This window comes from Rhinopithecus roxellana, chromosome 9 (genome assembly GCF_007565055.1).
Source record: "Rhinopithecus roxellana isolate Shanxi Qingling chromosome 9, ASM756505v1, whole genome shotgun sequence".
In the NCBI taxonomy this organism is placed as follows: Eukaryota; Metazoa; Chordata; class Mammalia; order Primates; family Cercopithecidae; genus Rhinopithecus; species Rhinopithecus roxellana.
This window is the reverse complement of record NC_044557.1, coordinates 28,660,121-28,732,209: the sequence shown is the minus strand read 5'-3', so window position 1 is coordinate 28,732,209 and position 72,089 is coordinate 28,660,121. Positions and strand designations below refer to the sequence as shown.

Genomic DNA, 72,089 nt, shown 5'->3' with positions numbered 1-72,089 from the left:
CACCCCTATATATATATATTTGCCTCCATGTGATCCAAGTATGGGGGCTTTTATACATACACACACACACACACACACAGGAGGCAAATCAAAAAAAATGATGAGGAAAGTAAATCATGGACTATACACAAATTCTTCTCAAAATGAAGAAAAGATGCCTCTAGCAAGCACCCCAGGGTCAGAAGCAGGAGATGGGGTTTCTCGGGGGGCTCTGGTCACAGTCAGCTTCAAGGCATCCAGTGACAAAGGACATAAGAGTTGAGAGAACAGTTGTGCAAACCTGTAAGAGGAAGAGCAGGGCCATTGCAAAATTAAAATGTGGAGCCCTCTGTTCAAAAAGCAGGAAAAAAGTGCCATAAAAGGAACTAAAATACAAAGCTTTTTCCTTTAAAAAATATTATATTACTAATATAACATACTAGTGATAATTCTCATACATGGGTATCAACAGAAACTTAAAAATTACCCCAAAATTTTTTGCTTTAATAATTTTAGATAATGCAATAAATAATAATTTATCAATGTGATAACTTGATTAGGCATGAGATTTTTCTCACTCTTTTTTTTGCAACTTCATTTGTTAGATCATCAAAATCTATATATTTTGTCACTTCATTTTCAATCAATATAATTGAAAGAAACATTTGTCACTCTAGGCAAATAAAAGATTGCAGACAATTTTTAATAATATTTAATTTTGAGAAGGAACTTTCTGCCGACACGACTGTCAAGAATATGTTGTAGACTCCAATAACATTGAGATGTATTTCTGACAAATTATTTCAAAACATAAATTTTAGTACATCTACAGCTGATGAATCTCATGGAATAATTTTTCTAAGACATAACTCCTCATACACATCAGTTACATGTAAGTATGATTTTAAACACAAATTCAGACCAGGCACTGTGGCTCATGCCTGTAATCCCAGCACTTTGGGAGGCAGAGGTGGGCAGATCGTTTGAGGCAAAGAGGTCGAGACCAGCCTGGCTGACATGGTGAAACCCTATTTCTACTGGAAACACAAAAATTAGTTGGGCATGGTGGCAGGCGTCTGTAATCCCAGCTACTTGGGAGGCTGAGGCAGGAGAATCGCTTGAACCAAGGAGACAGAGGTTGCAATAAGCCGAGATCGTGCCACTGCACTCCAGTCTGGGCATGAGTGAGACTCATTTCTAAATAAATAAATAAATAAATAAATAAACAAACACACAAATTCATACAATGGCATTTTAATGTTTCCTTTAACTTCTGAATGCCATAAAAGGAACCCAAAGTGGCTTTATTATTTGTACGTAATTCAAAATACTTGTTTATGAATGCTGTCACTACCTTCAGTGACAAGGAAAAAACTAATTTTAAAATTGTCGTCCTTACTAATTACTGGTTCATGTGAAGCTTCAAATGAAAATAGTGCTTTTTCCATCCAACACAATGATCTTTAGACATAATTTCTATTTCTAAGCCTGTGAATGTTTGCTTTGTAATGTTCTCAAAAACATAAATTATAAATATTCTAATAAATCTTTGATATGCTTTATTGAAATGTCTGCACTTACAATCTTATTTTGTAATGACTTACCACAAAGCTTACTGCCTAAACACTGGCCGTTCCTATTCTGGTGCTCAGATGGGAGAGTTGACGCTTGTGTAGCTATCTCAGGGACAGACTCTGGAGATGACAGGCAAACCAGCCTTTCACTGCGGGTCTTGGTGCTGCCCCCATGTGGAACTGTTCTCTCTCCTGTGGGCACAGTCACTGCCACGGCTGATTCTGCTGCTGCCAACACCATAGCGGCACCAATCTGGGCCCACTTACAGGTTTAACCCTCTCCCTGGGCCTCTGCAGCACTCCAGCCTCCCCCAAGGCATGCATCTGCATATGGAGCCAACTACTATGTGTGCACTGTTTGCTCTGCCTGGAGCCTGAGCCTGCTCATGCATGGTCTGCTCCTGGACCAACCCCGTGTGCACACTGCCACCAGGTACACCCTCTGTGCTTATGACCAGGCTCCATTATCCCATCGAAATTCTCTTACAAAACACAAGTTCAAAGATAAATTAAGTGGAATGTTAATACAGTAAAGGCAAAACATTAAACCAAGCACAAGGTCCTTCTGATCACAAGACTGAGTGTGGCCCTGAAGGTCCTTGAAGCTGTCCCTATCCCTATGTGTCACATACTGTGCTGGAACTTCCAAAAGAAAGGCCATATGGTGGAGTCAAACTCTCTGATTCAAATTCAGACTCCCAATTTACCAACTAGGTGACTATTACTGAGGTTGCTAAGCCCCGACTTTCTTGTCTGTAAAACGCAAAAAATAACATGACACATCTCAATCGCTGTAGAAACAACTTTACAACAATCCATGTAAATCTCTTAGCACAGTGCCTCGAGCATAGTAAGTGCTCAATAAACTGTAGGGTTCAATATATTATTACCCATGAAAACAGGCAGGAGAGCCTCATGGTTGAAATTGTGGCCTTGTTAAGAATACAATCCTGGTGCTAATTGCTATTGGTAAGTCTGGGCAGGTTAACTTCTCTGGGCTTCAGGTGCCCTATCCACAATAAAACTAATTGATTAACATGTGTAAAGAACTTAGAAATTTTCCTGACGCCTTACAAGTACTCAGTAAGTGTTAGCTAAGAATTTTTTTTATCATAATTTATTCCTCACAATGCCAGGTTCCAAGATGGCCGAATAGGAACAGCTCCAGTCTACAGCTCCCAGCATGAGTGATGTAGAAGACAGCTGATTTCTCCATATCCAACTGAGGTACTGGGTTGATCTCACTGGGGCTTGTCAGACAGTGGGTGCTGCCCACGGAGCATGAGCCAAAGCAGGGTGGGGCACTGCCTTAGCTGGGAAGCACAAGGGGTCAGGGAATTCCCTTTCCTACCCAAGGGAAGCCATGACAGATGGTACCTGGAAAATCGGGAAACTCCCACCCTAATACTGTGCTTTTCCAACAGTCTTAGCAAATGGCACACCTGGAGATTATATCCTGCGCCTGACTCAGAGGGCCCCACACCCGGCTCAGAGGGCCTCACGCCCATGGAGCCCTGCTCACTACTAGCACAGCAGTCTGAGATCAAACTATAAGGCGGCAGTGAGCCTGGGGGAGGGGCGTTCACCATTGCTGAGGTTTGAGTAGGTAAACAAAGTGGCCAGGAAGTTTGAACTGGGTGGAGCCCACTGCAGCTCAAGGAAGCCTGCCTGCCTCTGTAGACTCCACCTCTGGGGGCAGGGCATAGCTGAACAAAAGGCAGCAGAAACTTCTGCAGACTTAAACATCCCTGTCTGACAGCTCTGAAGAGAGTAGTGGTTCTCTGAGCATGGAGTTTGAGATCTGAGAACACACAGACTGCCCTCACAAGTGGGTCCCTGACCCCCGAGTAGCCTAACTGGGAGGCACCTCCCAGTAGGTGCCAACTGACACCTCATACGGCCGGGTGTCCCTCTGAGACAAAGGTTCCAGAGGAAGGATCAGGCAGCAACATTTGCCATTCTGCAATATTTGCTGTTCTGCAGCCTCCGCTGGTGATACCCAGGCAAACAGGGTCTGGAATGGACCACCAGCAAACTCCAACAGACCTACAGCTGAGGGCCCTGTCTGTTAGAAGGAAAACTAACAAACAGAAAGGACATCCACACCAAAACCCCTTCTGTACATCACCATCATCAAAGACCAAAGGTTGATAAAACCACAAAGATGGGGAGAAACCAGAGCAGAAAAGCTGAAAATTCTAAAATTCAGAGCACATCTTCTCCTCCAAAGGAATGCAGTTCCTCACCAGCAATGGAACAAAGCTGGATGGAGAATGACTTTGACAAGTTGAGAGAAGAAGGTTTCAGATGATCAGTAATAACAAACTTCTCCGAGCTAAAGAAGGATGTTCAAACCCATTGCAAAGAAGCTAAAAACATTGAAAAAAGATTAAACAAATGTCTAACTAGAAAAAAAACAGCATAGAGAAGACTTTAAATCACCTGATGGAGCTGAAAACCATGGCACGAGAACTACATGACACATGCACAAGCTTCAGTAGCCAATTCGATCAACAGGAAGAAACGGGTATCAGTGATTGAAGATGAAATGTATGAAATGAAGAGAGAAGAGAAGTATAGAGAAAAAACAATAAAAAGAAATGAACAAAGCCTCCAAGAAATATGGGACTATGTGAAAAGACCAAATCTACGTCTGATTGGTGTACCTGAAAGTGACAGGGAGAATGGAACCAAGTTGGAAAACACTCTGCAGGATACTATCCAGGAGAACTTTCACAACCTAGCAAGACACACCAACATTCAAATTCAGGAAATACAGAGAATGCCACAAAGACACTCCTTGAGAAGAGCAACTCCAAGACATGTAATTGTCAGATTCACCAAAAATGAAGGAAAAAATGTTAAGGGCAGCCAGAGAGAAAGATCAGGTTACCCACAAAGGGCAGCCCAACAGACTAACAGTGGATCTCTTGGCAGAAACTCTACAAGCCAGAAGAGAGTGGGGGCCAATGTTCAACATTCTTAAAGAAAAGAATTTTCAACCCAGAATTTCATGTCCAGCCAAACTAAGCTTCATAAGTGAAGGAGAAATAAAATCCTTCACAGACAAGCAAATGCTGAGAGATTTTGTCACCACCAGGCCTGCCTTACAAGAGACCCTGAAGGAAGCACTAAACATGGAAAGGAACAACCTGGTACCACCCACTGCAAAAAAACATGCCAAATTGTAAAGACCATTGATGCTAGGAAGAAACTGCATCAACTAATGAGCAAAATAACCAGCTAATATCATAATAACAGGATCAAATTCACACGTATCAATATTAACCTTAAATGTAAATGGACTAAATGCTCCAATTAAAAGACACAGACTGGCAAATTGGATAATCAAGACCCATCAGTGTGGTTTATTCAGGAGACCCATCCCATAAGCAGAGACACAGATAGGCTCAAAATAAAGGGATGGAGGAAGATCTACCAAGCAAATGGAAAACAAAAAAAAGTAGGGGTCGCAATGCTAGTCTCTGATAAAACAGACTTTAAACCATCAAAGATCAAAAGAGACAAAGAAGGCCATTACATAATGGTAAAGGGATCAACTCAACAAGAAGAGTTAACTATCCTAAATGTATATGCACCCAATACAGAAGCACCCAGATTCATAAAGCAAGTCCTTAGAGACTTACAAAGAGACTTAGACTCCCACACAATAATAATGGGAGACTTTAACAATCCACTGTCAATATTAGACAGATCAATGAGACAGAAAGTTAACAAGGATATCCAGGAATTGAACTTAGCTCTGCACCAAGCGGACCTAATAGACATCTACAGAACTCTCCACCCCAAATCAACAGAATATACATTCTTCTCGGTACCACATCACACTTATTCCAAAACTGACCACATAGTTGGAAGTAAAGCACTCCTCAGCAAATGTAAAACAACAGAAATTACAGCAAACTGTCTCTCAGACCACAGTGCAATCAAACTAGAACTCAAGATTAAGAAACTCACTCAAAACCACTCAACTACATGGAAACTGAACAACCTGCTCCTGAATGACTACTGGGTACATAACGAAATGAAGGCAGAAATAAAGATGTTCTTTGAAACCTATGAGAACAAAGATACAACATACCAGAATCTCTGGGACACATTTAAAGCAGCGTGTAGAGGGAAATTTGTAGCACTAAATGCCCACAAGAGAAAGCAGGAAAGATCTAAAATTGACACCCTAACATCACAATTAAAAGAACTAGAGAAGCAAGAGCAAACACATTCAAAAGCTAGTAGAAGGCAAGAAATAACTAAGATCAGAGCAAAACTGAAGGAGATAGAGACACAAAAACCCCTTCAAAAAATCAATGAATCCAGGAGTTGGTTTTTTGAAAAGATCAACGAAATTGATAGACCGCTAGCAAGACTAATAAAGAAGAAAAGAGAGAAGAATCAAATAAGATGCAATAAGAAATGATAAAGGGGATATCACCACCGACCCCAAAGAAATACAAACTACCATCAGAGAATATCATAAACATCTCTACACAAATAAACTGGAAAATCTAGAAGAAACGGATAAATTCCTGGACACATACACCCTCCCAAGACTAAACCAGGAAGAAGTTGAGTCCCTGAATAGACCAATAACAGGCTCTGAAATTGAAGCAAAAATTAATAGCCTACCAACCAAAAAAAATCCAGGACCAGATGGATTCACAGCCAAATTCCGCCAGAGGTACAAAGAGGAGCTGGTACCATTCCTTCTGAAACTATTCCAATCAATAGAAAAAGAGGGAATCCTCCCTAACTCATCTTATGAGGCCAGCATCATTCTCATACCAAAGCCTGGCACAGACACAACAAAAAAAGAGAATTTTAAACCAATATCCCTGATGAACATCAATGCAAAAATCCTCAATAAGATACTGGCAAACTGAATCCAGCAGCATATCAAAAAGCTTGTCCACCATGATCAAGTGGGCTTCATCCCTGGGATGCAAGGCTGGTTCAACATATGCAAATCAATAAACGTAATCCATCATATAAGCAGAATCAAAGACAGAAACCACATAATTATCTCAATAGACGCAGAAAAGGCCTTTGACAAAATTCAACAGTGCTTCATGCTAAAAACTTTCAATAAACTAGGTATTGATGGGACGTATCTCAAAATAATAGGAGCTATTTATGACAAACCCACAGCCAACATCATACTGAATGGGCAAAAATTGGAAGCATTCCCTTTGAAAACTGGCACAAGACAGGGATGTCCTCTCTCACCACTCCTATTCAACGTAGTGTTGGAAGTTCTGGCCAGGGCAATCAGGCAGGAGAAAGAAATAAGGCATATTCAACTAGGAAAAGAGGAAGTCAAATTGTCCCTGTTTGCAGATGACATGATTGTATATTTAGAAAACCCCATCGTCTCAGCCCACAAACTCCTTAAGCTGATATACAACTTCAGCAAAGTCTCAGGATACAAAATCAATGTGCAAAAGACACAAGCATTCCTATACACCAACAACAGAAACACAGAGAGCCAAATCATGAGTGAACTCTCATTCACAATTGCTTCAAAGAGAATAAAATACCTAGGAATTCAACTTACAAAGGATGTGAAGGAACTCTTCAAAGAGAACTACAAACCACTGCTTAATTAAATAAAAGAGGACACAAACAAATGGAAGAACATTCCATACTCATGGATAGGAAGAATCAATATTGTGAAAATGACCACACTGCCCAAGGAAATTTATAGATTCAATGCCATCCCCATCAAGCTACCAATGAGTTTCTTCACAGAATTGGAAAAAACTGCTTTCAAGTTCATATGGAACTAAAAAACAGCCCACACTGCCAAGACCATCCTAAGCCAAAAGAACAAAGCTGGAGGCTTCACACTACCTGACTTCAAACTACACTACAAGTCTACAGTAACCAAAACAGCGTGGTACTGGTACCAAAACAGAAATATAGACCAATGGAACAGAACAGAGCCCTCAGAAGTAATACCACACATCTACAACCATCTGATCTTTGACAAAGCTGACAAAAACAAGAAATGAGGAAAAGATTTCCTATTTAATAAATGGTGCTGGGAAAACTGCTAGCCATATGTAGAAAGTTGAAACTGGATCCCTTCCTTACTCCTTATACAAAAATTAATTCAAGATGGATTAAAGACTTAAATGTTAGACCTAAAACCATAAAATCTCTAGAAGAAAACCTAGGCAATACCATTCAGGACATGGGCATGGGCAAGGACTTCATGACTAAAACACCAAAAGCAAGGGCATCAAAAGCCAAAATTGACAAATGGGATCTAATTAAACTAAAGAGTTTCTGCACAGCAAAAGAAACTACCATCAGACTGAACAGGCAACCTACAGAATGGGAGAAAATTTTTACAATCTGCCCATCTGACAAAGGGCTAATATCCAGAATCTACAAAGAACTTAAACAAATTTACAAGAAAAGATCAAACAACCCCATCAAAAAGTGGACGAAGGACATGAACAGACACTTCTCCAAAGAAGACATTCATGCAGCCAACAGGACACATGGAAAAATGCTCATCATCATTGGCCATCAGAGAAATGCAAATCAAAACCACAATGAGACACCATCTCACACCAGTTAGAATGGTGACCATTAAAATGTCCAGAAACAACAGGTGCTGGAGAGGATGTGGAGAAATAGGAACACTTTTACACTGTTGGTGGGACTGTAAACTAGTTCAACCATTGTGGAAGACAGTGTGGCAATTCCTCAAAGATCTAGAACTAGAAATACCATTTGACCCAGCCATCCCATTACTGGATATGTATCCAAAGGATTATAAACCATGCTGCTATAAAGACACATGCACACATATGTTTATTGTGGCACTATTCACAATAGCAAAGACCTGGAACCAACCCAAATGTCCATCAATGAAAGGCTGGATTAAGAAAATATGGCAAGTATACACCATGGAATACTATGCAGCCATAAAAAGAGGACGAGTTCACGTCCTTTGTATGGACATGGATGAAGCTGGAAGTCATCATTCTGAGCAAACTATCACAAGGACAGAAACAAACACCACATGTTCTCACTCATAGGTGGAAATTGAACAATGAAAACACTTGAACACAGGATGGGGAACATCACACACCGGGGCCTGTCATGGGGTGGGGAGAGTGGGAAGGGATAGCATTAGGAGATGTACCTAATGTAAATGATGAGTTAATGGGTGCAGCATACCAACATGGCACATGTATATATATGTAACAAGCCTGCACGTTGTGCACATGTACCCTAGAACTTAAAAGTATAATAAATAATAATAATAATAATAATAATTTATTCCTCACAACAACCAGAGAATTAAAATACTGCAGAAAATTTTTTGTAATTGTTAATTTTGAGAAGAAATTTTCAAAGTTTCTGGAACAACTGGAATAGATATGTGTTGTCATGCTTAACTCTACAAATGAGAAAACTGAAGCTCCAAGAGGTCAAGCAGCAGCAGGGTTGAACTAGGTCTCAAAAATAAGGTTGTGTGGTCTTTTCCACAGTCACTGGTTTGTGTGACCTAATCTAAGGTTACACTGCCAACAAGGGGAAGAACTAGGTCTCAAATACAAGGCTATACAACTGCCATCCAGCTCGGGCAGATTCCAAAGGCTAAGCTCATAACCCTTGCTACTCCCTGATACAGAGAATATTCCACCCAGGACTCTTCCAGTTAACTTGGTAGTGAGGGTCCCACATCTCCCAAGTTACTTCTGTAAAACCACATAGCTTGTGGATTTCCAAAATCCTTCCCAGCTCTAACACCTTATAAAAGGTCAAAATGTGTTACATTATTTCCCTGTGACTTTCACTCATGTGCACTTTCCCCAGCACACAGTTACATAACTGGACTACCTGGACAGATTCACTATATCTGCAGACAAAGGAGATCACGTGATGGTGTTGCCTGCCAGCCTTTGACCACAGCCAGCAGTTCAGCTTCTTCCTCGGTTCCCACTGAGCCAGGGTTCAGTGTAATTGCTCTCTCGTGGTCCTCTCGTCTTCTTTCTTCCCCATCTATCCTTGAAACCCCACTCCTATGGAATAGGCACGTTTTGGGAGAAGCCAATCTGGGCATTAAACTCACACAAGAGTAGCTCCTGGGCAGGGGCAGAGAGAGGGGGAAAGGAAGGCCCCCAGCAGAGAAAGAGAGGTCAGATACACCAGCTGCTGGTCCTGTTAGGGACCAGATGGCGTTAGCCCCACTCTGGGGAGGACAAACCTTCTTCCCACTGGCAAATCTAAAGGGGTAATTCCTCAGGAGTTATGACTACTGTCATTTTTCAAGTCGTAAAGTTGTGGCATGATATGTGGGAAAGCCATAATTATGCATGTGATAGCATGGAAGTTCTCTGTGAATGACTCTATCTTCAGAACATGAGCCTGCTGTTAAACTTTTGAGAAATCTACTCAGACTAAAAGCAAAATTACCTGTCTTGGTACCAGAGGCTCCCACTACATGTGAGGCACTCCCCTCTGGGAGCACAACAGGGGCGGGTGGTGTGAGGCAAAGTAGCATACATCTGCCTCTGGCCAGCCACATGGTCAGCCCTTGTCATAAAGAGACCATGTTCACTCATTCTTCTTGTCAGCATAGCCTCACAAAACCTGGCTCTCGTAGAGCACAGCCCATGAAAAATGCCTCAAAGACAATAAGCAGAAAGGAGCACAGGTTTCCATGTCTTGCCTAAATCACTGCATTTTTTAAAAAAGATAAGTCCAGTGGATTTCCAGGATCACAGCAGATGAGAGGCAGGACTAGTTGCAGCTCCGTACACAGCAGCATGTGGAGGCTTGCACTGTGAATTTTAGCTCCAGATCAACTGCAATAACAAACCAGCAATCCCAAGAGGACCCAAAGACCCTCTGAAGGAAGTGGACTGCTTCTGCAGGACCCAGGAGACACCCTAAATACTGCGAGTGCCCCAACTGGGAAGTGGAAAAGAGAGACCTTCCTCTCCCAAACCGACACATCTCCACTGGAGAAGTTGAAGGTCTGTTTGCGGGAAAAGTTTCCAACTTTACCTAGAGCTGAGTCAAGTTAGAGAGTCAAGTGAAATACGGAGGTAGGGAAAGCAGCAAAAAGGTACTCGTGTGTAAGGAATTGGCTCCTTCCAGTGGGTTCTTGGTCTTGCTGACTTCAAGAATGAAGCCGCGGATCCTCATGGTGAGTGTTAACATTCTTAAAGATGGTGTATCCAGCCTTTGTTCCTTCAGATGTTCAGATGTGTCCAGAGTTTCTTCCTTCTGGTGGGTTCGTGGTCTTGCTAGCTTCAGAAGTGAAGCCACAGACCTTCACAATGAGTGTTACAGCTCTTAAAGGTGGTGCGACCAGAGTTGTTTCTTCCTCTTGGTGGGTTCGTGATCTCACTGACTTCAGGAGTGAAGCCACAGACTTTGGCAGTGAGAATTACAGCTCATAAAGGTGGTGCAGACCCAAAGAGTGAGCAGCAGCAAGACTTACTGTGAAGAGCAAAAGAACAAAACTTCCACAGCATGGAAGTGGACCTGAGCTGGTTGCCACTGCTGGCTCCGGTGGCCAGTTTTTATTCCCTTATTTGGTCCCACCCACATCCTGCTGATTGGTCCATTTTACAGAGTGCTGATTGGTGCGTTTACAACCCGTTAACTAGATGCAGAGTGCTGATTGGTGCGTTTTTACAGAGTGCTGATTGGTGCATTTACAATCCTTTAGACACAGAGCACTGATCAGTGTGTTTTTACAGAGTGCCCATTGGTGCATTTACAAACCTTTTGCCAGACACAGAGCACTAATTGGTGTGCTTGCAATCCTTTAGCTAGACAGAAAAGTTCTCCAAGTCCCCATCCAACCCAGAAGCCCAGCTGGCTTCACCTCTCACTGGGAGCTCACTGGGTCCCCAAGCAGCCCATTCTTGCCTGGCACCACAGGATCCATCGGGAGGGTGGCCAGAGGAGCAGGGGGTAAAATTCCACAGGAAGTAGTTCTCTAGCTGAACTTCGTTAACAATTTGAATGGGGTGGGAAGCCTCCTAGCCAGAACTCCAGAGTGCAGACTTCACAGGAAGGGGGAAGAACTAAAGCTCTTTTTTCACAGCTGTGAGGCAGATAGCCCGGGGAAAGTTTTCAAACTGGTCTCCCCTTCTGCCTGGAAACAGACCTGGGGATGTTGGTGGGGGCACAGTGGGAGGGAGCCGGGTTCTTTGCTTTGCATGGGAACTGAGTGAGGCCTGTGACTGCCGGTTTTCCCCCACTTCCCTGACAACCTGCATGACTCTAGGGGCAGCCATAATCCTCCTAGGTACACAACTGGAGTGACCTGGGAATCTCACCCCCATCCCCACAGCAGCCACAGCAAGACCCGCCCAAGGAGAGTCTGAGTTCAGACATGCCTAGCCCTGCCCCCACCTGATGGTCCTTCCCTCTCCACCCTGGTGTTGGAAGACAAAGGGCATATAATCTCAGTCCCTCTCCATACTATTGCAGAGGATGCTTTCTGGAAAACACCACCTTCTAGAAGGAGGCCAACCAGCACAAAAATAGAGCATTAGGGCCAGGCGCGGTGGCTCACGCCTGTAATCCCAGCACTTTGGGAGATCAAAGCGGGTGGATCACAAGGTCAGGAGATCGAGACCATCCTGGCTAACATGGTGAAACCCTGTTTCTACTAAAAATACAAAAAATTAGCTGGGCATGGTGGCAGGCACCTCTAGCCCCAGCTACTCAGGAGGCTGAGGCAGGAGAATGGTGTGAACCTGGGAGGTGGAGGTTGCAGTGAGCCAAGATCACACCACTGCACTCCAGCCTGGGCAACAGAGTGAGGCTCTATCTCAAAAATAAATAAATAAATAAATAGCATTAAACATCAAAGCTAAGGACTCTCATGGAGTCCACTGCACCCTCCCCCACTGCCACCAGAACGGGTACTGGTATCCATGGCTGAAAGACCCATAGACGGTTCACACCACAGGACTCTGGCAGACAACCTTCAGTACCAGCCCAGAGCCGGGTAGACACGCTGAGTGGCTAGACTCAGAAGAGAGACAACAAGTACTGCAGTTCAGCTCACAGGAAGCCACTTTCATAGGAAAAGGGGGAGAGTACTACATCAAGCGAACACCCCGTGGGACAAAGGAATCTGAGCAACAGCCTTCAGCCCTAGACCTTCCCTCTGACATAGCCTACCCATATAAGAAGGAACTAGAAAACCAACCCTGGTAATGTGACAAAACAAGGCTCTTCAACACCCCCAAAAAATCACACTAGTTCACCAGCAATGGATCCAAACCAAGATGAAATCCCTGATTTACCTGAAAAAGAATTCAGGAGGTTAGTTATTAAGCTAACCAGGGAGGGATCAGAGAAAGGCAAAGCCCAATGCAAGGAAATCAAAAAAATGATACAAGAAGTGAAGGGGGGCCGGGCTTGGTGGCTCACGCCTGTAATCCCAGCTCTCAGGGAGGCAGAGGTGGGAGGATAGCTTGAGCCCAGGAGTTCGAGACCTGCCTGGGTAATACAGCGAGACCCCGTTCTCCACAAAAAGGAAAAAAAAAAAAAAAAAGACAAAAAAAAAAAAAAAAAAAAAGAAGTGAAGGGAAAAATATTCGAGGAAATAGATAGCTTAAAGAAAAAACAGCCAGCCAGACACTGTGGCTCACTCCTGTAATCCCAGTACTTTGGGAGGCTGAGGCAGGTGGATCGCCTGAGATTAGGAGTTTCAGACCAGCCTGGCCAATGTGGTGAAACCCTGTCTCTACTAAATATACAAAAAAATTAGCTAGGTGTGGTGGTGGGCACCTGTAGTCCCAGCTTTGGGAGGTTGAGGCAGGAGAATCCCTTGCATTCAGGAGGCAGAGGTTGCAGTGAGCCAAGATTGTGCCACTGCACTCCAGCCTGGGTGACAGAGTGAGACTCTGTCTCAAAAAAAAGAAAAAAGAAAAGAAAAGAAAAGAAAAAAAACAGTCAAAAATTCAGGAAACTTTGGGCACACTTTTAGAAATGTGAAATGCTCTGGAAAGTCTCAGTAACAGAATTGAACAAGTAGAAGAAAGAAATTCAGAGCTCAAAGACGAGGTCTTTGAATTAACCCAATCCAACATAGACAAAGAAAACAGAATAAGAAAATGTGAACAAAGCTTCCAAGAAGTCTGGGATTATGTTAAATGACCAAACCTAAGAATAACTGGTGTTCCCGAGGAGGAAGAGAATTCTAAAAACTTGGAAAACATATTTGGGGGAATAATAAAGGAAAACTTCCCCAGCCTTGCCAGAGAGATCTAGACATGCAAATACAAGAAGCACAAAGAACACATGGGAAATTCATTACAAAAAAAATCTTCACCTAGGCACATTATCATCAGGTTATCCAAAGTTAAGACAAAGGAAAGAATCTTAAAAGTTATGAGACAGAAACACCAGGTAACCTATAAAGGAAAGTCTATCAGATTAATAGCAGACTTCTCAGCAGAAACCCTATAAGCTAGAAGGGATGGGGACCTATCTTCAGCCTCCTCAAACAAAACAATTATCACCCAAGAATTTTGTATCCAGTGAAACTAAGCATAAAATATGAAGGAAAGACACCATTGTTTTCGGACAAGCCACCACTATAAGAACTGCTAAAAGGAGCTCTAAATCTTGAAACAAATCCTGGAAACACATCAAAACAGAACCTCTTTAAAGCATAAATCACACAGGACCTATAAAACAAAAATACAAGTTAAAAAGCAAAAGCAAAAAAAAAAATTTAAGTCTAAGTACACAGGCAACAAATAGCACGATGAATGCAACAGAACCTCACATTTCAATACTAACATTGAATATAAATGGTCTAAATGCTCCACTTAAAAGATACAGAACCACAGAATGGATAAGAAGTCACCAACAGGGGTAGCTATTCTTATATCAGACAAAACAAACTTTAATGCAACAGCAGTTAAAAGAGACAAGGAGGCACATTATATAATGGTAAAAGGTAAAATATCACAATCCTAAACATATATGCACTTAACACTGGAGCTCCCAAATGTATAAAACAATTGCTAACTAATAGACCTAAGAAATGAGATACACAGCAACACAGGAATAGTGGTGGACTTCAATACTCCATTGACAGCACTAGACAGGACATCAAGACAGAAAGTCAGCAAAGAAACAATGAATTTGAACTATACCTTGGAAAAAATTGACTTAACAGATACATACAGAACACTTCATCCAACAACCACAGAATGAATACACATTCTACTCAACAGTGCATGGAACTTTCTCTCCAAAATAGACCATATGATAGGCCATTAAATGAGCCTCAACAAATTTAGAAAAACTGAAATTATATCAAGCATTCTCTCAGACCGCAGTGGAATAAAACTGGAAATCAACTCTAAAAGGAACCTTCAAAACCGTGTAAAAACATGGAAATTAAATACCCTGCTCGTGTATGAACATTGGGTCAAAAACAAAATCAAGATAGAAACTGAAAAATTCTTTGAACTGAATGACAATAACGACACAACCTATCAAAACCTCTGGAATATAGCAAAGGCAGTTCTAAAAGAAAAGCTCATAGCCTTAAATGCCTACACCACAGTCTGAAAGAGCATGAACAGACAATCTAAGGTCACACCTCAAGGAACTAGAGAAACAAGAACAGGACAAACCCAAGCCCAGCAGAAGAAAGGAAATAACTGAGATCAGAGCAGAACTAAAGGAAACTGAAACAGAAAAAAAAAAAAATACAAAAGATAAATGAATCAAAAAGGTGGTTCTTTGAAAAGATAAATAAAGTTGATAGACCATTACCAAGATTAACCAAGAAAAGAAGAGAGAAAATCCAAATAACCACACTAACAAATGAAACAGGAGATATTAAAACTGACACCACTGAAATACAAAAGATCAGTCAAGGCTGCTATGAACATCTTTATGCACATAAACTAGAAAACTTAGAAGAAATGGATAAATTATTGGAAAAATGCAACCCTTCTCGCTTAAATCAGGAAGAATTAGATACCCTGAACAGACCAATAACAAGCAGCAAGATTGAAATGGTAATCAAGAAATTACCAACAAAAACAGTTCAGGACCAGACAGATTCACAGCACAATTCTACTAGACATTCAAAGAAGAATTGGTACTAATCCTTTTGACACTATTCCACAAGACAGAGAAGGAAGGATCCTCCCTGATTCATTCTATGAAGCCAACATCACCCTAATACCAAAACCAGGAAAGGACACAACCAAAAAAAGAAAACTACAGACCGATATCCTTCATCAGCACAGATACTAAAGTCTTAACAAAATACTAGCTAACTGAATTCAACAACATATCAAAAAGATATGCAGCAATGGTTTAACATAAGCAAGTCAATAAATGTGATACACCACATAAAAAGAATTGCTGACAACATGATCGTTTACCTTGAAAACCCTAAGGACTCCTCCAGAAAGCTCCTAGAACTGATAAAAGAATTCGGCAAAGTTTCTAGATACAAGATCAATGTACACAAACCAGTAGCTCTTCTATACACCAACAGCAACCAAGTGGAGAATCAAATCAAGAACTCAACCCCTTTTACAATAGCTGCAAAAAAATAAATAAATAAATACTTGGGAATATACCTAACCAAGGAGGCAAAAGAGCTCTACAAGGAAAACTACAAAACACTGCTGAAAGAAATCATAGATGACACAAAGAAATGGAAACACATCCCATACTCATGGATGAATAGAATCAATATTGTGAAAATGACCATAATGCCAAAAGCTATCTATCTACAAATTCAATGCAATCCCCATCAAAATACTATCATCATTTTTCACAGAATTAGAAGAAACAAATCTAAAATTCATATGGAACCAAAAAAGAGCCTGCATAAGCAAAGCAAGACTAAGTGAAAAGAACAAATCTGGAGGCATTACACTACCTGATTTCAAACTATAAGGCCGTAGTCACCAAACAGCATGGTACTGGTATAAAAATAGGCACATAGACCAACGGAACCGAATAGACAGCCCAGAAATAAACCCAAATACTTAACAGCCAACTGGTCTTCGACAACGCAAACAAAATCATGAAGTGGGGAAAGGACACCCTTTTCAACAAATGGTGCTGGGATAATTGGCTAGCCACATGTAGGAGAGTGAAACTGGATCCTCCTCTCTCAGCTTATATAAAAATCAACTCAAGATGGATTAAGAACTTAAACCTAAGACCTGAAACTATAAAAATGCTAGAAGATAACATTGGAAAGCCCCTTCTAGACATTGGCTTAGGCAAGGATTTCATGACCAAGAACCCAAAAACAAATGCAGTAAAAACAAAGATAAATAGCTGGCACCTAATTAAACTAAAGAGCTTTTGCACTGCAAAAAGAACAGTCAGCAGAGTAAATAGACAACCTATAGAATGGGAGAAAATCTTCACAATCTATACATTTGACAAAGGACTAATATCCAGAATCTACAATGAACTCAAACAAATCAATAAGAAAAAAAAATCCATCAAAAAGTGGGCTAAGGGCATGAATAAAACAATTTTCAAAACAAGATATACAAATGGCCAAAACACATGAAAAAATGCTCAACATTACAAATGATCCGGGAAATGCAAATCAAAACCACAATGTGATACCACCTTACTCTTGCAAGAATGGCCATAATCAAAAAATCAAAAAACAGTAGATGTTAGAGTGGATGCAGTGAACATGGAACACTTCTGCACTGCTGATGGGAATGTAAACTAGTACAGCCACTATGGAAAAAGAGTGTGGAGATCCCTTAAAGAACTAAAGTAGAACTACCATTTGATCCAGCAATCCCACTACTGGGTATCTGCCCAGAGAAAAAGAACTCATTATTCGAAAAGATACTTGCACATGCATGTTTATAGCAGCACAATTCACAATAGCAAAATTGTGGAACCAACCCAAATGGCCATCAATCAATGACTGGATAAAGAAACTGTGAGATATATACATACATACACACATACATACATATGTACATACATATGTATGTATGTATGATGGAATTCTACGCAGCCATAAAAAGGAATGAATTAACAGCATTTCCATTGACCTCGATGAGATTCGAGACTATTATTCTAAGTGAAGTAACTCAGGAATGGAAAACCAAATACTGTATATTCTCACTGATATGTGGGACTCAAGCTATGAGGACACAAAGGCATTAGAATGATACAATGGACTTTGGGGACTTGGGAGGAAGAGTGGGACGGGGGTGAGGGACAAAAGACTACAAATATGGTGCACTGTATACTGCTCAGGTAATGGGTGCACCAAAATCTCACAAATCACCACTAAAAAACCTACACATGCAACCAAATATCACCTGTACCCCAAAAACTTATGGGAAACAAAGAAAGAAAATGAATATAGTAGCTCAAGGAAAAAAAACAAAAAGATAAGTTCAATGATGCTAGCCTTTGACTCTTTCTGTACATAATATCTGACAGGATTGATGATTACACCTCTGTAATCTATAACCAGATGTACTCTTGCACCCAAACTTTGATGAAATTTTGCTGTAATGTAACTTCATAGCACACGTAGAATCTCCACCACCTGACATACAAGTTGTGGACTGAAACACTGGTTTGGAGCCTCATAGAAACCCTCTGTAAAACACTCCTGGGTTACAATCAGTAAGAGGGAACAAAATGAACTTTAATTGTTTGAAAGCCTGATGTTTTCTTTAGTTCACAGTCAGGAGGATAGAAGGACTTGGAATATGGGAACTTTTATTGAAATAGAACATACATTCAAAAAAAGTACATAGAAGTGTATACAGCTAGATATGCTTTTAGATAGTGAACGTAAATGTGTAACCACTGCCCAGGTCAAGATGTAGAACATGAATGCCACCTCAGAAACTTCCCATTTACGCTCTGTTGGTCATGACTCCTCAAAGGTAACCACTGTTCTGACTTTTTCACATGGATTAGTATTGCTGTTTTTGAACTTTATGTAAGTGCAATCACACAGTATGCACTTAGGTGTGTCATTTTTTTTTTGCTCAGTATGTTTGTGAAAGTCATCTACAAATTGTGTGTAGCAGTAGTCCATTCATTTTCAGTGCTATATAGTATTCCCTTGTGGAAATATACAACAAGTTATTTGGATATTCAGTCCAGTTTTGGGCCATTACAAATAATTCCAAAATTAGCACTTTGTACAAGTCATTCAAATGAGGTGGACCCAAAATTACTAAAGCCTCTTTCAACTCAGAACTAATTTCTAACCATAACTTTATTGTATTTGGTAACTGGATAGGCCCTTTGTTAATTTTTTTCATAGTTTCCAGCTAAGTGAAAAAGTTTTGCAGAATAAGAACTGTCTCTATAAAAATTAAAACAAAAACTCATAGAAAATGTTTACAAAGATGACTATGATGACAGCCATTTCTGGCTATAGGAATTACTAGATGTCCAGAGAAAGTGTTTCAGTATAGATCTAAAAATTACGCATAAAAATTTTTGTTTAATCCTCTAAAGTAATCAATGAACTGTTGGGGAAAGAAGTAAGATCTGTATCCTAGATAAGAAGAAATTAAAAATCCTGAGCGTTAATCCTGAAAGTTAAGGCATTATCAGCTAATGCCAGATTGCCATCCACAAAGGACACACCTCCTCGTTGTCAGAAGGTAGTGACAGGGGGTATATTCCTTATCCCAGATGCTCATGTGTTGGGGAGAACAGACAAAAACACGAAGCCAAGAGGATGGACTAGAAAATCACATGACGCCAGAATCCCAGAAAGGTTGCACTGTCAGAGGCTTGACCTGGGAAGTGGTGGTGAGTGGGGGCAGGAAGGAGGGTTCTAGAGAAAACAATGGAGAAGCTTACTTATCATCTTTAGATCTAAATAAAAAATAAAAATGGAGGGTGGGAATCCTTAGAGAATACCTAACCACAAGTTTGTTACCACATGGGTTGGGACCATGGGGGCCATGAGTGGGGCTACCTCCACTCTCCAATAAATCTAAGTCAAATATTTTGTTAAAAATATTCCCAGGTGTGATAGAAGCATTCTGAAACTGGAATGAAGTAACGCACAACTGTACAACTCTGTAAATTTACTACAACACAGACTGTACACTTAAAATGGGTACATTATAGCATATAAATTATACTTCAATAAAACAGAGTAAGGGAGAGAGCACGCCTGTCATACTCCTCATCCTAATCATATATCCACCAAAAGTTTTTTTTCTGTAACTGTATAAGCAAAAAATGCCCTTCACAAATAGTATTTCCACTGATCACAGAGAGAATCAAAAAGGAAGAGAAATTCCAGATGAGAAAAGCAGAGTGAAAAGAGGAGAAAATTTATCTGGGTCCATAAGTCTCTAGCTGTCAGTAACCTTGGCACAACAAGCCAGGTCAAATCTACATAAATTCATTACCATACCGCTCATGCTATGATTATTCAGGGAAAAAAAAATTGTTAAAGATGATAAAGACCTTGGGATAAATAGAAGAGCAAGAACAAACATAAAACAACACATCCTTCTGTCTTTTCAGTGAGAGATGGAATGAGGAGTGTCGGGCTTCATGCCCAGTTGTTCTGAAAAATGTAGCACACAGGGAATTTCAGTCATGTGCCCAGTCCTATCAGTGTTTTCCTTGAGTCTTGGCTTTCTGAAACTTCTGCATTTCTTTGGTATACAGTTACTTTCCCCAACAAAGTGACAGGGCACATGTCCCCTTTCTCCTTCAACTCTTGGATTTATTATCAGTATATATTATTCATCCTACTCTTTCACATGTTTGTTTACTACTTCTGTTCCAGCCTAACACTGATCTCTTCCTGTCATTGAACAAACAAGTCTACCTTTACGCTAATCATGTACTTCTCTGAGGATTTCACAATCTCCTTCTGCCAAATAATGCATTTTGGTTAAACATATATATTTGTGAAAGTACCATCTGCGGACTGTACTTATGCTACCATTTTACAAAGTAATCCCCAAAGACAACAAATTTTTAAACGAGTCTTTTAAAAGTGGGCATTTTTTCATCTTTTTTTGTTTTTAATATAACAAAATATTGCATGCCATTTATAAAAAGTCAAACAATACAGAAATATATATCATAACGGAAGCTACTCTTCTTGCCCCTTACTCAATTCTGTGCCCTTCCAGAGCTAAGCACTGCCAACAGTTTGGTGTGTGGCCTTCCAGATCCATTCTTCTGTGCATTTCCATCTGTATTATATACATGTGAACACACATGCGCATGCACAATGCACAGTAATCATCAATTTAATTTCAATGGATTAATTCTGTACTTTTTTTTCACTGACCACAGCCTGGAGATCTCCCCCTGCCAGTAAATACATTTCTAACTTCATTCTTTTTTTTCGGCTTCAGAGAATTCTATTATAAGAGTATATCATTATTAATGGAATAGCTGTGCATTAAAGTAGCTTCTCATTTTTTGCTATCACAAACAAGCTTCAATAAAAAATCCTTCTGTTACAAGTATCAATATTCTTTTTTTTTTTTTTTTTTTTTTTTTTGAGACAGAGTCTCACTCTGTCACCCAGGCTGGAGCGCAGTGGCGTGATCTCGGCTCACTGCAACCTCTGCCTCCTGGGTTCGATTCTTCTGCCTCAGCCTCCTGAGTAGGTGGGACTACAAGTGTGTGCCACCACACCCGGCTAATTTTTTGTCTTTTTAGTAGAGATGGAGTTTCACCGTGTTAGCCAGGATGGTCTCAATCTCCTGACCTCATTATCCACCTGCTTCGGCCCCCCAGAGTGCTGGAAGTGTCAATATTCTTATGTGATAGATTCCTAGATGTGAAATAGAGGTCAAAAGTTATGATAGCTGCTACCCAATTACTGTGCACAAAAGACTCAAGGATGAATACCCCCACATTGTGTGAAAATGCGTGTGTTCCCACACCCTTGCCAATCCTGAATTCTTTTTTTTTCCCCCGAGACAGAGTCTTGCTCTGTCACCCAGGCTAGAGTGCAATGGCGCGATCTCTGCTCACTGCAACCTCCCCCTTCCAGGTTAAAGCAATTATCCCTGCCTCAGCCTAGTGAGTAGCTGAGATTACAAGCGCCCGCCACCACCCCCAGCTAATTTTGGTATTTTTAGTAGAGACGGGTTTTCGCCAGGCTGGTCTTGAACTCCTGACCTCAGGTGATCCGCCTGCCTTGGCCTCCCAAAGTGTTGGGATTACAGGCATGAGCCACCATACCCAACCCCGATCCTGAATTCTTATCTGACTTTTTAATATGTGGATATTAATGAATGAAAAAAAGGTTATTCCTTTTCCAATTTCCTTTTCCAGAATGAGTGAAATTTAGCATTTTTTAGGCATTTTCAATAATTTATATTTATTTACCTATAAATTTCTTTATCAATTTTTCCCACTGTCTTATTTCAATCAGTTTATAGAAATGTATAGAAATGTTATATATTATGGCCAATTATCAATGGTCAACTCTTTATGCAAAACTTTTTTCTCCTAGTCTGTTGTTTATCATTTTACTTCACTTATGATATTTCCTTGCCTAGTCCCAAATTTCAGAACAATTTTTCAATATTGTATTTCAATACCTTCAGAGTTTTGTTTTTCATGTTAACACTCATCCATCTGAGTGTCCCGTGTCCTATTTACACTCTGTGTTTGTTTGCTGAATTGGGGTTACTCAGGCTTTCTGTTGGGAAGAATGACTCATTTTTGCAGTACCTTCCGTGTGTCATAGCTTAAGGTATATTTTGCTCTGGTTTCTGGAAATAGGATCCATCTGCTTAACGAAGTCAACCCTCACTGGTAGCTCCTTTCTTTTTTCTAGCACTAACATGTGTTTATTTGCATTTTTATATTTTCTCTTTTATTTCCATGGAATTTTGGAAGAAAATAGGATATGAATGCATACGTTCAGTGTGCCATCTGGAATGGAAGCATCTGTGTATGTGTGGCCACAGAAACATTTTTATTACGAGATAAAGATATACACATAGTGGAAAATTTGGAAAATACCAAAAGATACAAAGAAATAAATTCAACCAACATTCCACTACTATATTATAAAAAATGTTAAGATGTTGGTGAATTCACTTCCAGTGTTTCTAATGCATGTACATAAAATTTTCACAGAAATTAGGATCATAGCATATACATTTAGTCTTGTACTGTGTTTTTTAAACTCATTCTGTGAAGTGTACTTCATACCCTTGAAAAACATGATTTTATAAAGATGACTATAGAGTACTCCATCTGCACATACTTCTTAGGAATTAAAAATCAATTTATTTTGATTAATATACTTATTTCCTAAAAAGGTACTACATTCACACGATTCAGTGGAGTGAAAAGCCTCTTTCCCATCCCTGACTCTCAGTGACCCAGTTTCCCTTCCTGAAAGACCACAGACAATACCTGGGTATTTGGTAAAGATAAAGGGGGAATTGGGTCGGAGGGTATATCCCTTTCTAATTCCTGATACATATTTGTTTTCCAGAAATGCACAATTTATACCCCCATATGAAGGCATTCTTTTAAAAAAAAAACTTTCAATTTGCAAGGCAAGAAATGTTTTACTATGCATCTCTTTGGCCCTAAGATCAAAGAAATTAAGCGCCTGTAGTCCCAGCTACTCAGGAGGCTGAGGCAGGAGAATGGCGTAAAACCCGGGAGGCGGAGCTTGCAGTGAGCTGAGATCCGGCCACTGCACTCCAGCCCGGGCGACAGAGGGAGACTCCGTCTCAAAAAAAAAAAAAAAGAATACACCACTTTTTCATGTTTATTAGCCCATGACACATGTTCTATCATAAACTGTCCATTCCTAGCCTTTGCCAAAAGAGACCCTTTAGAAATCCTTTCCCAGCTTTCAGGATTATGGTCAGTCCTCTGAGTTTCCCCCACATCAAGTCAAAGCAGGGCCCTTTCTAACCAGCAGGACCTCTGGCTTCTTTCACTGCATCACTGGTGCATCCCCCACTACTCACTCTCATCTTTTGTACTGATAAGATTTCTAATAATGCTCCAAATTTCTTTCTTGAGGTCCACCCAGGGCTTCTGACCAGAAAGAAGAGTGACAGCCCAGGATTCTGCTCAGAGAAGCCATGAAGATAATAGGAGGCTGATGTTTCCCAGTGTCCACCCATCTGAACTCTTGCAGGCAGACTACACCATCAAAGGCCCATTACCCGATGTTTCTCTGCCTCAGTCCACTCTCACTCCCAGGCGCTGCTCACCTCCACACCTTAACCCATTCTGGAAGGCCCTTTGAGTCCAACTGCCTCTCCTCCTGCAGGCTGGTTGTGGACTCTGGAGGCACCTGGGGTGCACGTCTATCACCCGCACTGTTCATGAATGTGTCTCCCTTCTCCCTCCGAAGCCCTGCAACTCCCCAGAGCCCCACACAGCAGTGTCGCTGGGTGGTGACGGCTGACCTGAAACCAGTGCACACACACTTACCCCACTCACCTTCCCACATGCTTCGCACAGCTTGCCACAGTTCGCTGCTGCTGCCTAAAGCACACAAGTAACCTCTTAAGTACTGAAAAGACAGTCGAGGGTCTCCCCTGCACCTACTTTTCTAAGCTTATACGACCTGCCTGTTTCCTCTGTCACTCAAAGAACAAATGTGCAGTTTCTCTACTCCAGATCTGTCCCAGATATAGGCTGGCTAAGGCTGCTCTTCGACCCCTCACCACTTTTCCTGTCCTACTCAGCCCCGGCATGAATTTCAAACCCAATCTCATCCTGACTCCCCTGTTTTGCAATGTCTTTCAACATCCTATAATTTATTGTCATTTCTGCTCCTCATTGCCCCCAGAAAAGTTCACCCTCTATTATTAGCATCTCAGTGATGTCTTGTGCTTATATTAACTCTTTTACTGATTTATTAACGAATGTTTATCCTTTTTTTTCTTGACAGATATATCATCGCTGTATTTTCTGGATCGCCATACACCCTGATGCTTAATATAATTATCTGGATTGGGTCAGAGTGCCTGGTGACTCTTACTCTATCTTCATTTCTCAGCTTCATTTTGTTAGAACAAATTTCCTCGCCCTCTTCCCCTAGGCCGCCTGTCAGCGCCGCACTCACTCCCGCCCCTGCCTGCACCCCACCCACTTCCTGGGGACTCCCGAGTCCACGCCCACACCCCTTACCTCCAAGGGGCAAGGAAGCTGTTGACTTAGGATCCCATGTGGAGCAATCAGATGCTGCTGGAGAACTCCCCGCACTGCAGGCTCCAGACAAACGACCTGGCCCCTCCCCCGTGGACGCCTACACTGCTCTTTGTTTTCTAACTCCAGAATTCCCAGTCTCGGAGTTGTGCCTTGCAAATACCTGGGAAACTTTTCTAGCTAATGCCTGGGCCCCTCCCAACCCAGAAATTCCCATCTAATACTCTGGGGTGCAGCCTAGGCATTGAAACATTAAGCCTAAGAGAAATCCGACGCTCGCATCCAGTTTCCACCACCGAATTTCCAGCTTCTTAAATCTGCGGGTCCAGAAAAAGAAGATAGGAGTGCGGCCCACGTTGCGTGCTGGGGCTACTGCCGGCCCCACCCCCGGCGCTGCCACGGCCGTCCCGCCCTTGGACTTGGCCTCTGGCAGCACCTGGGTAAACACCTGAACCTCACTGAGTTACAAGCCAGCGACTCGGGTGCCTGGGGCAGACAAGGCCGGCTTCTCCGCGGGCAGCTAAGGAGAGTGTCCTGGGTGAGTTGCCAAGGTCGTCGGTCCTGGGTGCTTTCTCACGGAGGAGGTGGCGCTGGCGGCGGTCGGGCGAGGCGGCCCTTTGGGCTGGTTTCACGCTGGGTCGCGCGCAAAGGGGCGCGGGTCGCCGAGCCGCGGCCGGACCCACCCGCGAGCTGGTGAGAACACAGCTCCTCCCGGGAGCGCACGGCTGCAGCGTCCCTGAAGCCTAGGCTCGCGTGGCTACGGCTAACGCAGACACCCCGCCCCCGGAGGTGAGCTGCCAGCCTCCCTCCCCACCCAGAGCAGAGGGCAGGATGCCTCCATGGACCTTCTTCTGCGGTCCGTTCTGCCCAGGTTCCTTGCTCTCTGCTGCTCAGTGAATCCATCTCTCGGGCCCTACCACCCCCATATCGCCCCTTTCAACCCAAGCTGTGATTGTCAGTCTGTCTGCCCTCCCGTTTCGTCCGGGTGCCCTCACCAGAGCCGACTTGCTGCCGCGCACTGGCCTGGGAAGCCGAGGGCGCCTGTTTGGATTGGGTAGGCCATGAGCTAGAGACACCCAGAAACCTGCCAGATTAAATTGTATATGCTCCGTAACATTCTAGGAAAGTCTGCAGTAAAATGGAACCGTGCATTCACTCTTGTTTGTAAGTATACTATAACCATATTTCATTGGTATAGCCAGGGATTATTAATTCATTTGCTTAACAGGAACACCAGTGGAAGTTCTAGCCATTAATTATTTTGCTGTCATTCTGTTCCTGGCACTGTTCTAGAAAGGCCTCCATGTTATGGCTGTGCCACATTATTATGGGGACTGAGGAGCAGAGGGGGAGACATGTAAGCTGGGAGGTGTTGGAATCCAAACAACTCCTCTTGCACCCCCTCCCCAACCCTGTGCACCCCACAGAGGACTTTGTGCAGGGCAATGCCTTTTTTTTTCTAATTTGTTCAAAGGTCTCACACAAGCTAGTAGTGACCACATAACGCTCCTTAATACTTTACCTATATAAACTGGTTTAATTCTCACAGCTCCTCTGTGTGGTAAGTATTCCTATGTACTATTAGAAACTCTCTTTTTAGAGGAGGAAACTGAGGCACAAGAAGGTAAATCATTTCTACCAAAGTTGTAGGGAAAATCAGTGATGTATCTGGAATTCCAAGCCAAACTTTAATCTGTAGACCTCATTGCTTATGTGGGTACCCAGCAGGCACCCTAAACTTCAACTGGGGAGGGGGGGTAACTCAGGCTGACAAGTTCTTAGAAATCTAGTAAGCATCTGCCAAGACAGTGTTAAAAGATGGACATATTTTAGGTCTTGCATCAAGCCAACATTGAGACAGTGAAACACTGAAATCTAGAATGTTCTGACATTAAGAGCGTTCATGTCACCCAGGTCAATGTTGAGACTTCTGGCCACTGCTGAGGTGCTGGAGCCCTGTGATGGGAGAAGTAGACCTCTGTCCCTCTGTGTGAATTCACATAGTGATATAAAAGGGAGTGTGGTGGTCTGACCAACTACCCTTGGTACGGATTTTCCAAAGTTGACAATGCCCAGGCTGCTGTCCGAGAAGGGTGCCTAGGGTTTCCCATTACTGTGTGCACAGTCTGACCCTCATCCTTGCAGATCCACAGGTACAGGCTCCATGACTGTGTATTTGAAATAAGAGTCCTCTTTCAGGACACCTTCTTTTCCAGTTCTGCAGCACCTGGGAGGCCTGAACAATCTTCTAAAAGTTACTCTGTGAATGTAAATCAGAGCAGAGATCACAGAGAGTTTGAGGTCTATTTCATCAAAGCATGGATGAAAATGTCCTTCATTTGACCAGAAGGTCCATGTTCCTTAGAGCCAGCATTCTTATTCTCTGGACAGCCCTGGACACACAGGTCAAACCTGCCTTACAACAAACTATTTTGTCCCTCTGCCAGGAAAGCTATTGCTCAATATCCCTACCTCCCACCATCATCATTTGGATATCCACTCAAAGGGTCACTTTCCAGCAGACCTCTGTTACTTCCTCCCCCAAGCCCAATCTGAATCAGCTCTCCCATCATTCTCTCTATAGCACCCTGCACTTTTCTTTATAACACTATGGCTTGTAACGATGTATTTGTTTAAAACGTCTCTTCAACTAGATTAGTTGGCTCACCTGCACAGAGATTATGAGAGGCTGTTCATCCCCTCAGCCTCAGTGCCCAGATAGAACCAGCACAGGGTGAATACTCAATAAACAGAACACATGAACCAATCTGGCCCGCACCAGCTAACCAGCACAGGGACCCTGAACAAGTCACGTACATCTTCTCTCAGATCCTCAGTCTCATCTGTACAATAAGCCAGGAACAACAGCCTGGGTCACATCAACTCTTGACATTTCCTAAGGGTGTGACCACGCACCAAGTCCTCCTGTAGATGAATCTATCCACTCTTACTCATTAACCATAACTAGGCTGACTTCAGCCAAACTGTGAAGTGAAGACCTGTTGTTTTTTCATTACTCCCCTCCCGTCTCCTCACACCTGTGCCTTTGTCTGAGCCTCTCAATTAAGCACTCCATTCAGAGAAGGCTCCTACCCCCAGCACAGTATGCCCTCTGCTAAGTATGTCTTCTGTTCTCATCCTGAAGGAAGTAAGACCTTCCCTTCTTTCTCAGCTAGTAGTTAGGAAAGCATTTTATATACTCATTCACACTAAAGTGTGAGTAACTGGTAGCAGGATGTAAGCACTAAGCTCTGGATGAGTTTGTCAAGGGGGGGCCTTTTATTCATTCAGCAGACCTAGTGGGTGCCTTCTTCGTGGGCAGTACTATGAATCTGAGAAATGTGATAACGTCTGTAAAGCACTGACTATAAGTCAGGCATTGTGGTGATACGTGGAACATTCTCATTTCATCTGCAAAAACACCCTATGCCACGGGACCAGTACAGATGAGGATACCAAGGCCCAGTGTTAGGCCAAGAGGCTCCCCTCTGGGGTTTACAGGTAGGCAGAGGCAGTGCAGGGCAGGAGTCCAGGTCTGCCTCCCCTCTGACCTTTAATCACACAGAATGGTAAGTGATGTGGAGTTGGTGGCGTGGGGACCTCAGAGCCTAGGGAAGGGCTGTCTGGTGCTGATCGCAAATCTGTCGGAAAAGGTCTAGAACATCTGGTTACTTCCTGTCAAACGCTTTCTACAAATAAGATTTTACATTTTCCTCTCAAATCTCAGATTTTATACAGTAATGCAAAATTAAAGAACAATAATGCAAATGAGAAAGCACAAACATCGAAGGAGAGAAAAATAAAGTCAGAGAGGTAGTAATTATGTTATAAACATTGTGATGTGGTCAAGACTTTGAACATAAAATCAGCCAACAGGATTCATGATTATTATGAAGAAAGGCTGACTGTGAAGAATAATGAACTTATTCTTTATGTTAAATTTGGGTGTGGTGGTTACAGTTCCTGGTTAACAAACATTTCTGTTGTATACTGCACGTAGCAGTCATGCAAATAATGTGCTGAGCTTAGGGCCAAGTATGAAAGTTGAGTAAATATAGTCCCTGTGGCTTCCTCCTCCCCCTTTCTGAATTCGGAGTCTGCTACCAGGAGAGCTGTTTAAATCACATATCTCAGTTACTTTCACTATTTCAGAAAATAGGAGCTCTGTGGAGTAAACAACTCAGAGGAAATGGACAAATAAGTCTTCACGTGAATCTGTCTTTCTTCATAGGTGTCAGCCAGAACATGTCTTTCAACCTGCAATCATCAAAGAAACTGTTCATTTTCTTAGGAAAATCACTGTTTACTCTTCTGGAGGCTATGATTTTTGCCTTACTCCCAAAGCAACAGAAGAACGTTGCTGGTGAAATAGTCCTCATCACAGGTGCTGGAAGTGGACTCGGAAGGCTCTTAGCCTTGCAGTTTGCCGGACGGGGATCTGTGCTTGTCCTCTGGGATGTCAATAAGGAGGGGAATGAGGAAACATACAAGATGGCTCAGGAAGCTGGGGCCGCAAGAGTGCACGCCTATACTTGCGATTGCAGCCAAAAGGAAGAAGTGTATAGAGTAGCCGATCAGGTAACTCTTGTGTGTTTACTATTATAATTTTTGACATATATCATGTTCTTTTTCCCTTGCCTTTCTCAGTGCCTGTTAGCCTTTCTCCAGTGTCCCTTTAATGTAGACAAGATTATGGGAGAATGGAAATTGGGATTTTTGAATTCTTATTGTATGCAAGACACTATGCTAACTACCATGTATGTATTGTAACCTTATAAAGTAAAACCCATTATTATCCCCATTTCACAAGTAGGGAGACTAAGGCTTAGGGCAGGTATGTAGCTTACCTAAGAAACACAGCTAGTAAGCAGCAAGACTATAGCTGCCACTTGCGTCTATTGACACCTGAGTACTTGCTTCTAACATTACACTGCACTGACCATACCGGCCCCTACTACAGTATAAGTTAATGGAGGGATAGAGGCATCCTTCTTTGAGGATAAAGAAATCAAGATACAGAGACATTAAATAACCTGTCCAGGGTTCACAGACCTGGTGTGTGATAGAGGCAGGATTTGAATCCATAGTCTGTCTGATTTTAAATTTAGGCTGTGTCCACCCCACCTACATTTGAAGTATTACTCTTAAGTAGTCGTAAGACAATCAAAATCTTTTATTAATCCTAAAGACTCAGTTACGTTGTCTTCTTTGGTGTTTATACAGATACACATAAAGCTTTCAGAAAACCAAAGCTCTGACATGAGGATGGTAAGGATTTTCTTACCATCGTAGAGGCACGTGCCCATCCCTCACAAGGAATTTTTTCTTTTCTTTTTTTTTTTTTTTTTTTTTTAGACGGAGTTTCACTCTTGTTGCCCAGGCTGGAGTGCAATGGCGCCATCTCAGCTCACGGCAACCTCTGTCTCCCGGGTTCGAGCGATTCTCCTGCCTCAGCCTCCTGAGTAGCTGGGATTACAGGCATGTGCCATCACGCCCAGCTAATTTTTTTGTGTTTTTAGTAGAGACGTGTTTTCTCCATGTTGGTCAGGCTGTTCTCGAACTCCCAACCTCAGGTGATCACCCACCTCGGCCTCCCAAAGTGCTGGGATTACAGGTGTGAGCCACTGTGCCTGGCCTAAGGATTTTTGTGTCCTCACATTGGCTTAAGTACTTCACTCATCACTCTCCTGGGACACTTTGTGCCTCCCAGAATTGCCCAGCTTATTGAGAAGGGAGGAACCAACCAAACCTGCCGTGAGCAGCCTGACTACATTGTAAAGTTACTCCATAGTTTCTAGGCTCAACCAGGATTTCCTTGCTAAGGTTTGCAAGTCCCTGGCGGGTAAGTTTATGACTTTCAAGTTTGTCTTTACATTTTACCTCTCTGCTACCAGCATCTCCAACCACAGGCTGCCCAGTACAGGCTGGAGATCCACACCTGACAAGTTTGCTCGGCCTACACTGGGCCCACTCTTCCAAGCACAGCTGATCTCACAAATTTAGCTACTTAGAAGTTAAACACCTGGCATGTTGACTTACACTGACTACAATTTATCTGGCCAGCCTTAAGCAATAATTGGTTGATATTCAAACAACGAAGATTGTTAGCTATGGCATAAACTAGTATGAAGCACTCTATAAATAATTACCTCCCTTTCCCTTTCCCCTGTAACGGTGATTTAGTTCTGCCCCAGGTGCTTGACTTCAGAAATAGCCAAACATGTCATTACCAGCTTATTATTCAGGTTTCATCACTGTGAGGTCTTGGAGGGAATTGCTTATGTGCTCCTCTGAATTCAGGGGAAGGAAATTACTCCCCATCTGTATAAACCCACCATTTCCACTTTTTATTCTGGATAGAAGGGAAAGTACCAGAGAATTTTTTTTTTTTTTTTTTTTTTTTTTTTTTTTTTTTTTTTTTTTGAGATGGAGTCTTGCTCTGTCGCCAGGCTGGAGTGCAGTGGCACGATCTCGGCTCACTGCAACCTCCGCCTCCCAGGTTCAAGCGATTCTCCTGCCTCAGCCTCCCGAGTAGCTAGGACTATAGGCACGTGCCACCACACCCAGCTAATTTTTGTATTTTTAGTGGAGACAGGGTTTCACCATGTTGGCCAGGATGGTCTCCATCTCTTGACCTCATGATCCGCCCGCCTCAGCCTCCCAAAGTGCTGGGATTACAGGCGTGAGTTACCGTGCGCGGCCAATACCAGAGAATTTTTAAGAAGTAGCCCATAGACAAGCAATCAAAGAGAAAGCTTTCAGAGTGATATGACAGCGTTTTGTCTCTGCTGAGTCTCCGATAACTTTGAAAGCTTGTATCCCTAGGCCATAGCTTAGCCTTGAGTTCAGGAGTCCATCCTTGGAAAGAAGAAAACCAGCCAGTTGATGAAAACAGGACAGGCAGATTCTAATCTGTGCTGTGTGTTTAAAATATATACAGTCATGCACCATATAATGACATTTTGGTCAATGATAGACCATAAACAAAATGGTGGTCCCACATTATGGGACAGATTATTACAGTATTTTTACTGTCCCAATGTTCTATGTTTAGATACACAAATACTTACCAATGTGTTAACAGTTGCCTGCAGTGTTCAGTGTAGTAACACACTGTACAGGTAGGTAGCCTAGGAGCAATGGCTACCTTAGCATATGGCCTAAGATGTGTAGTAGGCACACATCTAGGTTTATTAAGTATGCTCTGTGATCTTCACACAGCAACCAAGTCACCTAACAATGCACTTCTCAGAATGTATCTCCATTGTTAAGTGATTTATGACTGTATTTTCTTTTTTCCTCCATTTACTCCCTGACCCAGCCCCTTCTTCATTTGTGCGAAGTCTTGATCTATACCACATTTGGCTATAATGAAGCTATTCTTATGTCCCATCACATTGATTAAAATGAAATGCCACATACAGAGCACAGAACAAAGTTACTAACCACTGAGTAGAAGAACAGCTGTAACTGTAAATAGAAAGTAGCATTTCGACAATGGACTCATTTTAAGAAAAGAAAAACAGGAAAAGCACATCAAAACTTGATCTCTGGAGGCTGGGCACGGTGGCTCACACCTGTAATCCCAGCACTTTGGGAGGCCAAGGCGGGTGGATCACAAGGTCAGGAGATTGAGACCATCCTGGCTAACACAGTGAAAACCCGTTCTCTACTAAAAATACAAAAACAAAATTAGCCGAGTGTGGTGGCGGGCACCTGTAGTCCCAGCTACTTGGCAGGCTGAGGCAGGAGAATGGTGTGAACCCAGGAGGCGGAGTTTGCAGTGAGCTGAGATCGGGCCACTGCACTCCAGCCTGGGCGACAGAGGGAGACTCCATCTCAAAAAAAAAAAAAAAAAAAAAAAAAAAAAAAAAAAAAAACTTGATCTCTGGTGCACTGTAGACTCAGCAATGGAAATAAACCAAACTGTATTTATTCATTTTAGACGCAGTCTCGCTCTGTCACCCAGGCTGGAGTGCAGTGGTGTGATCTTGGCTTACTACAACCTCTACCTCCCTGGTTTAAGCAATTCTCCTGCCTCAGCCTCCCGAGTAGCTGGGACCAGAGGCACGCACCACCATGCCTGGCTAATTTTTGTAATTTTAGTAGAGACAGGATTTTGCCATGTTGGCCAGGCTGTTCTCAAACTCCTGTTCTCAAGTCACCCACCTGCCTCGGCCTGCCAGAGTGCTGGGGTTACAGGTGTGAGCCACTGCGCCTGGCCCCAGGCTGTATTTTTAGAGTGCATAAACTCAGTATGAATTAACCAGGATAAAAAAAACATAAAACTGTGGGAAAATAAAACCTAGATCATATAAGGAATTACTACAATGGTGATGTTGCTCTTATTCTTTTCAGGTTAAAAAAGAAGTCGGCGATGTTTCCATCCTAATCAACAATGCCGGAATCGTAACAGGCAAAAATTTCCTTGACTGTCCAGATGAGCTTATGGAAAAGTCATTTGATGTGAATTTCAAAGCACATTTATGGGTAATAATTGTTTCTTCTCATAATAAATGTAAAGTTACTCTGGCATTTAGAAGTACTTTCCTCTTGCTCTTTTACAATGTTGTTAGCCTCTAAGTAAAGCAGAGACTTCTCAATTTTGGACTTGTCCTGGTCTACGCAGTTGTCCTCTTCTGATGCCACTTAATCTATAGTCCCCAGGACCTCTGCTCAGGGAATTCTACAAGGACAGAACTGTCCTCATGGTCCTGCTACCATGTATTGATTAGCTGCAAATGTTAGGGAATACTCCAGGTGGCTCACATATTTTCCTTAAAACACCTTGGTAAGATAAGGGATCATAGAACTTAAAAGATTTGCTCCAGGTTACTAAACTTTAGTTTAGCGGGTAACTAAACTTAGACAGGACCAGGGTAGCATTGTAATTTGCCTAAGCTGGGACACTTTTGGAAGTGAAATTCAGCATTATTAATGAGCAAGTGTTAATCAGGTCTGTTATGGGCAAACCAAAACCTACAGTCAACTTGGTTAGTACCCAACCAGAGAAATTAGAGGTTCCACTGGTAACCCGGGTTACCACCTGCTACCAGCACTAAAAGCACAGTCCTGACTTCTAAAGCTACCCACTCAATTCCAGAAGTTGCATTTTTCTGGCCTGTGCTGAAACCAGCCATCTCAGACCTCCCCACACTATGCATGCACCCTCTTGCTGCCTCTCCCAGCTTTTATTAAAAGTTTACTTTTATTTTACTTTATCATTTTATTTTAATTTTTTGAGAGAGTTTCATTCTGTCTCCCAGGCTGAAGTGCAGTGGTGCTATCTCAGCCTCACTGTAACCTCCGCCTCCTGGATTCAAGCGATTCTCGTGCCTCAGCCACCTGAGTAACTGGGATTACAGGTGCGTGCCACCACACCCAACTAATTTTTTGTGTTTTTAGTAGAGACAGGGTTTTGCCATGTTGGCCAGGCTGGTCTTGAACTCCTGGCCTCAAGTGTTCCATCTGCCTCGCCTCCCACAGTACTGGAATTACAGGACTTTTGACCTGTTTGGTTGCAGCCCTGCTCATAGCTCATCATTCCTGGGCAAGGCTGTCTCCTGGGAGTCTTTGCTGGAGATTTCTGAGCTCCTCCACTTTTCTGCCCAACTCTTCTTTAGCAGCCTTCAAATGTAGTTTGGAATTTGAAGATTTTCTGTCCCCGATTTCCACCAAAAATGTAGTGGTGCTGGTGCTATTCTTGGTGTTTTGTAAAGTTTTCAGGAGAAAAATGGAAAGATTCAGAGTTTAGTGGCTACCACGTTCCTACAGGAGCTACTGCAAATGATTTATCTTGTCCCAATTGTCCCTCTCTTTGGTGCTTGCTTATACTCATATATAGTTGGAATGAAAATAAGGACCATGGTCCCTGGAAGTCTCCACTCCCATGGCTTTTGTGTCCTTTTTTTTTTTTTTTTTTTTTTTTTGAGATAGAGTCTCACTCTGCTGCCAGACTGGAGTGCAGCGGCACAATCTCAGCTCACTGCAATCTCCACCTCCCGGGTTCAAGCAATTCTTCTACCTCAGCCTCCCAAGTATCTGGGACTACAGGCACACACCACCATGCCCAGCTAATTTTTGTATTTTTAGTAGAGACAGGGTTTCGCCATGTTGGCCAGGCTGATCTCAATCTCTTGATCTTGTGGTCCTCCCACCTCGGCCTCCCAAGATGCTGGGATTACAGATGTGAGCCACTGCACTCGGCCTGACTCTGTGTTCTTTTCCTACCTCTCTGTTTTTCCCCAGGTGCCTTCATGTTCTCTCTCTCTCTCTCTCTGCCCCCACTCTCTCTTTCTCTCTTTCTTCTTCTCCTTCTACCTTCCTTCCTCCTCCTCCTCCTTCTTCTTTTTCCTCTTCTCCTTCTTCTTCTCCCTCCTCCCTCCTCCTTCCTCCTCCTTCTTCTTTCTCCTTCTTCTTCCTCCGACTCCGACTCCTCCTCTACTTCCTCTTTTTCTTCCTCCTCCTCCTCCTCCAATGCTGGTGTTTCCCTGGCTCCTACCACTCCTCATGTCCTCTCACTCCCTTTACTTCTTCTGGGCAAGTTCATGTACATTCTTTAAGCATCTGCACGTTGCCAGGCACAAAGACAGTGACTCAATTGCTAGAGTGTCCGAGAGCTACCTGAAGGCTGGGCTCTCAAAGGCAGTATGCCTACTGAGAAGTGTCCCAACTCATGGCAGACCCTGGATTGTTTGCTGCACTGCTTCCTTTTGCTTTGTTTTGATTTCCCACCTCTCTCTACCTGTTAGTTTCTCTCTAAGACTTATTGCAATGCAGGCAAACAAGTAAGGTTTGGCCTTTGTAAGAGATCCCTTTTCTCACCTCCATGTCTTTGGATGTGATTAGTTACTCCTTTGTTGCAGAAGATGTCTTCTTCAAAAGCTCATTTCTGTCTCCTTTACGTTCTTTCTCCAGGCCCCCAATCAATGGTGAAGGTGTTGGATAGTATATAGATGTGCCCTCTTTCTAATAGATATTCTGTTTTATGAAATGGAACAAGAATAAGAAACTTATTTTAAAGAGTAGAGATGAGTTTAAAACAAAGTGCTCTTTTAAAATTGAAGTCGACAACCAGATGTCCTGTGAACAATGTTCAGGGAAAATTTGAAACTCAAAAATCAAGCTAAGGAGAGAGAAGGCAATCTAAATCTAAAGCATCATGTTTGTGAGGTTTGGGGTTGTGGCTGCCACAACAAAGATTTTCCCATACTCCTTCAATTCTTGTCTTAATATTGTGTTGTTAAAAGTCAAATATGAGCAAAAACGTAAGTCCGAGTAAACTATTTTAATAATACTGGAATTGCCATAAAAAATTGATCTAAGAGGTTAAATAAGTTAAAATGATTGCTTTCCAGATGTTTAAGTTTTTATATCCCCATACCTTCAGATATTTTATGGGCTGAAAAGAAAGATTTTTTGATCACAACGAGTATATAAATATCTGATAAAATTATACAATGTGGCATTAAACACTAAAAGTTTTCCTTTGTCTTCTTAGACTTATAAAGCCTTTCTACCTGCTATGATTGCTAATGACCATGGACATTTGGTTTGCATTTCAAGTTCAGCTGGATTAGTTGGAGTAAATGGGCTGGCAGGTAAGAAAAACGTAGCCATTTACAATTGCAAAATTCCCTATAACTTTAACTTGCATAATAGCTCTGAATAATTAGCACTGACTTGATGTCCTAGTGATAAAGAATAATAAGCTAAAAAGTATAGTCAATAAGTGGTTGATAACTTGATCGTGTAGCAAAACAGCGCATCAGATAGACTTACGTGAAATTGGACTGTGCCCTTTGGAATCATTAGGTCTTATGCAGTCCCCTTTGTTTAAAAGAGAGAGAGGCCTCACTGATAATTTTTTTGCACAAGTGATCAACATAACAACTGTCCCCCAAACTTCACACTGACACTGTCACAGGATGGTAAGGAGGATGACCCTGTCTTCTCCTGAAGTTTCCCCTAAGTGATCTCCCCACTGCTGTGAGTTTGGATCAAGTTTCTTCACCTCAAGAAACCTAAAGTTAACTGCTTTGTTTTTCCACTGGTTGAAGACCTGCAGGAAGTGGTGGGCATTTTCATCTCCCTTGCAACAGCCAACTGACTTGACAGTAGCAGTGGGGAGGAGACAAAGAGATCCTTTGAGAGCCTCAACCAAGGAGGCCCAACTTGGGAGCTGGCTCTAGAAGGAACAGAAACCTTGACCTAACCTACCATGGCATCCCCTAGAGCAAATGTCCCACGTCCTGGCTTACAAGGGTTGCTAAAACTCATCCAACAGAACTGTAGCAGCAACATTCGGGTAACAGATAAGCCACTTTGCCAGTTCGGTGGTTCCTAATGCTTTGAAGCAAAGTGGCATAGTTCAAGATTCACAAAACCAGTCTTAGCTCAGTATGTCCATCACATGAATAGGTTTTTCAGTACCACCAGTCACCCTAAATATCACCAATCTATCCTCCTTATGTCCCAGGACTTCCCTTCCTCTCTCCTTCTTAGAACTTATCAGGTATTATTCTTACCTCTCTCTTATATATCTGTTAAGTCACGGGCCTTTGAAATCATTCAGGTATATTTACAGCTCCTTATCAATCCTTTTCAGACAGAATATTCCTGTCTTCAGATACAGGACTCTCCCACCCGCAGCTCTTCTTAGAAACAAGTGTAAGCCTTTTGTATTTCCCATCGTGTGAGTCTTTACTCCCCTGCATCAGAACCACCAGGGATGCCAGTTTAGCATGCAGATTCCTTGGGTCACGGGCCATATCTTCTCATCAGAATCTCAGGGGTCAAGGGACTCAGCTGCATTTATACCTGATGATTTCAATTACCCTAGAAGCTGCTCTGGACTCCTCCTCCCCCTTCCTAGTCTCTAGCCTCTGATCCACTGTCTGGACAGCACTGGGGCTGGACAACCCAATGCCTGGCACTTATAAACTGGCTCTTGCCAGTTGCAGTAGCTGCACCGTAACATAGCAAGTTTAAATATGCCTCCTCTGAATGTGTGGGGCAAAGGAAAGTGTTAATGCACCTCAACGCCATTTCTTCGCCAAACATTTTCACTTAAGTCAATTGAATAGTCAGATGTTTTGTTAAAACAAGTATGATTAAAGACAAAAAGTTCAAAATGGACACAAGTGCCACTTTCCATTCCTCCCTCTGCCCCCACCCTGCATTTTCAAGGTATTGAAGAGGTGGAGGTTGAAGCTACCAAGCCCTTTGTTTTGTTTGTTGTTGTTGTTTTTCTGGAAGTGAAGGAAAGAGTTATAGTTGGAAGAAAACTTGATCTGAGAATCACAACCCATGCTGGCCTCTCTTGCCTAGATTCCTATATCAGTTAGTGTTTTGTTTCTTCTTTTGAATGTCTTCATGCCCCAATGGGATTGCAATGTTTTGAGACAGGGCCCCATGTAAGAACTAGCACAGGGGCTCACAATGCATTGACTTGCTAATAAAGTCCAGCAGTGTGACCTGAGGCAGGATCTCTGCAGCCCTTCTTGTGCTGGGCCTCAGTTGATCATTGTCAACTGACCCTGATCTTCAGTTAACCATGTCCCTTCCCACTCCCTACTCACTTCTTCCAGTGGGAGTAGACCAAGATTACACAAAGGAGAACTCTGAAATTGTTTTCTTATTTTCTGCTGCTGTTAGCGTTACGGGTAGACCTTAAGGTAATGGCATTTTAAAACTTTGGAATATACATGATCATGCTTTGTCTTTTGCAGATTATTGTGCAAGTAAATTTGCAGCCTTTGGGCTTGCTGAATCTGTATTTGTAGAAACATTTGTCCAAAATCAAAAGGGGATCAAAACCACAATTGTGTGCCCCTTTTTTATAAAAACTGGAATGTTTGAAGGTTGTACTACAGCGTAAGTATACCCTTTAATTTCACAGAAGCTACACTCTTAAAAATGATTTGCTATCTATTTTATTTTGTTCTGTTTTTTAAAGTTGTTTAAAATATATTGTTCTGGGATTCAGTATGATTTATAAATGGTCTTAGAATTCTGAGGTCTTTCTTAGTATGCGTTTGTGTGAAGGATACCAAGTTGAATGGGAATGGTTTATCAAGGCAGTGAGTGTCTCTCTGATAGCCCCCCAGGCCCTGCATCTGCTCCTCCATCTCCTAGGCTCTCCTGTCCACATCCCCTTCCTGCCGTACAATCCCATTATGCCCCCTCTCTGATTCCAGGAGGACTGGCAATCATTGGAGAGACACTATCTTGGTCATACAAAAGGAGTTGCTATAATGAACTATCATACACTAGGTGGCTTAAATAAGAAAAATGCCTTTCTCACAGTTCTGGAGGCTAGAAGTCCAAGACTAAGGTGCTGATAGGCTCTTCTCAGACAGGCACTAATCCCATTCATGAGGGCTCCACAATGGTGACCTAGCTACACCTCAAAGGCCCCACCTCCAAATGCCATCACATTGGGAGTTTAGGCTTCAACATGTGAGTTTTGTGGGGGACACAAATACCCAGGCCATAGCAGTCACAGACGCCCAATTCTGTATCTCATGGAGACTACAGGCAATGTGTTTTCAACAGCTTGCCTTACAAATATTTGGAATATTTGTTTAATATGATTTCACATATATGTATATTGTAATATCAGTGTGTTAATGAGAATCACTTTTCATTTCATATTTTAGTTATGTTACTACTGATTGACACATTTTAGTTATGTTACTACTGATTGACACTACTGCATTGACACATTGACAATAAAGGAGTAAATATAAAAATAAATGAAATTTGAAAGGGAAAGAAAAAAGTGATAACGTCTTAAAACCTTTTATCCCTAATTTGAAAAATTATCTTTATTTGTAAATTTGGCCTTTGGGTTTTTTTTTTTTTTTAACTGTTGTCATTTTATATTCTAGCTGTCCTTCTCTGTTGCCAATTCTGGAACCAGAATATGCCGCAGAAAAAATAGTAGAAGCTATTCTACAAGAAAAAATGTACTTCTATATGCCAAAGTTTATATACTTCCTGATGTTTCTTAAAAGGTAATTACATTAGCTTCTATTACTTCCCTAACATGCCAATCTACAGTTTACTCCAAATCCCACCAGGAGAAGCCACTTTAAAAATACCTGATAAATTAAAATTCATTCATTTAATTTTGTTAAGTCCTGTTAATTCTATCATTGTGACCATTGCTGACACAATACCAAATTTACATAGTTGCAGTGCCCCCTATGAGTCAAGAAAATGGGGTCTAACCCTTCCTGCCACCTTAGTATCGAATTATTCTGAAAAAGAAGTGGATGTACTGGCAGATAGAAAGATTGAAATGATCATTTTTAGGAGAGATTTTCTTGTGCTCATGATAAAATAATCCTGTTGGAATAGATATTGTATCCATGCCTCCTCAGGTACAGGGCCCCAAAGTCAAGGCCAGACAGTAAGCCAAGTGCTACAGAAATGTGTGGTATGGGTACGATTAGTAATACATAATAAATTCGAACTCTTAGGATGATTAAAGAATTTGAGGGAAAAAATGTAAAACCACCTCTTAAAAGCACAAGAAAGGGCTGGGAGCAGCGGCTCACATTTGTAATCCCAGCACTTTGGGAGTCCAAGGTGAGAGGATTGTTTGAGGTCAGGAGTTCGAGACTAGCCTGGGAAACAAAGCAAGAACCTATCTCTACAAAAATAACAAATAAGCCAGGCAATGGTAGTGCAAGCCTGTAGTCCCAGCTACTTAGGAGCCTGAGTCAGGAGGATTGGTTGAGCCCAGGAGTTTGAGGCTGGTACACACCTATAGTCCCAGCTAGTCAGGAGGCTGAGGCAGGAGGATTGCTTGAACCCAGGGCTTTGAGGCTGCAGTAAGCCACGATCAGACCACTGCACTCCATCTTGGCAACAGAGTGAGACTCTGTCTCTTAAAAAATAAAAAAGTACACGGTGACGCATGCCTGTAATCCCAGCTACTCCGGAGGCTGAGGCAGGAGAATCGCTTGAAACGGGAAGGCAGAGGTTGCAGTTAGCTGAGATCACGCTGTTGCCCTCCAGCTTGGGCAACAAGAGTGAAAACTCCATGTCAAAAAAAAAAAAAAACAGTAGAAAAAGCATTCTTGTGCACCCTTCCCTGCTCTCCATGGAGTTTCAGTGCTGAAATTGATAGGTACTGAATGAGCATTTGACCGGGTTACAAGGATAGTGGTGCGCTGCTAATTCCTGTTACCTCAATTCATTTTCTAGACTGTAACAGGTCATCTAGTTAAATCTTTCCTCACTGGGCTTTCTGCTCTGTGAGGAAGCACCTTGAGTTGAAATCTGCCTCGTTTGAACTTCACCTCATTGGTTTGTGCTTCTCCCTCAGCTCCATGTGCAATTCCATCAGTCTTGCCAATGACAATTCCTAGTTATTTGAAGATAGATATTATACCTCACATCCACTACATGGCCAGCAGCCATTGCCCATCCAGTGTACAGAAATTTCTTTTCTTATTAGCTAATTATCTCTACTTTGTGCAATGGACCAAATGTCATTCTTGCATCCTATCATTTCTCCAGGCTTCATCTGGCACAGGAGGGGTCAGAATGCCTGACTGAGGCTCTGTGGGACAGAGCAAAGGATCCTTGATAAGCAATTAGAAATCCAGGCTTATGATCCCACTATTTACTAAGCCTGTGACTCTGAGTATGCCCTTTATTCTCCAGGTTTTGGCTTCTTCATTTGCAATGTAGAGACAATGTTTGTCATAGCTTGTAGATTCATGTAATGCACTGTTTATTGGGCAGGGTGTGCATTCACAACACATTAAGTTCTTTTGCTTAATAGATAGCAGATTATAGTATAGTAATGCCAATGGTAAGAACATGGAACTTAATTTTTCTACTTTGAATAACTGTGGAGATTATGTTTAGTTTTATGACATACTAGTTATGGGACATGTTTTGAGAGAGGATTAGACAGCTGCTGAGTAAGCCAAAGGCAAGGTGAAGAAACTCAGTAAAGGCAGTCACATCAAACACTCCACCAAACATTCATTCAGCAAACATTCAGAGAGTGCTGTGTGTGTCATGAATTACCCACTATCGAAGGATCTGCGCTCCGGGTTACAACAAAGAACAAGACAAACAGTGGTCCCTGCCCATGTGGAAATCACTTCCTGTGGGGTGAGGGAACAGAAAAGAAACAAACAAAAAAAAAAAGTAAAGTAAAAGAAAAGACCATAAGTGCTCTAAAGAAATATAAAGCAGGAAAGGGAAAAAAGGAAATCCCACAGTGGGAGGTAGATGGGTGCAAGTTGAGTTTTACTTTTTTTTCTTTTCTTTTTTTTTTTTTTTTGAGATGGAGTTTCACTCATCACCCAGGCTGGAGTCCAATGGCGCGATCTTGGCTCACTGCAACCCCCACCTTCCCGAGTTCAAGTGATTCTCCTGTCTCAGCCTCCTGAGTAGCTGGGATTACAGGTGTCTGCCACCATGCCTGGCTAATTTCTGTATTTTTAGTAGAGTCGGGGCATCACCACATTGGCCAGGCTGGTCTCAAACTCCAAGTGCTGGGATTACAAGCGCGAGCCACCGTGCCTGGCCAAGATTTATGTTTTTTTTTAAATTTTACTTATTTAATTTTTTTTGGAGACAAAGTCTTGTTCTGTCACCCAGGCTAGAGTGCAGTGGTGTGATCATAGCCCACAGCAGCCTCAAACTCCCAGGCGCAAGTCATCCTCCCACCTCAGCCTCCCAAATAGCTGGGACTATAGTTGTGCACCATTATGCGCAGCTAATTTATTTTTATTTTTTTAGAGATGGGGTCTTGCTATATTGCCCAGGCTGGTCTCAAATTCCTGGCTTCAAGCAATCCTCCCACCTCAGCCTACCAAGGCGTTGGGATTACAAGCATAAGCCACCACATCTCGGCGAGATTTAATTTCTTTTTTCTTTTGAGACAGACTTCTGCTGTGTTGCCCAGGCCAGAGTGCAGTGGCATGATCATGCCTCACTGCAACCCCCCACCTCCCGGTTTCAAGCAATTCTCCTGCCTCAGCCTCTTGAGTAGCTAGGATTACAGGCATGTGCCACCACGCCTGGCTAATTTTTGTGTTTCTAGTAGAGACAGGGTTTCGTCATGTTGGCCAGGCTGGTTTCAAACTCCTGACGTGATCTGCCCGCCTCGGCTTCCCAAAGTGCTGGGATTATGGGCATGAGCCACCACGCCCAGCCTGTGAGATTTAATTTTAAGAGTGGTGTTTAATGGGTGGGGGGAGTCTCATAAAGAAGGTAGTATTTGACCAGAGACTTGAAACTGTGGAGGGGATGAACCACTTGGAGATCTTGGGGTGCCCAAACAGGGGAACAAGGAGCATGGGGTCCTTTCCTTTACTCCCCACCTTAGGATGAGTCTCAGGTTTCCTTTGCCTGCTTTGTTTCCTTGCTCTGCAGTATTGAGTGCTAAGGCCAGTGGAGCAGAGTGCTCTGTTGGGATGATGATCATGCATATATATGGCTTTGCAGAGGGGCAGACGGGGATGGAGAAAATGAACAGTGTTAGTTGAGTCTTGCCCAAGGTTTGAGGAGTTATTGCATCTCATCCTCATAGTAGTCCCAGAAAGGCAGATTGATGACCTCATTTTACAGCTGAGGAAATTGAGGTCTGTGAGCTGAGTCAGTTGCCTAAGGTGGCATTGCAAATGACAGAGCTAGGATTCCAGCCAGGCTCATCTGCCCCCAAAGCCCATGCCTACACCACAACACTTCACTGCTTCCTCTGTGTCATTGTACAGTGGAGTGATGCTTTGGAAACCGAAATGAGAAGTGAATTGAATAACTTAAGTAAAGCCACAAAACCTGTCAAGGCCCTGGGCAAGTGTCCTCTGATATAGTGAAGAAGGCCCAGTGACCCTGAGGCAGGTAGCAGTCAGGCTGCATAGTGTGTGCATGACTGAATGACTGCATCTGCCGCAAGAGGTGACACTGCTTTTCAGTAGAGGTGGTAAAGAGGCTTTCATGAATGATAATCACGAAAGTTTATTCTTGTGTTCTCTTTAGCTTTTTGCCCCTCAAGACAGCACTGCTTATAGGTGACTATCTTGACATCTTTCATGCAATGGATGGCTTTCTTGAACGAAAGAAGAAGCTCTAAAGACCAACTCTATGGCTGAGGTCATCTGATACACAATGTTACATAATGTGTACTTCAATGAAGAAAAGTATTTTTGTCTGACAGTGGAATGTAGCTGGAGACCAAAAGTACCACTCCTGTTCTGTTATCTGGACTAGAATTTTCAACCAATGCATTTGAAAATAATGTTGCTATCACCTATTAGGTTGAGTTTTGGTTTTTTCTTTTGCTATTTGTTTTCCAAAAATAAAGACAGCCCATTTTTGTCATTTCCATTTGCCACAGATGTAAGAAAGTGATAAGCCATGGCCACATGCTGCCCTGAGCTTTTTGGTGGTTGGGGAGGTGGCTCAAATGGAGCCGGTGGCTGTGGTTAACCTGCATTGGGGAGCAGGGCTGAGGGGTGAAGAGGACATGTGGGTATCCAGTCAGAATGCCCTCTCTCCAGAGGACACACAGCTCTGGATTCCCACCTCCTTGCTCTCCGCTCTGGCCTTTTTGAACCTATACCACCTAATGTAGAAAAGCCCCGCCTCAAATGCCCTTCTTTCCGAAACAGCTACACAAATACTTATTTCTGAATGCCCTCCTGGATACGCAGACTGAGTGCCAGTCTGGCTAAAGGCCCATCCAGCACCATTGTCCCCAAGAGCCTTACTGGGCATTCCCTGAACCCCCCTCAGAGGCGGTGATCCTAGACCAAACTCTTAAATAGAATCACTTTTGTTTCCTAGAAGAGATCAAAGAGTGGTTGCTTCTTATTTTGAAGATGAAATTCTACCAAGTTAGGTTTTTTGCTATCTGTTGATCCAAAAAATATATTCGTGCAATTAATTTTAAGTGTTTAACTTAGTATTTCAAGTTGGGATTCAGGTTGAGGCATTTTCCTGCAGAATGGGCAATTTTATGCATTTACATTCATCAGTGCTGCCCTCACTTCGGATCTATTGTATTCTTACAGTTTAATCAACTGGCAAAGTGCTTTCATGCCTTGGAGATTAACTACAAAAGCAAGATTAAGAAAAATATGTTAATTACCATATCCCTGGAACTCCTTCTCAGGCTGGCGGGGGCAGCCTTGCAAGAGAAACAGCAGCCTTTGTCTCTTCCCTCTTGTGGGGAGCAAGGAAGGGATGAGCGGTACCTTGGGAGACCCTGTAAAAGTCTAAAGAATTGAGAATTTGACTATCTTGGGGGTAAAATGCTGTCATAGGGGCAGTGATCTCAGGGACTGTAAACTCTGGAATCCACTGTGGTCTGATTTACCTTGAGTGGCCTCCACAAACATGACAGCCCTGTCCTGTATTTCCTTTCCATTCAGAAAGCCTTAAAAAAAAAAAAAAAAAAAAACTTGTTTTATGATAATACTATAACAATCATAACTCAACATTTACTGTGTCTGGCAGCAAATTAAGTATTTGACAAACGTTATTTCATTAAACAAGACTGTCAATCATTACTCAAAGAATGATGAAGGTATTTGGTGTATGCCAAAGAATAAAGGCGTTTTATTTCACAGAGTGACATCTTACTCCACTGTAGATGTGTACTGAGAGGATAACAAAGGCCCTCTTAGAGTCACCCACCGACGTTCCAAATCCTTGGTTAACAAGGTTAATTAAGAAAGAAGCACAATATTGCTGTAATATTACAATTCCAGAAGCGTATCTTCTAGGGTCCTGTCTATTTAGTTGAAGAATAAAGCTCAGACTCTTCGAGGATTCAGTACAACAAAGGTCTGGGAGCACTGCAGGCATCCCCCACATCATAACATCATTAATAGCAATTATTTCTAATTGGAGTGCATCTTGGCTGGACTGTGACAAAGCCCTGAAATTCAATTGTGGTTTTACAATACCCATAAAATTGTCTAAACAAATTCAGATTTACTTGAGACACTTCTATGAGAAGAGACCACATGTAAATTAGAGGATTCTAGAGGCCACTAAATAACAAGGTGATTTAATGCCCTGGGGAGCGAGGAGTGCTCTCAGCATGTGTGTCATGCCCGTTTCCATCCGATATTTAGTCCTAATGAAGCCATGACCAAGAGCGCAACACCTAAGCAATCCTGAGGAAACGGAGGGACACAGGGCCAGGGCTGTGCCCCATGCCTGGGCATTCTGCCCTGCAGGGCGCATCTTCCAGCATCTTGTACTCACTGAGCTGCTCCAAAGCAGAGAAGAATTCTTGGTGTAAGAAGGAATTTGACTGGGTAAAAATGTGTGCCACACACTGTGTGTGTATGTGTGGTTTTACATTGTGATGCTGTCTTAGTCCACTGGCTGTGTGTGTGTGTGTGTGTGTGTGTGTATGTGGTTTTACATTGTGATGCTTAGTCCACTGGGGTGTGTGTGTGTGTGTGTGTGTGTGTGTGTGTGTGTGTGTGTGTGTGGTTTTACATTGTGATGCTGTCTTGGGCCACTGGAGCCACCATAACAAAATGCCACAAATTGGGTACTTTAAACAACAGAAATTTAATTCTCATAATTCTGGAAGCTGGGAGTCCAAGATCAAGGTGGCAGCTGATTCATTTTCTGGTGAGGGCTCTCTTGCTGGCTTGTGGAGAGAGAGAGAGGGTGGGAGGGAAGGAGGGAAGGGGAAGGGAGAGGAGGGGAAGGGAGGGGAGGGGAGGGGAAGGGAGAGGAGGGCAGGGGAAGGGAGGGGAGGGCAAGGGTGGGGGAGCTATTTCTTCTTCTTCTAAGGACACCAGTTCCATCATAAGGGCTCTACTTTCTTGACCTCATCTAACCCTAATTACCTCCCAAATTCCCATATCATTCCTCATAAATTTTGGGGGAACACAGACATGCAGTCCATAACAGATGCCAAGATAGAAAAAGAAACCAGACCACAAATGACATTTATACTCCTTAGAGTCCTCACGCTGAGATGGTCACAGTTCATCAGATGAAATCATTTAAAATCTTGGAGGCAGAGTGAATTGAGAATGCCTGAAAGAAACTAATTCCAACCTCCAAGAGTCAGCACTTGAGAAAAACATGACTGAGAATCTGGGCCACCAGACAAAAACTGTTGTGAAGCCAGAAGTCCTGTGCAGAGCAGCTCTGGGATGAACATGTCTGGTACTAGGCACCCTCAACATTCCAGGTTCATGAACCAGGTTGGACTGGGAGCAGGGCTCACGCATGTAATTCCAGCTCTTTGGGAGGCCAAGGCAGGAGGATAGCTTGAGGCCAGGAATTCAAGACCAGCCTGGGCAACATAGCAAGACCCTGTCTCTACAAAAAAATTTAAAGATTAGCCAGATGTGGTGGTGCACACTTGTAGTCAGAATTCATCACATGACTAAAGCAGCCCTCAAAGCATGCTGAGAAATATGGTATTGATTTTGCACCACCCTGAGCCACCTAAACATAGGGGCTATAGTAATAGGGGTCCTATTACTATGGGAAAAGGTAAGAAAAGATAAGATCCAGATGTTGGATGTTAACTTACAGTTTCTGCCACAGTCTTTCACATATATTTATGTATTCTCTTCTAATCAGATAGAACCCACAGACCCTCTCCACTGTAAAGATCTGCCCAGTCACTGCAGGTCACCAGAAGTCAAGAACCTAGGGGCTAGGCAGCACCCTCTATCAGATCCTAATGACCCCTCATGGCCGAATGACCAAGAAGAGACAAGGTGAGTGATTCACCCCTATCTCACTCTACATACAGTGGTGCATGAGAAGCAGGATAGCCATGAGTCAGAAATGAGAAGGAAAGGAGATGGGAGGAGTGAAAGGGAGGGGAAGGAAGGGGAGGAGAGGGGTAAAAAAAAAGAAAAGAGAAGGGGAGGGGAAGGAAAAGAGGAGAAGAGAGGAGGGGATTCAAGGAAAGGGGAGAAGAGAAGAGGGAAAGGGGAGGGAAAGGAGAAGGGAGGGGGAAGGAAGAGGGAGAGGAGTAGAATGAGGGGAAGCCAGGAAACTTTCCATTCAAAACCAGGAAGTGGGCAGAAGAAACACAGTGATGGTCCACAGTGATGGGATTTTGCTGGGCAGGAATCACAAGTGCTTCCTTTCTCAGGCAGCCCTGTCTGCTTCTACTCTGTGATATGCCATCTTGACCATTGCCCTCCATGAACCTAGAGGGTTCTTTGTTGTTTAACATTTTCCCCACAGCTGAGGTGAGCTTTGCGGACTATATTGTCTCTCAAGGCTACATAGATTGTATAGTTTTAAACTAGAGGGAGGAAGACTTATAGCCTGTGTCAAGGCTGTCTTCACTTTCGCAATACAATTGCCTCCAATAGCTCAGTTGACTTCTTGTGTATTTATTTCATCCCCCTCATTGGCCATTTAAACCACTGCCACAGATCTTGCTTGGATGAAGCTTTAAGCCTGAATGCTGCTCTGTAACTGGCACCTGTGCTCTGCCCATGCCTGCCTCTGTCTCTGTTTGGTGGATGTGGTGGGAAAGGTTTAAGGGAAAGGCCACACCCATGGTGTGATGTTTATTGCTGGCTGGATCCCCGCTCTGGCATTCAATCCTTAAGGGAAGGTGCTGGGGAAAAGCTTAGGACCACAGTATTTCTTCCCCTAAGGCCATTGTCTGGCATCTACACTTCTGAGGGCTCCCATCAGGCACAGAGGGTGTTGGCTGTTTCAACCCTCCAAGGCTCCAAATTGCCATGCTCTCAGTTAGCTAGGCTTGCAGGTAGAGAGGGCTGGCTTCCTTCCCTCCTCTGCTCGCACACTGTGCTCTCCAGCCTGAGCTCCCTTCTGTGAGTCTCTGCTAAAAAGCTGCAGAGCACCCACACCACAGAAAAATTCTGAATTTGTCTTACCTTTTCCCCTCATGCTACAGTCATACTCAGCAGGTAATACATTTTCCAGGGCAGAGTAGGATCCATTTGAACCAAATGTTCCCACTGCCAAACAAGTGTGCCCAGATTTCTGCAGAATCTGGAAGATTCTGAACACTTACCACCTCTCACCTAACAACACGACCTTCGTTATACCGCATATTTCCATTTCCATTATGTGGAGCACCTCCTGCAGGGTACTAAGTTCTATATTCGCTATAACTGTGGCCCCAAGTAAACAGCCATGTAAGAGCTATGACGGTCTGCTCTTCTCAGGTGAAAGTCCAGAGGAAGACAAACCATGTCTTCTATGTTGGTTCTGCTCTAAGAAGCAGGAACCCAGGCTACTGACAGCCCCTCGCTCTGCCATCCCAAGAATGTGACCATCATCTTTAGGGTCAAGAGAATGGCAGACGTAGGAAGGGATAAAGTTGAAAGCAATCAAGGCACCGATTTGCCTTTTAAGAATATTTCTATTCCCTAGAAAGCAGACTCACATTAAAAAAACATAATACAAAGACTAATTCTGGAAGCTCACACAGCACTCCCCTCAAATACTATTATTTGAGATGCAAGGATGCAAGGGAGATGGGTGATTGCAGTTTCTAGGACAGTAGCCATAATTCCGTTGAATGACTGTGAAAATTTCTAAGACTAGGAAAGCAGGCATTAGTAATCCTGGACGTGGGCTCTCTCAAGTCACAGATGTGGATTCAGATCAGTTTAGCTATGCAGCTGTTTAAACTGATTGAAGTCAAGTGATTTGAACTTTCTGAGACCCTTTTCCCATATCTGTAAATGGCTGCAGTTCTTCATATGACTGTCCCAGGGATTAAATGAGTCGACAATTGTAAAATGCCAAATGCAGGGTTTGACACATGCTAATGCTCAACAGACATCAGTATCTACTGTGTCCCCTATCTAAACTCTGACTTTGAACTTCTGGTATCATTTGAAATCTCTTTATATTAATATTCATATATCTTATTCACTTTTTCCCTCTATATGTTAAAATATTTTGATATTTCACTGTGGGAAGTGCAATTGCTTAAAGCTATGGATTTTAAATCTTTTTAATAGAAAATTGTTGGCCTCACTCTTTTTTTAGTATGTTTTTTTAAAAAAAAGAGAAAATGTAATGCCTCACTTTGAACTTCTGCTCATGCTGCTATTCAACATATACTATGTAGGCCATTTATGTTGAAATAATTTATGATAAATTTTGAATCTTGGCCCTCTTTGCCCTTATGCTTCCTATTTTATCTCCATTTCTTGCTCACCTGCTCTTTTCTCACTGCCCTGTCTCTTTTCCTCTCTTTATTTTCCCATTCAAAAATACGTAGTGAGTGCCTGTTATGTTTCAGTCACTTTACCACGTGTTACATAATAGATATATAAATATAGGTTATGGGATGTCAAATCGAACTTTGTTGATGTCTTGAAATTTTGGCTGAAGCTACAAAGCTGAGAAAGAATATGGATGGTAAGTACTTTATGTTCTTAAAAAAAGGTCCTGGCTGGGCACGATGGCTCACGCCTGTAATCCCAGGATTTTGGGAGGCCAAGGCAGGTGGATCATGAGGTCAGGAGTTTGAGACGAGCCTGACCAACATGGTGAAACCCTGTCTCTACTAAAAATACAAAAGTTAGCCAGGCATGGTGGCATGCACCTGTAATCCCAGCTACTCAGGAGGCTGAGGCAAGAGAATCACCTGAACCCGGGAGACGGAGGTTGCAGTGAGCCAAAATCACATCACTGCACTCCAGCCTGGGTGACAGAGCAAAACTCTGTCTAAAAAAAAAAGGGGGGGGGGTCCTAGACATATCTGTGAAAGGACAATAAAAATCTGAGGACCCCAAACTCTGCCAAAAGGACAGTTAAGCTTGATAACTGAGTCATGCAAAAACCGCCTTCCTTTTGTTCCCAAACAGCTGTGATTTCACATGATTACTTTATCTAACCTAAAATCTAGATTTACTGAGTGCAAGATGAATGTGTAATTGACATCCCCCCAGCTCCGTTCTTTTCACATGTAAACTGTAGATCCTTTGAGTGCTAATCAGAACCTCACAAGAAAGCCATCATTGGCCTCATTGCCCACCCACCTCCTCTTTTTTCCTTTCCTCTGTCCCCTCCTGCTCACTCTTTCCCCTTTAAATATTGAAGTCCTCAAACCCTCTTTGGAAAAAGCCCAGGACACAGATTGTACTGTGTGTGTTTCTTTTTCCTGGTTGCATTCTCAACCTGGACAGAATAAATTTCTAAATCGATTGAGGTTTGCTTCAGTCACTTTTTGGGTTACTTATCTGTGTAGAGCTAAGGGAGGAAACCACCCCTCATATTGTCTTATGCCCAATTTCTGCCTCCAAAGAAAGAAGAAGTAAAAACTAAAAGGCAGAAATGAAATCCACAAGCAGACCCTGGACCACACCCTGGGCCTGGTAGTTAAAGATCGATCCCCTGACCTAATGGGTTATGTTATCTGTAGATTACAGACGTTGTATAGAAAAGCACTGTGAAAATCCTTGTCCTATTCTCTTCCGTTCTAATTACCGGTGCATGCAGCCCCCACTCACGTACCCCCTGCTTGCTCAATTGATCACAACCCTCTCAAGCGGACCCCCTTAGAGTTGTGAGCCCTTAAAAGGGACAGGAATTGCTCACTCGCGGAACTTGCCTCTTGAGACAGGATTCTTGCTGATGCTCCTGGCCGAATAAACTACTTTCTTCTTTAACTCAGTGTCTGAGGGATTTTGTCTGTGACTTGTCCTGCTACAGAGCTTGTAAAAAACATATCAAAACCAGACTTCAGATTTCATTTCCAACATGCAAAGGACTTGAAAGTCCCACTCCTTTCCTTACAATAATAAAAAGCTAGATAAATGGAAAATAAATCACTTTTCTTGGATCAATCAGAGACTAGAGGCTATAGGACAAACTGCCAACCAAAAAACTGGGGAAACAGGCTCATTCAGAAAGACACAGCCAAGATCTGCTCATCTGGAGCAGAAGCTGCCTGGAGCTCTTGACTGGTGGGAGTCTTGACATGAAAATTTCAACAAATTGCTGGAGGAGTGTGAATTAGCATAAGAGTGAGAAGCTCTTGAGGATCAAAGTCTTAGTAGGCCATCCACACAAATGTGGGCTTCACATCCAGGAATTCCAGCAGGTTCTCACAGGGAAGCTCTGAGAAAGATCCCCTCCTGGCTCTGGAATGGAGTAATCACTGTAAAATAGGACCAGAACCTTCCCCATGCAAAGGCTTACCCCTCCAGGAGAAAGGAGTCTGCCAGCCTTAGCCCATCTGCAGGAAGGGTATTCCTTTCTGCTCTCTCTCTCCAGCCCTGTTGTCTCACCTAATGGGAAACAAGATTCAAAATGGGCCAGGGCTTCAGGGAAGGAAGAGGAGATGGGAAAAGCTATACACCTGGGCAAACACTTGTGAACGTCAGCTCTGAGAAGCAGGGCCTCGAAGGCTAAGGTTTAAACAAAAGATAATACAATACTATCCCTCCCCCTGCACCTAGCCTCTGCACCAACAGAGCTCCAGTATAACAGTGGATCACAGCTGAAAAAGCTACAAGACATAGACTTTCTCTGAAAAGAAACACTTACGGAAACCCAAACGTAACACAGGAGACACAAACAAGCACCCAAGAGGAATGTGAAGCCTCTGGCATTTAAAGCTACAGCAAACATTAAATATTGCCCAACTCCTAGCCAGATTAACATAAATCCCCACACCAAGGGCCTATTTACCCCAGTTCCTATAACCCAATAAAACATGTTCAGCTTTCAAGAAAAAGTTACAAAGCATACCAAAACCAATAAAAAGTACACTCTCAAGAGATAAATTATCAGAACCAAACTCAGATATGACACAAATGTTTGATTTATCAGACAGGGAATTTAAAATAACTATGGTTCGTATTTTAAGGACTCTAATGGAAAAAGCAAATAATATGCACAAGCATATGGATAATGAAAACAGGGCAATGGCAATGCTAAGAAAAAAACTAAAGAAAATGCTAGAAATCGAAAATGTCATAACAAAAATGAAGAATACCTTTGATGGTATTCTCAGCAGACTAGATACATCTGAGGAAAAATTTTAAACTCGGTGAGAGTGAAGACAGGTAAATAGAAATTTCCCAGTGTGAAACATAAGAGAAACACATAATGAAATTTTTTAAAAAGAGAAGCAGAACAGAGCATCTAAGAACTGTACTTCAAAAGCTGTGTCAGATGTGAGATTAGAATATCAAAAGATAAAGTAAGGCAGAAGGAAGCAGAAGAAGTACTTAAAGTGATTATAACTGAGAACTTTCCAAAATTAATGGCAGACACCAAATCCTGGCTACAGTAGAATTAGACTAGAAACAAATAACAGAAAAATAGCTGGAACGACCCTAAATATTTGGAAGTCAGCAACACACTTCTAAATAACACATGGATCAAAGACCTCTCAAAAGAAACTTTAAAATATTTCAAACTAAATAAAAATGGAAATACAACTTACCAAAATGTATGGAATCCAAGAAAAGCAGTGCTTAAAAGGAAACTTATCTCATTAAATGTATTGAATAGGAAAGAAGAAAGCTCACAAACCAATAACCTAAGCCTCCACCTTAAGAAACCATATAAAGAGAGCCATTGAAGCCTAAAGCAAACAGAAAAAAAAAGAAATAATACAAATTATAACAGAAATCAATAAAATTGAAAATAGGAAAACAATTTTTTAAAATCAATGAAATGCTAAGTGATAAAATTATATCATATAAAATGCTCAATTAAAACCAGAGAAGGCAGAAAAAGAGATCAACAAAATTGATTGTCCTCTAGCCAGATTAAAGAAAAAAAAAGGAAGACACAAATTACCAATCTCAGAAATGAAAAAGGAGTCATCACTACTGATCCTGTGGAAATTAAAAGGATAATCAAAGATAGCAAAGCAGTTCAGCAACTACTGTTCTCAATAACCACAAAAGAAAACTGGAGTTTTAAAAGGAGCTTGAATGAAGAGGCACTTTGAAGTGTGAGTCCCTCAGATCAGAAAGCACTTAACATTTCTCCTCCCCACCACTCCCTGCACTGTCCTTCCCCATCACGTTTGATGGCATGTTCTCCAAACAGGTTATTGGTGGCAAACTAGGAGATGTCCATGAAGATAGGGAATTTAGGATTTCATGGTCCAGCTGGAGGCCTGCTATGCTGCCAGGATCATAGGCAGCCTTTGGGCAGAAATGCTATTGAGAGGAGTTGACATGTGTCCACAGGGGTTTCAGGCCTACATGAAAAAGGTTCTTGCCTCTTGAATGAAGAATTCTGACTCCAGGAGACTGACTAGAGCTTCTCAGTATGGCAGGATCCTGGGAAACGATTCAGCAGTTGGTCAAGCAGAAATGTAACGTGGTGGATCAAGAAGCACAAATGGATGTTAAAGCCTCCTTGAAGCAAAGAGGGCTGCCAGACAGGAAAAAGAGACCCCCTGCACAAAGAATTTGTAAACATTTACTACTGGTGTGCAGGAGCTGGGATGTATATGCGGCTCAATGAGAAATCTTACCTCATTGGAGAATGGTGGCATAAAGGGGCAGGGCTTCCCAAGACTGCCAAAATCAAGCCCCTGAGAGAGACAGCATTTGGACACCTGTTATTGCAGACATTGACAACTGCATCACATCAGCACCCATCCCACCGTTCTTACGACTTTATTCCTGCCCGTTTGTTTCCTCCTCACCACTGAAGTGTTCATGGAAAGCATCAACAGAACAAGATGTAAGAAGAGAAAAAGTAGATCGTGCCTCCCCATCCACCCTCTCCAGGACAGATCTTAAAGAGGCTTTAATTTAGAGTGGATTCGACTTTAAAAATCTCCAAAAATGAGATTAAAAATGACTGAAAACCATGAGATCTGCTAATCATGCTGTTAAAAGTTGGGAAAGGGAGCTCCGGCAGAACACAAGAGTGAGAAGAAAAGGCAACTGTCTGCTGACTGTCCCACTGAGTGGAGTCACTGAATAATGAGATTACTAATCATTGCTTAAAGAATAGTAGAGGGAGTTGGACATCTGAAGAGCAAGGGCTATAGCTATCACATAGCTGGTTCTCATTATTCACAGTAGTTCTGTTCTAGAAAATTGTACAAACCCTGAATTTGTGAATGCTGAACCATTGCTCCCAAGATGAAATACAAGTTTAGGTTCTGAAAAGCCTCTGGTGATACTTTTGTGAACCCATCAGTACTCAATTTTGTTTTATGTGTGTTTTTAATTAAAGATACCTTATTTTATATTATATATATATGTATATATGTACACACAAACACACACATGCACACATATATATGTATAGTTGATTCGTTAACATTGAGCCCATGCCAACAACACTGTAACTCATTCCTGAAGGAAGCTGATGTAACACACATATTTTCTCCACAAGGCACATCACAGCCTCTTGGCTTAGGAACATTAGACAGCACTTCACTTGGAGGCCATTTTAAACACCAAACTCACCAAACAAACATTAAAAAAATGCAAAAAATGTGATACTAAATAGATTGTAAAAAGGACAGTTGTTTACAGTATGGTAGCACAAACAAGAAAGCATAGTGTTCAACCTTGTTCAACCTCAGCTAAAAACATGCATGTTGGGAGACTCAAATTTTTAGTTGCTTTTAGCATGTCCAGAAATGACCATGAAAGCACCACAAGTGTTGATTTGGGAGTTATAGATAAATTTTAGCAAGTAGGCAAATTCACAAATATGAAATTCGTGAATAATGAGGATGAACTATACAGGCTGGGTCCAGGGTGTGGGAGGGGACCTGAAACCCCACACTTGCCATTATTCTGGTTTTCAGTATTACTCTGTCTAATAATGGTACAAGTCATATCATTGTTTAAATAAATTAACATTTCTCTAATTTTTTAGCATCTCTAATATGCTTATTAGCCCTTGGTGATTCCTCTTCTGTAAACTGCCAGTTCATATTCTTTCCCTTTTTGTCTGCTGGGATTGTTCGTTTGCAGTTCCTTCTCTACGCCAGGCACTAACTACTTATTGATATTACATGCAGCCACCTATGACCATACCACCCTGAATGCACCCTATCTCGTCTGATATTGCATACAGCAAATATCTTCTCCCAGCTTACCATCTTATTAATTCTGTTGTTTTGATGGAAATAAGCCACTAGTTTGTTTTTTAAGTTTTGATTAAGAAGTTCCTCCCTCTTTGGGAGGCCGAGGCAGGCAGATCACCTGAAGTCGGGAGTTCAAGACCAGCCTGACCAACATGGAGAAACTCCAACTCTACTAAAAATACAAAATTAGCCGAGCATGGTGGCACATGCCTGTAATCCCAGCTACTCGGGAGGCTGAGGCAGGAGAATCACTTGAATGCGGGAAGTGGAGGTTGCAGTGAACCAAGATCATGCCATTGCACTCCAACCTGGGCAACAAGAGTGACACTCCATCTCAAAAAAAAAAAGAAGTTCCTCTCTGCCCATAGGTTATAATAATATATTTTCTGCTATTAATTTATTTTTCATGTAGGCTTTTAATCCATCTAGATTCCACCTTTATATGTGGCATTGAGTACTAATCTATTTTTTATATTCTCCTCATGTTGAGCCTATCTCTTTGTTCCTCATTATTCCTCCTTCATCATAGTTTAAGTTGTTATATCTACGTGAGTCTATCTCTGGATTCACTATTTTGTTCCATTGGTCTTGTCTGTCCTTGCACCAGTACTAATGGTTTTTTCTAAGTAGAGCTTTGTAGTTTCATTAATGTCTAGTAGTAAAGGCATTGTTTTTAAGATTGAGTTAAATGGACTTTAGACTTTAATTCCATCACATAATTTTTACATGTATAAAAGTTCACTTAAAAATCTAGGGTTTAGTGGTATTGAACATATGCATGGGTTCTTTCAAGAAGATTTGACATCTTTATGATATTAAATCACCCCCTGATCCTATGCAAAAATATAGAGTGATAATTTATTTGAATGGTTTTTAATGTCTTTTAATCATTTTAAATGTTTTCTCCATAGAGGTCTTGTGCATTCTTGGTTAATTCCTAGATATCATTACAGTTTTTGCTGCTGTTGTGAGTACAATCTTATTAACAAATTTTTTTCAAGTTGATTATTACTTATTAGAGAAATGCTTTTGATTTTTACAGGCTGTTCTCATGTCCGAGAAAGTTGCTGATTTTTCATTAGTTCTGATAGTTTATCTGTTGAATATGTCGGGTTTTCTAGGTAGGTGATCATATCATCTGCATCACCTCCAATCTTTACATCTCTCTTTTTGTTTTGTTTTGTTTTGTTTCGCTTTGTTTTGTTTGTTTTGAGATGGAGTTTCACTCTTGTTGCCCAGGCTGGAGTTCAATGGCGTGATCTCGGCTCACGGCAACCTCCGCCTCCTGGGTTCAAGCGATTCTCCTGCCTAAGCCTCCCAAATAGCTGAGATTACAGGCATGCACCACGACGACTGGCAAATTTTGTATTTTTAGTAGAGATGGGGTTTCTCCATGTTGGCCAGGCTAGTCTCAAACTCCTGACCTCAGGTGATCTGCTCGCCTTGGCTTCCCAAAGTGCTGGGATTGCAGGCATGAGCCACCGTGCCTGGCTCAATCTTTACACCTCTTATTTCACTTTCCTTTCAATATTGGTTAGGCTTTTCACTAGTGGTAATAGTGAGCATATATATCTTGTTATTGTTTTTAAAAGAAATGTGCATAAAGCTTATTAATTAAGTTTAAAGTGTATTATAGGTCTTTTGCTATATAAACTTTATCAAATGAAGAAAGTTTCCTCCCATTCCAAATTTTCCAAGGGTTTCTAAACTTATAAATATGATTTTTCAACTTTGTGATGTAACTTGTATGAAACTGGAATTGGTACAAATTTACCAAATTTGTACATAAAAAATTTGGCAAACTTTACTGCATGGGCTTGTAGGCTTTTGAGAGAGAGGTACTTTGATCATTATTTTCACTCATTTTATTCACATTGGTTGATTCAAGTTCTCTATTTTCTCTTGCATAAATTTTATTTTTTACATTTTAGACTCAGGAGTTACATGTACATGTTAGTTATGTAGGTATATTGCCTAATACTGAGGTTTGGGCTTCTAAATGATTCTGTTGCAAAATAGCGAACATAGTACCTGATAGTTTTTCAACCCTTATACCTTCTTTGCCTCCCCCTTTTTGGAATCGCCAGTGTTTGTTATTACCATTTTTGTGTTCATATGTAAATTGTGTTTAGCTCTCACTTATAAGTGACAACATGAAGTATTTGGTTTTCTGTTTCTGCATTAATTTGCTTAAAATAATGGCCTCCAGCTGCAAAGTACATGACTTTGCTCTTTTTATGGCTGCGTAGTATTGCATGGTGTATAGGTACCACAGTTTCTTTATCCAATCCACTGTTAATGGACACCTGGGTTGATTGTATGCATCTGCTATTGTGAATAGTGCTGCTATAAACATATGAGTGCATGTGTCTTTTTGATAGAATGATTTATTTTCCTTTGAGTATATACTCAGTAATAGGATTGCTGGATCAAACGGCAGTTCTACTTTTAGTTCTTGAGAAATCTCAGAACTTCTTTCCACAATGGCTGAATTAATTTGCATTCCCACCAACTGTGTATAGGTGTTCCCTTTTCTCCACAATGTCACCAACATCTGTTTTTTGCTGACTAATAATAGCCATTCTGACTGGTGTGAGATGGTATCTCATTGTGATTTTGATTTGCATCTCTCTGATGATTAGTGACATTGAGTATTTTTTCATGTTTGTTGACCACTTGTATGTCTTTTTGAGAAATGTCTTTTGAGAAATGTCTTTTCATCTTTTGCTCACTTTTAGTGAGGTTATTTGTTTTATTCCTGTTGATTTGTTTAAGTTCTTTATAGATTCTGGATAGTAGTTCTTTGCTGGACACATGGCTAGCAAATATTTTCTCCCATTCTGTAGGTTGTCTGTTTACTCTGTTGATAGTTTATTTTGTTGTCTTGCATTAATTTTTAAATTGTATATTTTTCTAGGAATATAGTTATTTCATTCCAGTTTTCAGTTATCATATAGCTATTTATAATACTCTTTTATTAATTTTAAATCTCTTTTTTTCTGTAATTGTTTCCCCTTCTTCTGTGTTGAAAATGATGGCTAATGCAGCTCTTTCTTCTATAGCATATTGCCCTTATTAGAAGTTGAGGCTCCTGTATTTATTTTAACATGTACATAAATTTTTTTCTAGAAAAAAAAAAAATAAAGCTTGGCCTTGTTAAAGAGCTGACTTTTCAACAGAGATGTTCACTGTTGACCCTCCCAAGGCAAGTAGCGTAGCCAGGCCCTGAGGCTTAATTTGAAGCTGAGGTAAGGGCTGAGGCTGCTGCAAGAATGATTTGATAGGGCCAAAATTCAGAAAGGACTGAGATTAAGAGATTAGAGACCCAGATGCTGTGATTGTACAAACTGATTTCTTAATTGTCACCTGCATGGAGCATATGAGGCCTCTGAGTGTGAGGACAGCATTCTGTGACTGCTCCCAAACAGCACAGAGTTCAGTGCACACATCTGAACTGAGGCTGCCACTCACTGCTGAATGTGACCTGAACCCTGTCTGAAGAAAATGGGCCAATCCTTAAAACTCAGGAGGTTTCATACACATCACATACACAATTCTTCCTCAAGTCATCAGAAGGCAATGCATGGCAGTATTTGCTTCAGCAACTATCCTTTTGGGGCATATTTCCTTTCTGTGGGTATGACATTGCACCTGTTTGTGTTACCTGCTTTCCCATGCTGACATTCAAAGTTTTGGGCCCTACTGTAATATTGACCCTTAACAGTCCTTATGGACCCACCATCCAGGAATGTACATGCACAGACCCTCCATCTCCTCCGGTTTCCGGGCTGACCACCCTACACGTTCAACCTGCTCACAGCTGACCAGGGATGGTGTCGACTTGGTATCCCCAGGAAAGCCCTAACCACACTCTTATTTTTGAAAATATCATATGAAATTAGAAGTTGCTTCTCGTACTTGAATTTAACTTTTCATTATGATAAGTGTTTAAATATTTATATTGCATTAAAAATATGTTTCTAAAAATCTTATGATGAATGAGAAGTGCTAGTGACAATTGATATAAGAAATAGGTGAATAAATTGTGTATAATCACAACTATATAAAATACAAGTTAAAACAATTTAAACTCAGTTAGGGGAAAACTTTATGGAAATGCACCAAAAATGTCTTAGATGCTGCTTCATGGGTAACATGACTATGGGTGATTTTTTGTTTTGTTTTGTTTTTGTTCTTGCAGATGGAGTTTCGCTCTTGTCTCCCAAGCTGGAGTGCAGTGGCGCGATCCCAGCTCACTGCAACCTCCAACTCCCAGGTTCAAGTAATTCTCCTGCCTCAGCCTCCCGAGTAGCTGGGACTACAGGTGTGTGCCGCCACCCCCAGCTAAGTATTTCTTTGTTTTATTAGTAGAGAGAGGGTTTCACCATGTTGGCCAAGTTGGCCTCAAACTCCTGACCTCAGGTGATCCACCCACCTCAGCCTCCCAAATTGCTGGGATTACAGGCAACCTGGCCGACTATGGGTGACTTTTTCAAATTTTTCTATTTCCTGTGTCTTTCAATTATAATGAGGATGTCATAGATACTGTTAATGCCCCGCCCAGATCTCTACCTACTGACACCTTGTCCCTAGCTACTGCAAGTGATTGCTAACAGTTTACCCCTGTGATCTTCTCCCAAGACTCCTGCTTGCCTTACTAGAGCCAGTGATAACCACCCTGGTGGCCAATGTCTATTTAACTCAGGATTTGACAAGCGGGACAACTCTGTGATACAATTTCAGCTCTAAAATGACCCCTCCTCCCCCATCATGTCAAAGTGAGACTTTACTTAGCCAAACCCTTGCTTAGCTCTTACCCCTTCCCTAAAGCTTCCCTCTCTGCCTTATAGGTTTTTAACAATCAACCCATTTTTTATGGAGTGATGTCCATATAACTGCTAGTGTTTAGGCTGCTAGTTTTAAGTGGCCCAGAATAAGAAAGGGCTCTGAAGCACAGCCAAGCTATGGTATACACAGCTCTACTACTTGGACCATAGGATCCAGAAGTTCCCACGATAGTAGATGTACAACAGATGCAGGCATGCTTCTAGATCTCCAGAGCAAGATTCTGCTATCCACAATAGAAAATCAGCTCCTAACATCTCACCGGGCCCGGGCCCTGGAGCATCTGACTATGGGACATCAAGTAACTACACAACCGAACTTCCCATATGAGATGAGGACTCTCAGATTACCAAGTAAGTCATAAGATCAAGCAAACCCAGTATTAACAGATCTCATACACTTAGATCTCACCTCAGGCTGGGGAATCTGATCTAAGACAATTGTTGACACTAGAAGTGGGCCTACGAGGCAGGTTCTAAGGAAGGAAGCCTGGAATTGAATAAACTGCTAACAAGGAGGACCCTGCCAGTGAAAAGGTTTGGCACGTTATATCAATGGAGTTGCTCAAACATAACCCTGTGATGAGCTGGGATGGGATGCGCTGATTGGTACAACATCCCTGCATTTGACATATACAGGAGAAATAGTAATTGTAAAAACTGTGCAACTGGGTGGCTGTTTCTGGATACCTTTGATGCATTAGAGGAAAAAAAAATGACTGGCTTGGTTTGGTTAATCCCCATAGAAAGCAAACTGTGAAGGTCACAGGGCAGCCTTGGTGCGATTTAAAAAGACTCTCATCTCCTGTAGATGTAGGACAGACAGAGCTGAAGAGAAGGAAAGAGCTTAATTCAAAGAATCGCAGAACTGCAGATGAGGTAGGTCTCTTATAACAAAGTCAAGGCCCTGGTAAGGAAGCAGTGGGACCTGGGAACTGGGACAGAGAACCCAGGTTGGTGCAGTTGAGACACTAGATCCTCCAGATTTTCTTGGGCCACTCTCCTTTGTTGGGAAAGAAAGCTGGCCTTTCTGGAATCGTGGCTCCTCCCCAAACTTGAAGACCATACTAAGCCTCAAATGAGGTCCTTCAACATTACACTTGCCTTCTTCAAGATATGCTTCCTTCTTCCAGCCACCATGCCAACAACTAGCATCAAATCTCAGCATGGTCCTACCAAGAAAGTTATGGGATTGCTGAAGAATAACAGAAATTAGAAGGCAGCGGAGTTACGGTGCCTGGCCCAAGTGGCTGGCCAGTATCAGGAGAGTAGAATTGGGAGCGACGTTTGAGGGACTGGATCAAGATGTGAGACAGAAATACACAGCTGTGGCCGGGCGCGGTGGCTCATGCCTGTAATCAGAGCACTTTGCGGGTGTGAGGCAGGCGGATCACCTGAGGCCAGGAGTTCCACACCAGCCTAGCCAACATGGTGAAACCCCGTCTCCACTAAAAATACAAAAAATTTGCCAGATGTGGTGGCAGGCAGCTGTAATCCCAGCTACTCTGGTGCTGAGGCAGGAGAATCACTTGAACCCAAGAGGCGGAGGCTGCAGTGAGCCTGTGAGATTGCAGTGAGATTGCACCACTGCACTCCAGACTGGGCAACAAGAGCAAAATTCCATCTCAAAGAAAAAAAGAAAGAAAGAAAGAAAAAAAGAAATATACAGCTGGATAAGCAGAGCCCACCAATTAGGAAGAACTCTCCCATGACACAAGAGCTGACACCCTATCAAGGTCCCAAGAAAACATTTCCAGGTTCTTACATAGTGCTAAGGGAGCCACAGTAAATGAAGGAGAAATGCTCAAATACCCCATGACAGACTTTGGAGGAAGGGATCAAAAGTTGCAGAGAATTGGGCCTGCTGGAGAGATAAGAGCCACTGGCTGGCAATATCCCTGGGGACGGACCAAGTGAGAGGTGGCTCACTGAGGTGGTAACAAAGTTACTGGCCAGAAGCATCACTGAGGATCTCAGTAGTGTCTGCCGTCTACTAGCTGCTGCTGAAGGTTAAAGATATTGTTACTGAGCAACCTAGTAGAATAAAGATGCTAGGAGCGGTGGCTCACACCTGTAATCCCAGCACTTTGGGAGGCTAAGGCGGGCGGATCACAAAGTCAGGAGATCGAGACCATCCTGGCTAACATGGTAAAACCCCGTCTCTACTAAAAACACAAAAAATTAGCCAGTGCGGTGGCAGGAGCCTGTGGTCCCAGCTACTTGGGAGGCTGAGGCAGGAGAATGCCATGAACCCGGGAGGCAGAGCTTGCAGTGAGCTGAGATCATGCCACTGCACTCCAGCCTGGGTGACAGAGTGAGACTCCATCACACACACACACACACACACACACACACACACACAAAAGATGCTAGGAGCCCCCAAATAGCAGAAGCAAGTGGGAGTAATTTCAGCACTGGCAGCCAGGGACCTGAGCCACTGGGCTCTCTGGGGATGGCTTGTAGAATTCAGTACTTCAAATCCTGCTACTGGGTATATATCCAAAAGAAAATAAATTGTTCTACCAAAAAGACACATGCACGTATATGTTCATCACAGCACTATTCACAATAGCAAAGAAATAGAATCAACCTAGATGCCCATCAACGGTGGACTGGATAAAGAAAATGTGGTACCTATATACCATGTGATATGGCTTGGTTGGATCTGTGTCCCCACCAAATCTCATGTCAAATTGTAATTCCCAGTGTTGGAGGTGGGGCCTGGTGGGAGGTGACTGGATCATGAAAGCAATTTCTCATGAATGGTTTAGCACCATCCCTGCCTTGGTACTGTACTCACAGTAGTGGGTTAGTTCTCACAGGATTTGATTTTTTAAAAGTGTGTGGCACCTCCCTACTCACTCTCTCTTGCTTCTGCCGCTGTCATGTGACACTCCTCACTCCTCTTTTGCCTTCTGCCATGACTGGAAGCTTCCTGAGGCCTCCCCAGAAGCAGACGCCCCTATGGTTCCTGTACAGCCTGCAGAACCAAGAGCTAATTAAACCTCTTTTCTTTATAAATTACTCAGTCTCAGGTATTTATTTATAGTAATGTGAGAATGGACCAATACACCATGGAATACTATGCAGCCATAAAAAAAGAACTAAATCATGTCCTTTACAGAAACATGGATGCAGCTGGAGGCCATTATCCTAAGCAAATTAACACAGGAACAGAAAGCCAAAAATCACATGTTCTCACTTATAAATGGGTATCCACGGACATAAAAATAGTAACAATAGACCCTAGAGACTACTAGAGAGGGGAGGGAGAGAGGGGAGCAAGGGTTGAAAAGTTAACTGTTGGGTACTAGGCACACCACCTGGCTGACGGGATCATTGGCATCCCAGACCTCAGCATCAAAAAATACACTCATGTAACAAACCTGCATGTGCACCACCTGAATCTAAAATGAAAGTTGAAAATATTTAAAAAAAAAAAAAAGAATTTAGTACTTCTAGAGCAAAACAGATAGGTAGCCCATAAAGATACTGCTATTATATATATAATAATCAAATATATATAGTATATAATATGCACATAATTCATATAAATTATGATAAATATATAAATTATATGTATATATAATCAAAAGATAGCAAGAACAGATAAGCAGAAAGCTGGGGTCAGCTGCTCCAGTGGAAATCCTTTGTCCAATTTTCAGACTAGAGCTAGATCTCAGAGACCAAGTCCTTTGAGGAAGGACCTGGAATTCTGCAACAAAGGTATATAAACAATGACAGCCCCCTTCCTAGGCCTTCCCTCAAAAAAACCTATGAAAAGGTACAGTGAAGTTGTTTATCAGCTTAAGGAGTTTTGGGGCTGAGATGGGGTTTTCTAAATATACAATCATATCATCTGCAAACAGGGACAATTTGACTTCCTCTCTTCCTATTTGAATACACTTTATTTCTTTCTCTTGCATGATTGGCATGGCCAGAACTTCCAATACTATGTTGAATAGGAGCGGTGAGAGAGGGCGTCCTTGTCTTGTGCCGGTTTTCAAAGGGATTGCTTCCAGCTTTTGCCCACTCAGCATGATATTGGCTATGGGTTTGTCATAAATAGCTCTTATTATTTTGAGATATGTGACATCAATACCTAGCTTATTGAGAGCTTTTAGCATGAAGGGGTGTTGAATTTTGTCGAAGGCCTTTTCTGCATCTATTGAGATAATCATGTGGTTTTTGTCATTAGTTCTGTTTATGTGATGGATTACATTTATTGATTTCCATATGTTGGACCAGCCTTGCATCCCAGGGATGAAGCCAACTCGGTCGTGGCTTTTGATGTGCTGCTGGATTCAGTTTGCCAGTGTTTTACTGAGGATTTTTGCATCGATGTTTATTAGGGATATTGGCCTGAAATTTTCTTTTTTTGATGTCTCTCTGCCAGGTTTTGAAATCAGGATGATGCTGGCCTCATAAAATGAGTTAGGGAGGAATCCCTCTTTTTCTATTGTTTGGAATCGTTTCAGAAGGAATACTGCCAGCTCCTCTTTGTACCTCTGGTAGAATGTGGCTGTGAATCTGTCTGGTCCTAGGCTGTTTTTGGTTGGTAGCCTATTTATTACCACCTCAATTTCAGAACTTCTATTGGCCTATTTAGGGATACGACTTCTTTCTGGTTTAATCTTGGGAGTGTGTACGTGTCCAGGAATTTATCCATTTCTATATTTTCCTTTTTTTTTTTCCCCCAGACAGAGTTTCATTCTTGTTGCCCAGGCTGGAGTGCAATGGCGCGATCTCGGTTCACTGCAACCTCTGCCTCCAGGGTTCAAGCAATTCTCCTGCCTCAGCCTCCCGAGTAGCTGGGATTACAGGCCCGTGCCACCATGCCCGGCTAATTTTGTATTTTTTAGTAGAGATGGGGTTTAGTAGGGACTTGGTCAGGCTGGTCTCGAACTTCCAACTTCAGGTGATTCGCCCACCTTTGCCTCCCAAAGTGCTGGGATTACAGGCAGGAGCCACCATGCCCGGCTGATTTTCTAGTTTATTTGCATAGAGGTGTTTATAGTATTCTCTGATGGTAGATTGTATTTCTGTGGGATCAGTGGTGATATCCCCTTTATCATTTTTTATTGTGTCTATTTGATTTTTCTCTTTTCTTTTTTATTAGTCTGGCTAGTAGTCTATCTTGTTAATCTTTTCAAAAAACCAGCTCCTGGATTCAATGATTTTTTGAAGGGTTTTTTGTGTCTCTGTCTACTTGAGTTCTGCTCTGATCTTAATTATTTCTTCTCTTCTGCTAGCTTTTGAATTTGTTTGCTCTTCCTTCTCTAGTTCTTTTAATTGTGATGTTAGGATGTCGATATTAGATCTTTCCCACTTTCTGATGTGGGCATTTAGTGCTATAAATTTCCCTCTAAACACTGCTTTGGCTGTGTCCCAGAGATTACGGTAAGTTGTCTCTTTGTTCTCATTGGTTTCAAAGAGCTTCATTATTTCTGCCTTCATTTTGTTATTTACCTAGTAGTCATTCAGGAGCAGGTTGTTCAGTTTCCATGTAGTTGTACACTTTTGAGTGAGTTTCTTAATCCTGAATTCTAGTTTTGTTGCACTGTGGTCTGAGAGACTGTTTGATAGGATTTCTGTTCTTTTGCATTTGCAGAGGAGTGTTTTACTTCCAATTTTGTGGTCGAGTTTAGAATAAGTGCAATGTGGCTGGGTGCGGTGGCTCAAGCCTGTAATCCCAGCACTTTGGGAGGCCGAGACAGGCGGATCACAAGGTCAGGAGATCAAGACCATCCTGGCTAACATGGTGAAACCCCGTCTCTACTACAGAATATAAAAAAACTAGCCGGGCAAGGTGGCAGGCACCTGTAGTCCCAGCTATTCGGGAGGCTGAGGCAGGAGAATGGCGTAAACCCGGGAGGCGGAGCTTGCAGTGAGCCGAGATCCGACCACTGCACTCCAGCCTGGGTGACAGAGCGAGACTCCGTCTCAAAAAAAAAAAAAAAAAGAATAAGTGCAATGTGGTGCTGAGAAGAATGTATATTCTGTTCATTTGGGGTGGAGAGTTCTGTAGCTATCTATTAGGTCTGCTTGGTCCAGAGCTGAGTTCAAGTCCTGAATATCCTTGTTAATCTTCTGTCTCATTGATCTGTCTAATATTGACAGTGGGATGTTAAAGTCTCCCACTATTTTTGTGTGGGAGTCTGAGTCTCTTTGTAGTTCTCTAAGGACTTGTTTTATGAATCTGGGTGCTCCTGTATTGGGTGCATATATATTTAGGATAGTTAGCTCTTCTTGTTACATTGATCCCTTTGCCATTATGTAATGCCCTTCTTTGTCTTTTTTGATCCTTGTTGGTTTAAAATATGTTTTATCAGAGACTAGGATTGCAATCCCTGCTTTTTTTTTTTTTTTTTTTTTTTTTTTTTTTTTTTTGCTTTCCATTTGCTTGGTCAATATTCCTCCATCCCTTTATTTTGAGCCTATGTGTGTCTTTGCACATGAGATGGGTCTCCTGAATACAGCACACCAATGGGTCTTGATTCTTTAGCCAATTTGCCAATCTGTGTCTTTTAATCAGGGCATTTAGCCCATTTAGATTTAAGGTTAATATTGTTATGTTTGAATTTGATCCTGTCATCATGACACTAGCTGGTTATTTTGCACATTCATTGATGCAGTTTCTTCAGTGTCAATGGTCATTATATTTTGGTGTGCTTTTGCAGTGGCTGGTACCGGTTGTTCCTTTCCATGTTTAGTGCTTCCTTCAGGAGCTCTTGTAAGGCAGGCCTGGTGGTAACAAAATCCCTCAGCATTTGCTTGTCTGTAAAGGATTTTATTTCTCCTTCGTTTATGAAGCTTAGTTTGGCTAGATATGAAATTCTGGATTGAAAATTCTTTTCTTTAAGAATGTTGAATACTGGTCCCCCTTCTCTTCTGGCTTGCAGGGTGTCTGCAGAGACATCCACTGTTAGTCTGATGGTCTTCCGTTGTGGGTAACCTGACCTTTCTCTCTGGCTGCCCTTAACATTTTTTCCTCCATTTTAACCTTGGTGAACCTGATGATTATGTGTCTTGGGGTTTCTCTTCTCGAGGAGTATCTTTGTGTTCTCTGTATTTCCTGAATTTGAATGTTGGCCTGTCTTGCTAGGTTGAGGAAGTTCTCCTGGATAAAATCCTGATGTGTGTTTTCCAACTTGGTTCCATTCTCCCTATCACTTTCAGGGATCCCAATCAATTGTAGGTTTGGTCTTTTCACATAGTCCCATATTTCTTGGAGGCTTTGTTCATTCCTTTTCATTCTTTTTTCTCTAGTCTTGTCTTCACACCTTGTTTCAGTAAGCTGGTCTTCAAACTCTGATATCCTTTCTTCTTTTTGATCAATTCATCTATTGATACTGTTTATGCTTCACGAAGTTCTTGTGCTATGTTTTTCAGCTCCATCAGGTCATTTATGTTCTTCTCTAAACTGGTTATTCTAGTTAGCAGTTCCTGTAACCTATTGTCAAGGTTCTTAGCTTCCCCGCAGTGCATTAGAACATGCTTCTTTAGCTCAGAGGAGTTTGTTATTACCTGCCTTCTGAAATCTACTTCTGTCAATTTGTCAAACTCATTCTCTGTACAGTTTTGTGCCCTTGCTGGAGAAGAGCTGCAATTATTTGAAGAAGAGGTATTTTGGTTTTAGGAATTTTCAGCCTTTTTGCACTAGTTTTTCCTCATCTTCCTGGATTTATCCACCTTTGATTTTTGAGGCTGATGACCTTTGGATGGGGTTTCTGTGTGGGGGTCCTTTTTGTTGATGTTAATATTATTGCTTTCTGTTTGTTAGTTTTTCTTGTAGCAGTGAGGCCCTTCTTCTGCAGTTTGCTGGAGGTCCACTCCAGATACTATTTGCCTAGGTATCACCAGCGGAGGCTACAGAATAGTAAAGATTGCTGCCTGCTCCTGCCTCAGGAAGCTTCATCCCAGAGGGGCACTGACCTGATGCCAGCTAGAGCTCTCCTCTGTGATGTGTCTGTCAACTCCTGTTGGGAAGTCTCTCCCAGTCAGGAGGCACCAGGGTCAGGGACCCACTTGAAGAGGCAGTCTGTTCCTTAGCAGTGTTCAAGCACTGTGCTGGGAGAACCCTCCTTGTTAGGATCCACTGTTCTCTCCAAAGCAGGAAGGCAGGGATGTTTACTGCACCCACAGCTGCCCCTTCCCCAAGGCGCTCTGTCCCAGGGAGATGAGTTTTATCTATAAGCCCCTGACTGGGGCTGCTGCTTTCTTTCAGAGATGCCTTGCCCAGTGAGGAGGAATCTAGAGAGGCAGTCTGGCCACAGCCACTTTGACGCACTGTGTTGAGTTCCTCCCAGTCCGAACTTCCAGGCCTCCTTAGTGCTGTCAGGGGAAAACTGCCTACTCAAGCTTCAGTAATGGCAGATGACCCCCCCTCCACCCCCCGCCCACCAAGCTAGATTGTACCAGGTCAACTTCAGACTTCTGTGCTGGCAGTGAGAATTTCAAGCCAGTGGTTCTTAGTTTGGTCGGCTCCATGGGAGTGCGACCCACTCAGCAAAACCACTTGGCTCACTGGCTTCAGTCCCCTTTCCAGGGGAGTGAATGGCTCTGTCTTGCTGGGGTTCCAGGCACCACTGAAAACTTGCAGCTAGCTCAGTGTCTGCCTGAACAGTTGCCCAGTTTTATGCTTGAAACCAGGGCTCTGGTGGCGTAGGCACACGAGGGAATCTCCTGGTCTGTGGATTGCAAAAGTCATGGGAAAAGTGTAGTATCTGGGCTGGATAGCACAGTCCCTCACAGCTTCCCTTGGCTGGGAATGGGAGACCCCCCCACTAACCCCGCTCCTTGCACTTCCCGGGCAAGGTGATGCCCCAACCTGCTTTTGCTCACCCTCCGTGGGCTGCACCCCCTGCCTAACCAGTCCCAATGAGATGAACAGGGTACCTCAGTTGGAAATACAAAAATCACCTGCCTTCTTATTGGTCTTGCTGAGAGCTACAGGCTAGAGCTGTTCCTATTCGATCATCTTGCCCAGCAATTCAAGAATATATTAAGTGTGAGCTGGGTGCAATGGCGTGAGCCTGTAATCTTAGCTACTTGGGAGCCTGAGGTGGAAAGATCACACTTAAGCCCAGGAGTTTGAGTTCAGGCTCACAACATAACAAGACCCCATCTCAAACCAATAAAATCATATTATATATTAAATGTGAAAAGCAAGGAACACTATATTCACTTTTTTAAAGGTAACAATTTGGGATTTCTCAGGCCTCTTTATTATAGTTAGAACAAGTTTCAGATTAAAAGACAACTCTTCTGGCCAGGTGTGGTGGCTCATGCCTGTAATCCCAGCACTTTGGGAGGCTAAGGTGGGTGGGTCACGAGGTCAAGAGATCAAGACCTTCCTGGCTAACATGGTGAAACCCCATCTCTACTAAAAAGCACCAAAAAAATTAGTTGGGCATGGTGACCGGCACCTGTAGTCCCAGCTACTTGGGAGGCTGAGGCAGGAGAATGGTGTGAACCCAGAAGGTGGAGCTTGCAGTGAGCCGAGACTGTGCCACTGCACTCCAGCCTGGGAGACAGAACAAGACTCCATTAAAAAAAAAAAAGACAACTCTTCTGAATTGCGCTGTTGAAATGTTCTCCACTCTGAACTTCAGCACTGTGAAGTTACTACTATTCAGCAAATATTCATTCCCTTCCTCTTCAAGGTTCGGGCATTCCATGCTCCATTGATCTTGGACTTGGTTAGGTAAGGTGTCTTGCTTTTGCTTTGGACAGAGGAGTTTCAGTGAAACTTAGGTAAGCAGATTTCTTAAGGGGCATGGCATTAGGCTGACTCACAGCCTAAAGCAAAGTCTCCTCCTGTAAGCAAAAAAATGAATGCATAAACAAATGCCTATCTTTGTGATCCCTAGAGCTTTGGGGTGGTTCCTTGTGCAACATCATTGGGCAATAGCTGGCAATTACAAATATTATTTACATTGTCTAAGTATGATTCTAGGTAAAGACTATTCATCTGAAAGTAGCTGAGCTGTCAAACCAGAAGATGTGGAACTCCACCTTGAAAAGACTTGGATGAGATTATTCACCTAGAGAATGACCTGTTTTGTAAGCCTGGAATTATATAGGTTACACTGAATCTTATGAAACTGAAGCCTCCATAGATTACTATTGACTTAGCTTGATTTTATCAATGTGCCATGTACATCACACCTGGGAACCCTAACAGATGCCTTTGCCCTTGTTCTGTATCTTATAGAGAATCTACAGTCACTTTCTAGCTTACACCACACAAATCCTATCTTCAAATGTCCCGCAGCCATATTCTGCCCTTAACCCAAATATCATGTCCAAGGTTTATCTGTAACTGACACTTGACACAAGTTGTGAAAGAATTAGGAAAGGAAGACAAATGCAAAATAAATAAAATCAGCCACAGGGAAATGCAGGGAGTTTCCAATCAATTATTTCCCAAATGGGAAAGATGACCTTGCGCAAATGTTGCTGCTGTCTATAGCAAGCACATGTGTTGAGAGAAGGCTGAGGTAATTGGACAGTTACATATAATATATATGTCTATTATATATGTATATATGTATACATATATCAATATATGTATATATCAGTAGTATATACTGAGGTACATATATCAGTGGTATCAGTATATATACACACAGATATATATATAAGTGTATTTAAAATACATATGTAGATATGTATATATATATATCAGTATATATGTGTGTATATATGTATATGTGTATATATGTATGTTATATATATTATATATATATATATCAATGCCCAGAATTACACTTAGCAACTGTGGTATAATAAATAATATTTGATCTTTGTTTCTGGAGACTCCTAGATAGCTTCAGGATGGGGCTGGTTGCCCAAGGAACCAACCATGTGATTAGAGGGTTGGAACTTTCAGCCCCACCTCCCAACCTCCTGGGAGAAAAGGAAGAGGCACTGGAGACTAAGTCCGTCATCAATAGTCAATGATTTAATCAATCATGCCTACATAATAAAACGTCCATTAAAACCCCTAAACAACAGGGTCCAGAGAGCATCTGAGTTGGTATACACATTGAGGTACAGAGAGGGTGGGGTACCCCAGTTCCATGGGGACAGAAGCTCTTATGCTAGAGACCCTTCTGGACCTTGCCCCATATACCTTGTTATCTGGCTGTTCACTTGTATCCTTTATAGCAAGCCAGTAAACATAAGACAAGTGCCTTCCTGAGTTCTGTGAGCCATTCCAGCAAATTATCAAACCTGGGGAGTGGGTCGAGGGAATTTCCAATTTATAGCTGATCAGTCAGAAGTACATATAGCCACAAAATTGCAATTGGCATCTGAAGTGGGGGCAATCTTTTGGGACCAAGCCCTTTACTTTGTGTGATCTGATGCTAATTCTAGGCAGATAGTGTCAGGATTGAATTCAATCGTAGGATACCTCATTGGTGTCAGAAATTTGAAGAAGTGGACTTTGAAAAGACACTGCACATTTGG

General features: G+C 42.2%; 1 protein-coding gene across 1 annotated transcript; it reads left to right on the top strand.

Annotated features, from left to right (window-relative positions):
- Positions 1 to 24,543: 24,543 nt before the first annotated feature.
- SDR16C5 (short chain dehydrogenase/reductase family 16C member 5) lies at positions 24,544 to 45,698 on the top strand. The gene is made up of 7 exons (XM_010362531.2): positions 24,544 to 25,269; positions 28,963 to 29,309; positions 33,090 to 33,221; positions 36,232 to 36,331; positions 38,462 to 38,606; positions 39,623 to 39,748; positions 43,743 to 45,698. The coding sequence occupies exons 2-7, from the start codon at positions 28,977 to 28,979 to the stop codon at positions 43,834 to 43,836; spliced, it is 930 nt and encodes a 309-aa protein (XP_010360833.1). The 5' UTR covers positions 24,544 to 25,269; positions 28,963 to 28,976; the 3' UTR covers positions 43,837 to 45,698.
- The last annotated feature ends 26,391 nt before the right edge of the window (positions 45,699 to 72,089 follow it).

Bases quoted from the DNA above. Each gene is read 5' to 3' on its own strand.
- SDR16C5 (XM_010362531.2), top strand. From the start codon at position 28,977: ATGTCTTTCAACCTGCAATCATCAAAGAAACTGTTCATTTTCTTAGGA. The intron at 29,310-33,089 runs GTAACTCTTGTG...TATTCTTTTCAG, and splicing joins TGTATAGAGTAGCCGATCAG to GTTAAAAAAGAAGTCGGCGA. The intron at 36,332-38,461 runs GTAAGAAAAACG...TGTCTTTTGCAG, and splicing joins TGGAGTAAATGGGCTGGCAG to ATTATTGTGCAAGTAAATTT.